This window comes from Mus musculus, chromosome 15, assembly GCF_000001635.26.
Source record: "Mus musculus strain C57BL/6J chromosome 15, GRCm38.p6 C57BL/6J".
In the NCBI taxonomy this organism is placed as follows: domain Eukaryota; kingdom Metazoa; phylum Chordata; class Mammalia; order Rodentia; family Muridae; genus Mus; species Mus musculus.
In genome coordinates this window covers 25,252,504-25,324,592 of record NC_000081.6, presented here as the reverse complement: position 1 = coordinate 25,324,592, position 72,089 = coordinate 25,252,504, and the positions used below count along the sequence as shown (strand labels likewise).

Below are 72,089 nucleotides of genomic sequence, written 5' to 3'. Positions count from 1 at the left end.
CTTCCTTCCTTCCTTCCTTCCTTCCTTCCTTCCTTCCTTCCTTTCTTTCTTTCCTTTTTTTTTGGATGGCTTGCTGAGAATGAAATGGCTGGGGGGCTCTTAATGACTTTGGTTACTCTATGCTTAAGTTTGGCTTTCTAAGAAGCAGCCACATTGCCGTCTGAAATGGATTTGCCATTGGAAGCTGTATCAGCACGTTGTGAAAGGCTTTTTCCCCCTCCATGTCCACATCAGCATTTGTTAGTCTAGTCATTATAGGTGAGGTGAGAGGTCGTGTAATGTGTCACAGTGGTCTTTGTTTTGATTTTCCTTATTGATTAACATTGAATTCTGGCATATACTCTCATTTCTAAAATATCTGCTCAAATCTTCTACTGATAATCTTCTCATATTAAAAAAAAAATACTCAATGAATCCTCCATATTGATAGGGTTAAGATTATGCTGGGTTCTCACTGGGTTGTTCTCTTGTGAGTGACCCAGCTGCCAAATGGACACTCATACTTTTGAAGATTAAATGAATGCTAACTGGGATTTTGTCCCATTGGTTTATAAAGTTAAATGTTCTCCTCCCAAACCATGCTGACAAATGTGTACTGTGGGTCAAGTTTAGGAAAATGGAGAATAACGAAGACACTATGTCTTGCTTCATAGGGACATAGGTGTTGATTCAGAAATATTTAATACACATGCCAAGGAAATGAACTAATCCCTGGATGTCAGATTCCTGGTAAGAGGTACGCCCCCCGAGGAGGTCAGAGAGATGGCTCAGTGGTTAAGAGCACTGACTGCTCTTCCGAAGGTCCTGAATTCAATTCCCAGCAACCACATGGCATCTAGCATGGGATCCGATGCCCTCTTCTGGTGTGTCTGAAGATAGCTACAGTGTATTCTTATAAATAAAATGAATAAATCTTAAAAAACAAAACAAAACAAAACAGAAAAAGAGGTGCACCCCTGAGCCTACAATTAAGGCAATGAAGATATATCTAGGGCATGTTCCTTTGCCATGTTGCTGATCTGGAAACCATCTAGAAGTATTCAGTATGTCTCCTCAGCTCTTCTGCTGTTCAATGCCCCAGAGCTGAACACAATCCCATTAATAGCTACCACACGTAAACTTTTATAGGTTTTTCTTTCGTGCCAGATCACCTCTATGTCTTATATCTAATTTGCCATATGGAACCAAACTGACTTTCCTCCCACTGTGCCAGTACAGATCTCATGCCCTCACCATTAGCTCGTTGCCTTGCCATTTCGTCTTCTGACAGAGGTGACACATCCTTACCTTCCTCTGCCTAAACTGGATACAGTTTCTTCAGCATTCAATTAGCCTTTGAGTTCTATTTTATTCTTGTCAGAACACACTTTATTTTGTTGTTCTTTTTTCTTCTCTAGTTTGGCCCCTCTATTACTTGAGGGTTTGTCTACATGGGTTGTAACAAGGGTATATTCTCTATGACAAATTCCTGGGTGTGCAGAGGGAGTTTGGGAAAGGCTTCTACAGCAGCATCCTGGAGAGTGAGTGACATTGTAGAGTAATGTCATCAAACACTACTAGAGAGGGTGCAACGGAATCCCCACTTACTTGAAGGTCGGGTTAACTTACAATGTTTTAGTTAAATGGTCTTCTGGATTTAGTGCTTGGGAAACCTGGGACACTGTTTCTAGAGTGGGTTTTGTTTGAGATGCTATGGAAGATAATATCTGGAGCCCAGGCCCGAGAGAAACAAGATGATGAAACTCCAGACTACTGAGTTGTCTGGTATGTGGTCCAACAGGCCCTTCTACTCCAGTTTATTGCTGTCTGGCTTTTCATTTCCTTCTTCCAGTGGAGTCCCTAGGGAATGTTAAATGCCTACCTAACATACTAATATCTATGCTATGCAAAGTGATAGTTGCCAAATCAGTTTATGGACATAATTCTTGCCTAAGGAAACTCAGGGTTAGGAATGGTGTTGTGTGTAAACCAAACATATGATTTATTTTCTTGTTTTAGGGTGCTTAGGTCATCATTCGACCTGTAGAATCATATAAGTTGGCTTTACTTTCTCTTGGAAAAGAAGTCTATCCTAGGGCTAAAGTTTTAAAGGATCTTTTTAAAAACTTGCCTTTGAGATCTGACACACGTATGCTGCCTTGATGACTCTCTGTGGGCTTCTTACGTGATGTTGTAAGTACCTTAGGTAGTGGGCGTTAGTGAGTGAGGTGCTTCTGGTTAAACTTCCCAGCTCTCTTCTCTGGGCAGAATAAGACCCTGCCCATGACTTTGCTCTTTCAGCTTGTCTCTTGCAGGTCTCTTGGCAACACCCCAAGGGGAAAAGTGAAGAAAGGAGGTTCCTGTCTTGGTTGCTAGAATTTCCTCAATCTTGGTAACTCTTGGTTCTAAAAGCAGTTCTGTTTTCTCAGTATATAACATATAATTGGCAGAGAATTCATTTGATATTCCAACACTTCATTTACTTGGCATAGTTAGGGAATGAAAGCCTTTTTATTAAGCCAATTATTAAGCAATCTTGCCTCTTTGATCGCTAAAACATATATTTAACTGTCTCTACAAGCTACGGGACATATGTCTCTGCATCATTGAGATTTTCAATGGACCACAGTCTAATGCCACCTTCATAGGTTATGCTGACCATGGGGAGCTCCGACTTCTGTAGTGCTGTTGTCCAGTGTCTTGGTGTAGCCAGGGACTCTGCTGAAGGTAGGTCTAGTTAATGCTTCCCTACAGGGTCTCAGGCTGCTTGTGTTGCTTCCTTTTGTCTTGAATGGGGAAGTCTGTTTTCTCAGTCTTGCCTGGGCCTTATTCTTGCTGACAGCTTGTTATCGCTTTCTTGATTCTAGTTCTCTTTGAGCCATTTACTTCCTCCTCTCCCCAGATTCAGACTTTACTAATTTTATACCAGAATTTACCAGACTTTACAGGCTGGACAAATGGCTCGATAGATTTGCTAGAACTTAAAACTGTCAGCCCGAGGCACCTTCTCTACCGTAGCTCAAATGCTGGATACTTAATGAACACAGTGTATTATCTCTGACTGGCTAGTTCTTAAAACTTAAAAAGCCTTTTCAACTATAGGTAATTGAAGACATGAACTAGTAGCCTCCTCAGAAAGGGAGTGCTCTTACATTATGCCTTAGCCAGGATTCATCACAGGACATACATCACTGTATGAATCCCAGAAAACACAATTTGGCCACGAGTCCCTGAATACAGTAGTTTGAATATGTGTAAATAGCTCTAATGAGTACTAAATACACTGCTTAACTTTATAACCAAAAAGAACCTGGAAATACCCAAGCGGTCAAATTACTTTAAGTTCCTTCCCAGTACTTGACCATGATAAGTTGAATTCTCCCAAGTAGATTGGAGATTGTACTCTTCTAACTGGCACTCTACTTGTAAAGCAAGCCTACCGTGGTTTCCTTTTACATATATGGTGGATCCACCTCTCTCTCTTCCCTTCTTGTCTATTTCTGTTTGACTTTTAGATACTATTACTGACATGATCTTGACTTTGGAGACTTGCTGTCCTACTCTGCTGACTTTAATCATGGTGGGAGCAGTCTGGCAATTCTGCCCATCAGATACTCTCATCGTCTCCCTCCTGACTCCTTCCTTCCACCCAACTCTCTCTCTTTTCAATACAGCTTTGCCACCAGTTTGATCCTCTACAAAATGTTATGCTTCCTTTAGATTTACCTTTTCCAAATGACCCCTTTGACCAGTGTTCCCCTTAAACCCCGTCTTCTTGCAGGTTCTTAATTACGTGCCAAGCAGCCAGAAATTAGTTACATCTTTACCCAAAGGCAAACTGGAAAGGGAGAACTACAGGGTAGTTTTGCATTCTTGGGCTTACTCACACTGGTTCATCCGGGAAATAAAACTGTCAGCACAACATGTCTGGGTACAGAACAGAGAATGATGGCATGGCGCACAATTCAAAGGATTGCCGCAGGCTAAAGCCACGATGGAAGTTTTAATTAAACCAAAACGGTCAGACACGGGTGAGTGCCCTAGAATGGAACACCATCACTATTCATGTTAATTTTAAATGTGAATATATGAAGGCTCTTGCACGCATTATTTCATAATTAATTTTTTTCATAAGTTACAAATTTCCCAGATAGTTCCTAAAGGAAGGCTGGAGAGGACAATTCATTGAACGACATTTGGTATTTCAGAAGTTCTTTTCTTAGTCATTATATTTGTGGCCACCACCATGGGTTTTTTTTTGTTTGTTTGTTTGTTTGTTTTGTTTTGTTTTTTCTTTTGTATATGGTTTTCAAGAGTGTAAGATAGCTCTGTCTTTGAGGTGAACATGGTTAATGACTATCTACCACACTTAAAAAAAATTTTTGGGTTCTTTGGGTACATGCTAGGTCGGAGGTCAAAGCAAGATGAAGACATGTATTGAAGTTTTGGAGTTTCCAGTGTTTAAATCAGCTACTCCAGAAAGCACACATGTTTGTCAACCCAATAAATGTTACCTTTTTTCCTTTTCAGTTGAGTATTATCCTGGCAACTGGTCTTAGCAAGTCAAATGTTGTACCTTACGTAAAATGCTTTCTGTTTTCATACTTTGTTATATTAGAAGTGTACGTTTTCTGCCTCTATTAACATGACCAGTTTTACTATCCCTGACTTAAGTGGAAGCAGGTAGGTAGGTCACAGCTATTCATATTTGCGTCACAGTTAAGAAATAAGGCTGATATAATAAGGTTGATAAGACCATTTTCAGTTGAACCAGATTATCAGGAAGGACGGACCTGCCAGGACACATCAGAAGCCAGAGCTCAACCCTAGGGCTATGAGGAGAACTGGGCGTAGGGGAACGTTCTGTGGTGTGCAAAAATGAATTTTCACACAAGAAATACTTTTTTTTTTTTTAAATTGTTATGTCCCTTACATCATGCCATGCCTGAGATATTTGCTGTGCAGGGGTTCAAGCTCATGAAACTATGTAATCAGCCCTTACCTGAGATACACCCTGACGTTGATTTAGCCAGTTACTTCCTGCAAGGCCATGTCTGCATTGGTAATACCATGCACGCTTTATTTGTAAAATAAGAATGATAACAACCCTGCAAAGAGTTCAGAAGAACAAACACTGTAAGAGGGCATTGCATTTAGATAGTGAAAGATGTAGGTAGCTGAATTCATAGAAGAAAAGCAGAGTGGAGATCTGGGCAGCTAATACCCAGAGAATGCTTAGCTCAGGAGACTTAATCAGGATAATCCCTACAGGGATGCTCAGAGGGCCAGCTCCATCTCCAGGTGGTCCGAGATGTCATGGAGTTGGGAATTAAGATTAACCATCACAGAGAGGTTGTTAAAATAATACTGAACAACCGGAATGATTTCCATATTGGATATTTATTTCTCTTTAGGATCAGTTCGACAGGTTTTTGAGCACCTGCCTTTGCCCCCAAGGTCAGCCTTGGGAATGCCAGGTCAGCCTGTTCTAAATTGCTTGTTGAGTTGTAGCCTTCATCAAACCCATCAGAATACTTTAAAAAGATTCCCTATTTAGTTTAGAATTATTTTGGTAGATTGACTGTGTAACATATTAAAACACCATTGGTAGCCCAAGTGTCAGGAGTGAGATTTTGCAAGGTTTGAAATATTTCCCTCACATCCTTTTATGTTTATAGAGCAAATCTCAAATAAGAAAGGCATGGTCTTGATGCAACTAAGGTTAGTTCTGACCACAATCAAGCATCATAGAAAACAAACAAACAGCAAACAAAACAATAAAGTGGGGGGTGGGGGAAGAAGCAGAAATGAAATCCGGAGAGAATAAATGTGTGTTTGGGAAGTGTAGAATTCTTTTTCAATTTCATTTAATGTTTCATATTAGAGAATTTAAAAATGCAGAGAATTTGAAAATGTTTCAAGAAATGCCCATGAACCCATCCCCCAGCCTTTGCTACCAACATTTTCTTTGACTTGGTATCAAAGATGACTGCTCATCTTTCTAAGAATGCAAAGAAAACTTAAATCAGTTTACTTTTAGGGTCAGATTTGTGGACTCTAGTTTCCTGGTTTGGAAGCACCTGTCATCACTTCCGAGACCAGCATTTCCTGGTTTTGGAGCATCTGCCTTAACTTCCAGGGTCAGCAGTAGTGATGTCGGTCCAGTCAACCCAAAGCTGCTTGTTGACTTTTGTGGATGTACCGCGTCTCCACAGAGCCTGGCGGTGAAGCTGCACAGGAACCATATGGGCGGTTTGTTAAACTGATGCTCTCCCAGACCTCACTCCCTAGAACTCTGAGTTAGTCAATCTCAAAAAGCAATTATGGTCGTGATTTTGATGTGTTAGTGAATTTGGAAGCCCCAGGCCTTGATAGAACTGAAAACCAATATCTTAGAGCTTTTGAACAAAGAAAGGAATGGGGGAGGGGTCAGTAATGTGACAGATAACCAAGCACAAAGCTCTGTGATCTACATTCTTAGAGTGGGATAGATAAGTTATTAGTTCTTTTGCAGGACCAGAGCCATAAACTGAGTCCAAGAGAATCAGCAATGTCTGATGAAGCCAAGAAATAGGAGTTAGGTGATTCAAATTGGAAATCTACTGGATGGAGAGTGTAGCTGCATGGATAGGAGTGGAGAGTCAGCAATGAGCTCACTGGGGCTGTGGGTTTGGTTGGAGGTCAATGTTAGGACAGAGCAAGGTAAGCTTCACCAAACAGTTACTGAGCAGCCCCGAGGGTCACTAGCCTCTGGTCAGACTCTAACTTCCTTCCGTGGGTTTTAGTTTGACTCTGTCCAATATTCTTAACCTGCAGCTCAGTGGATGGAGCCCTTCTGCTGGGAGGAAGCATTCTCCTGATTTCTCCTGCTCTTCCTGATTTTCTATACTTGCTAATTTGAGCTCCTGAGACTTTCTGTGCCTTTTTCTCACTATGGCATTGGTTCATTGTTCTGAAACCTTGTTAGGTTCATAGCAAACACAGCATTCGGATTTCTTTCAGATGTGTTTATCTCCAAGATCTCTCACTTCTACCACTCTGATATTCTTTTGGTGATTATTTTTTTTCATTCATGATTTTATTTTAGTCCTCAATTATTAACCCTATTAAGCAAGAACAAGAGCACAGTCAGGCTGTGTTACTTTGGAGACCTTTGGATCCTTGACACGACATTGGGACTGTAGGGGCTGCAATAACTGTCACTCTTATGATCTCACAGTTTCCGAAGGTCCCAGATCTGGACATAGCTAGCTGGTGGTTTAGGCTCATTTATTTTCTTTTTGAGGCTGTGAGTAAGATGTTGCCTGGCTCTGAGGCCATTTCAAATGGCACAAAAGAATCCATGTTTTAGCTCACACATGTAGTTTTCAGAAAAGCACCAGCCTTTAGCACTATTATTAGAGCCCAGTGTCTTTCTTAGTAGACTTTCTGCATCAAAGTTGTACTAGGAAGAGGGATAACAAGCTAGAGTATACCTGAAATCTTACTGTGTGTGTGTGTGTGTGTGTGTGTGTGTGTGTGTGTGTGTGTGTGTGTGTGTTCATGTGTAAAGGTGCAGGCACAAACATGCCACAGTGAAAGTCAGAGGACATCGTTAGGAGTCAGTTCTCACATCTACTTTGTGGGGACCTCCCTTTGAGGCTCTCTGGTTTTGTTGTTCGCTCTTTTGTATGCTAGGCTAGGTGTTCTGTGAGCATCTGGGGATTCTGTTGTCCTTACCTTCTGACACATAAACACTGGGATTAGTAACATGTGCTGAGCCTGGCTTTATGTGGGTTTTGTGGATTCAGACTAGATCCTCTCACTTGCACGGTAAGCATTTCACTCACTGGGCTGCCTCTCTAGCTCTGTAGACAAATCTCAGGAGTGACACACCTTCTGCTGGATGCTGTTTGTCCAGCACAGAACAATCTTTGTCCAGGGTAGGAGGGGAGGGGATTATGAAAGATAGGGGTATCAGGAGGCTGAGGCCGGCTACTGTGTTGTCCAACCGTCTCTAAGTTACATTGTTATCGAAATGCTCCCAATCTCTGTGTTGTTTGACGATGAAACAAGGGAGGCACTGAACAACTTATCAGGAAAAGTATTGGTACGAAGACCGAGTGGCTTTTGTGTACCGAAGGCCACCATGGTCACTGAGGAGATCACTGAAACAACAAGAGATGAGCTCTTATCCTGAAGGTCTTTCTGATATGGTTGAGAAAACAGAACATATTCCCCCCCCCCCCCCCCACACACACACACCCTCAAGGTACTCAGAGCCCACTTTCTCACGGTAAACTATGTAAACTCAACTCAACCATAGCTTAGGCAAAATGAAGAATTTCCTGAAAGACCTGTGCAGCTAGGGAAGGACAGAGGTGTGGGCACAGTCAGATGAAAAGCACCGATCCCACCAGAGTTCTTTCTGCTCATCTCCCATGTCAGTTGCTCTCTCTCTGCACTGATGGCCCTCATTCAGCCAGACTTTTTTTTTTTTTTTTTCACATAACTTCTTGGCCTACACCTTGAGGCTGTGTCATGAAGAGGATGGTGTTTGTGTGTAGTTAGTTCAAAGGGCTTTGATGGGTACAGCCTGAGTTCTCAACTGACCAGTGGGTCTTCCTCTCTTTGTTCAGTCCTCACTAAGCATGAGGACTCTGGCAGACAATGGAAACCAAGTGCTGGATTTACAAATCCAAGACAGGAATGCAGAGACCACAGGGATAGGGATGGAGTGGGAAGGTTCATAGATCTGCTTAGATTGAAGGACAGTTCTTCAGGACTCTTTCACATGGGAGAATGTGCAAGGGAGGATGCGTCTAGAGGTTACAAGAGATTATGACTGCTCCTTCCATTTTTTTTAAAAAAAATATTATTCTTTAATCTTTTTTTTACAGTCCAGTTGTTATCCCCTCCCATCTGCCCTCCTACTGTTCCTCATCCCATTCCTCCCCAGCCCCCCAAAAGGATGTCTCCACTTCCCCACCCCCACCCCACTGGACTCCCTGGGAACTCAGGTCTCTCCAGGATTAGGTGCATCTTCTTTCACTGAGGTCAGACCAGGCAGTCCTCTGCTGTATGTGTGTTGAAGGCCTCATGTCAGCTGGGGTATGCTGCCTGGTTGGTGGCTCGGCGTCTGAGAGATCTTGGGGGTGGGATGTCCAAGTTAGTTGAAACTGCTGTTCTTCCTATGGGGTTGCCCTCCTTCTCAGCCTCTTCCAGCTTTTCCCTAATTTAACCACAGGGGTCCCTGGCTTCTGACTATTGGCTGGGTGTATCTGCATCTGACTCTTTCAGCTGCTTGTTGGGCCTTCAGCTCCTTCCCTTTGCTCCATTTACTTGGTTGAGTCTTCCTGCCTAGTCTGTAGGATGTCAGTTGGCTTTATTTAAATATTTCCTGGGCTGTGTTCTGTGCAGCACCCAGCTTGTTGAAAACTACTTGGCCTGCTAACAAGTCACAGGGGTTTCTGGGCAAGGTCTTTGCTTTGAAGGAAAACGGGAGAGAGCAAAGGAGATCAAGATGCCTTTGTTTTCACAGAAGTACAGTCAGAATGAGTAATTAAGAAAGTGATAAATGAACTCAGAGCTATTATCTGAGCCGTTGGTCAAAAGAAGATGGATGAGGCATGGGGGTGCTTGTGCTCCTGCACAATAGGAAGAAGTTCTGGAAGCTGGGCTTCTTCTGTTAATGGTTTCATCAGTTGGCTGATGAGGGCAGAAATCTTTCCTGGACAAACAAGCTGCTCTTCCAAAATGACACACTTGAAGTCCGTAGGCAGGTGTGTAAATGGTGTGATTCTACAAAGATTGCTCCCTAACTTCAATCAAAGGCTCTAAAGCAGTCAATGAGAAATGAGCACTGTTTCCTGTAGTCTTGGGCATCTGAATACTTGGTCCCCCACTGTTTAGGGGAGATTCAGGAGGTGTAGCCTTGCTACAGGAAGTGTGTCATTGGGGGTGGGCTTTGACAACACTGTCCTGCCTCTTCTGGTTCAAGCTCTTCTGCTTTGTGCCTTTGATTGAGATGTGAGCTCTCAGCTTCCTGCTCTTACCTCCATGATGGCTACCGTAGTACTTCCCCTCCATGATGGACCTTTAGCTTTCTGGAATTGTGGGCCAAAATAAACTCTCGATTGTTTTTTGTTTTGTTTTGTTTTGTTTTGTTCCTGTAAGAAGCCTTGGTCATGGTGTTTTATTACAGCAACAGAAGTGTAACTAATAAAATGCTCAATAACAAAGTGCCTTTGTCAGAAGCAACTATTTTATGCTATTGTTAAAAAATGAGGAGTGCCAGGCGTGGTGGCACATGCCTTTAATCCTAGCACTTGGGAGGCAGAGGCAGGCAGATTTCTGAACTCAAGGCCAGTCTGGTCTACAGAGTGAGTTCCAGGACAGCCAGGGTTACACAGAGAAACCCTGTCTCGAAAACAACAACAACAACAACAACAACAACAACAACAACAACAACAAAAACAAAAACAAAAAAAAAACAAAAACAAAAACAAAAAAGAGGAGAGATAAAATATCTCTAGGAGACTTAGGACACATATAAATTTGTATTAAAATACTAATAAATAACATTCAATGCTTTTTTGATTAAAAATAACTGAGATAGGATCAAACAATATAACCTAGCTGGACTGAAACTGTACTACTCTTGTTTTGTGTCATAGGCATGTCTTACCTCCCTAGCTCCTGGGTCTTTTCCCTTCCTTCCTTCCTTCCTTCCTTCCTTCCTTCCTTCCTTCCTTCCTTCCTTCCTTCCTTCCTTCCTTCCTTCCTTCCTTTTTCCTTGAGACAAGGTTTCTCTGTGTAGCCCTGGCTGTCTTGAAACTAACTCTATAGACCAGGCTGGCCTCAAACTCAGAAATCCACCTGCCTCTCCCTCCCAAGTGCTGGCATTAAAGGCGTGTGCCACCACTGCCCAGCCTGGCTTTTTAAAATAAGATATAAAGTATGTTACTCTCTGTCTCTGTCTCTCTCCTTGTGGTGTGTGTGCGTGTCTGGTATAAGATTAGAGTCATAAATTTCAATTTCTGTTTAATTCAAAAATTGGCCTAGAGCTGATCGTGATATTAAATTCTCATTTTCCCTTATCTCACATATAATTCATGTATCTAAGGAGGAATTCTGTCTGTAAAATAACATTGTAGACTCAGACATTGGTCCATCTAAGAATATTTATGTCATAGACTGCTTAGCTCCAAAATTTGTCTGGATATTAACATCCTATAAAGACAGTTTCCCTATAATATGACTTTCCTAAATAGGCGGATGTGAGTTAACTTGTCCCTGCTTTTTTCAGAACCAGAGGAAAAGCTGCCATCCCATGTCCTCTGCTACAGGATTTTCTGTCGAGTGAAAGATCCTGGATACATCCCAAGTCAGGTAAAGTCCGATCTTTAAGGCCCTGGAAGAACACAGACAACTATCAACTGTACTGCAAGACACAGAGAGCACCGATGTTTCTTAGACAGAAAGGGTCCAGGGATGGGGTTGTGGAGTTCTGTTACAACACATGGCAGTTTGCCTGTTTTTAAAGAGAGGATTGCTTTTGGAAACCTGTGATCCTCTTGTTAGCCTCAACCTCCTTCACTTGTAGGTGTTTCAGAGAAATCTGAGCCCCGGTGAAGCTATTTTTATGAAGTCTCTTACTCCCTCTTCACCCTTCCCCCAACTTGCTTGTAAGGAGAAATTAAGTGAAAATGGGCTTGACACAAGTATACCCTGGCAGTTAAACTGGCTACACATCAACGATTCATTAGATTTCTATGAGTGAATTACTTTATTAATTCACTTATTTGGCAAATGTTTATGATGGGCCTGTGGTTGGCAAGTGACAGAGTTAATGCGATTCTTTTTTTATATGGCAACATTCCAATGTGAACCCATCTGTGAATGCCATGCTCAGGCGAACACCAGGTAGATGTCATAGCCAAGTGGATGGATATGTTTGTGATGGGCTCGATGGCAAACCAAGTCACTTCTTCAACATGGAATTTATAGCCTAATGTGTACAAATGCTGAGTCCGACAGAGCCATAGATGGGACAAAGTGCCATGTTTACTGCCCCTGGGACATGGACAGCATGGGCTTCCATGAGAGTCGATGGCTTCTACGGGTATAAGGACATATTTTACATTCCTCCTCTGAGGAATGTCCTCCCTGTTAACATTGTTAATGACTCTATGATAATCCGACAAAGCACCAGCCCAGGTGGCAAAGGTGTGGCTAATGTCTCAGCAAAAGGTAAATGCTGGGACCCTCAGGACAGCCTTCAAGGCTGTAGAAAAAAACTCTAAATATCCTGAGTTCAAAGATACATAATTTCTCAACTATGTAAAAAATGTCAGGATGCAATATGAATTGTATAAGGAGCTTCACAAATCTAAAGGAACAGAGGCAGCTACACAATAAGCCAGCTTGTCAGAAGGATACAAAGACAGGCAGAGAAAAATGTAGGCGGATTCCTGAGTTCAAGGTCAGCCTGAGACAGAGTGACTTTAGGTCCAGGCATGTTTGGGACTGTGATTCCAGAGCAGGGTCCTGCCCAGCTATTTTTTTTTTATTAGATATTTTCTTTATTTACATTCCAAATGTTATCCCCTTTCCTGGGTTCCCCTCTGAAAACCCCTATCCCTTCCCCACTCCCCCTGTTCACCAACCCACCCACTCCTGATTCCTGGCCCTGGCTTTCCCCTACACTGGGGCATAACCTTCACAGGACCAAGGGCCTCTCCTCCCATTGATGACTGACAAGGCCATCCTCTGCTACATATGTGGCTGGAGCCATGGGTCCCTTCATGTGTACTCTTTGGTTGGTGCTTCAGTCCCTGGGAGCTCTGGGAGTACTGGTTGGTTCATATTGTTGTTCCTCCTATGGGGCTGCAAACCCCTTCAGCTCCTTGGATCCTTTCTATAGTTCCTCCACTGGGGACCCTGCGCTCAGTCCAAAGGTTGGTTGAGAGCATCCACCTCTATTTGTCAGACAGTGGTAGAGCCTCTTAGGAGACAGCTATATCAGGGACCTGTCAGCAAGCTCTTGTTGACATCCATAATAGTGCCTGGGTTTGGTGACTGTATATGGGGTAGATCCCCAGGTGGGGCAGTCTCTGGATGGCTTTTCCTTCAGTCTCTGCTCCACACTTTGTCTCTTTAACTCCTCCCATGGGTATTTTGTTCCCCCTTCTAAGAAGGACCAAAGTATCCATACTTTGGTCATCCTTCTTCTTGAGTTTCATGTTGTCTGTGAGTTGTATCTTGGGTATTCTGAGCTTCTGGGCTAATATCCATTTATCATTGAGTGCATACAGTGTGTGTTCTTTGTGATTGGGTTACCTCACTTAGGATGATATTTTCTAGTTCCATCCTTTTGCCTACTAATTTCATAAATTCATTATTTTTAGTAGCTGAATAGTACTGCATTGTGTAAATGTACCACATTTTCTGTATCCATTCCTCTGCTGACGGACATCTGGGGTTTTTTCAGCTTCTGGCTATTATAAATAAGGCTACTATGAACATAGTGGAGCATGGGTTCTTATTACATTTTGGAGCATCTTCTGAGAATATGCCTGAGTGGTATTGCTGGGTCCTCAGGTAGTACTATGTCTAGTTTTTTGAGTAACCACCAGACTGATTTCCAGAGTGGTTGTACCAGCTTACAACCTCATCAGCAATGGAGGAGTGTTTCTCTTTCTCCACATCCTTGCCAGCACCTGCTTTCATCTGAGATTTTGGTCTTAGCCATTCTAACTGATGTGAGGTGGAATCTCAGAGTTGTTTTCATTTGCATTTCCCTGATGACAAAGGATGTTGAACATTTCTTTAGGTGCTTCTCAGCCATTTGGTATTCCTCAATTGAAAATTCTTTGTTTAGCTCTGTACCCCATTTTTAAATAGGGTTATTTAGTTATCTGGAGTCTAACTTCTTGAGTTCTTAGTATATATTGGATATTAGCCCTCTATCAGATGTAGGGTTGGTAAAGATCTTCCCCCAATCTGTTGGTTGCCATTTTGTCCTATTGACAGTGTCCTTTGCCTTACAGAAGTTTTGCAATTTTATGAGATACTATTTGTCAATTCTTGATCTTAGAGCATAAGCTATTGGTGTTCTGTTGATGAAATTTTCCCCTGTGTCCATGTCCTTGAGGCTTTTCCCCACTTTCTTTTCTATTGGTTTCAGTGTTTCTGGTTTTATGTGAAAGTCATTGATCCACTTGGACTTGAGCTTTGTACAAGGAGACAAGAATGGATTGATTTGCATTCTTCTACATGCTAACCTTCTGTTGGACTAGCACCATTTGTTTAAAATGCTGTCTTTTTTCCACTGGATGGTTTTAGCTCCTTTGTCAAAGATCAAGTGACCATAGGTATGTGGGTTCATTTCTGGGTCTTCAATTCCATTCCATTGATCTACCTGCCTGTTACTGTACCAATACTATGCAGGTTTTTTAATTTTATTTATTTATTTATTTATTTTATCACAAATGCTTTGTAGTACAGCTTGAGGTCAGGGATGGTGATTCCACCAGAAGTTCTTTTATTGTTGAGAATAGTTTTTGCTAACCTAGGCTTTTTGTTGTTACAGATGAATTTGCAAATTGCCCTTTATAACTCTTTGAAGAATTGAGTTGGAATTTTGATGGGAATAGCATTGGATTTGTAGATTGCTTTCAGCAATCTTCAAGTATCTCTCCATTTAGTTTGACATTGGCTATTGGCTTGCTGTATATTGCTTTTACTCTGGGCCTTGATTTCCTGATCTTTCCAAAACTTTTATCATGAAGGGGTTTTTGTCAAATGCTTTCTCAGCATCTAATGAAATGATCATATGTTTTTTTTACCTTGAGTTTGTTTATATAGTGGTTTACGTTAACGGATTTCCATATATTGAACCATCCCTGCATCCCTGGGATGAATCCTACTTGATCATGATGGATGATCATTTTGATGTGTTCTTGAATTTGGTTTGCAAGAATTGTATTGTGTATTGTTGCATCAATAGTCATAAGGGAAATTGGTCTGAAGTTCTCATTCTTTGTTGGGTCTTTGTGTGTTTGAGTAATTGTGGCTTCCTAGAATGAGTTGGTTAGAGTTCCTTCAGTTTCTATTTTGTGAAATAGTTTGAGCAGTATTGGTATTAGGTCTTCTTTGAAGGTCTGTTAGGACTCTGCGCTATACCCATCTGGTTCTGGGATTTTTTTGGTTGAGAGACTATTAATGACTGTTTCTATTTCTTTAGGGTATATGGCACTGTTTAGATCATTTATTTGATCCTGATTTAACTTTGGTACCTGGAATCTGTCTAGAAAATTGTCCATTTCATCCAGATTTTCCAGTTTTGTTGAGTATATAGGCTTTTGTAGTAGGATTTGATGATTTTTTTGGATTTCCACGGTTTCTGTTGTTATGTCTCCCTTTTCAGTTCTGATTTTATTAATTTGTATACTGTCTCTGTGCCCTCTGGTTAGTTTGGCTAAGGGTTTATCTATCTTCTTGATTTTTTCAAAGAGCCACCTCCTGGTTGTGTTGATTCTTTGTTTAGTCCTTTTTGTTTCCACTTGGTTATTTCAGCCCTGATTTTGATTAATTCCTGCTGTCTACTCCTCTTGGGTGCATTTGCTTCTTTTTGTTCTAGGGCTTTCAGGTGTGCTTTCAAGCTGCTAGCATAAACTCTCTTCAGTTTCTTTTTGGAGACACTTAGAACTATGAATTTTCCTCTTACCACTGCTTTCATTGTGTCCCATAGGTTTTGGTATGATCTGTCTTCATTTTCATTAAATTCTAAAAAGTCTTCCATTTCTTTCTTTATTTCTTTCTTGACCAAGTTATCATTGAGTAGAGCGTTCATTGTTCAGCTTCCATGTGTATGTGTGTCTTCTTCCATTGTTTTTGTTGGAAATTAAGACTGACCTTAGTCCATGGTGATCTGATAGGGTACATGGGATTATTTTAATCTTGTTCTATCTGTTGAGGCCTATTTTGTGGCCGATTATATGGTCAATTTTGGAGAAGGTACCATGAGGTGCTGAGAAGAAGGTATATTATTTTGCTTTAGGATGAAATGTTTTATAAATATCTGTTAGCTCCATTTGGTTCATAACTTCTGTTAGTTTCGCTGTGTTTCTGTTTAGTTTCCATGATCTGTCCAATGCTGAGAGTGGGGTGTTGAAGTCTCCCACTATTATTGTGTGGGGTGTGATGTGTGCTTTGAGCCTTAGTAAAGTTTCCTTTATGAATGTGGATGCCCTTGCATTTGGAGTGGAGATGGTCAGAATTCAGAGTTCATCTTGGTGGACATTTCCTTTGACCAGTATGAAGTGTTCTTCCTTATCCTTTTTGATAACTTCTGGTTAAAGTTGATTTTATTCGATATTAGAATGGCTACTCCAGCTTGTTTCTTGGGACCATTTGCTTGGAAAATTGTTTTCCAGCCTTTTACTCTGAGGTAGTGTCTCTGTCTTTGTCACTGAGGTGCGTTTCCTGTATGCAGCAAAATGTTGTGTCCTGTTTACATAGCCAGTCTGTTAGTCTTTTTATTTTTTTCCCTTGGGGAATTGAGTCCATTGATGTTAAGAGATATTAAGGAAAATTGATTGTTACTTCCTGTTATATTTGTTGTTAGAGGTAGAATTATGTTTATATGGCTATCTTCTTTTAGATTTAATGAAAGATTACTTTCTTGCTTTTTCTAGGGTGTAGTTTCCCTCCTTGTGTTGGTGTTTTCTGTATATTATTCTTTGTAGGGCTGGGTTTGTGGAAAACTATTGTGTAAATTTGGTTTTGTCATGGTATATCTTAGTTTCTTTGTCTATGGTAATTGAGAGTTTTGTTGGGTATAGAAATCTGGGCTGGCATTTATGTTCTCTTAGGGTCTGTATGACATCTGCTCAGGATCTTCTAGCTTTCATAGTCTTTGGTGTAATGCTGATAGGTCTGCCTTTATATGTTACTTGACCTTTTTCCCTTACTGCTTTTAATATTCTTTCTTTGTTTTGATTATTATGTGACAGGAGGAATTTCTCTTCTGGTCCAGTCTATTTGGAGTTCTGTAGGTTTCTTGTATGTTCATGGGCATCTCTTTATGTTAGAAAAGTTTTCTTCTATAATATTGTTGAAGATATTTACTCGCCCTTTAAGTTGGGAATCTTCACTCTCTTCTATTATCATTAGGTTTTGTTTTTTCAATGTGTCCTGGATTTGCTGGATGTTTTGGATTAGGAGCTTTTTGATTTTTTGCATTTTCTTTGACTGTTGTGTCAATGTTTTCTATGGTATCTTCTGCACCTGAGAGTCTCTCTTCTACCTCTTGTATGCTGTTGGTGATGCTTGCATCTATATCTCCTGATCTCTTTTCTGGATTTTTTAACTTCAAAGTTGTCTCTGTTTGTGACTTCTTTATTGTTTCTATTTATATTTTTCGATTTTGGATGGTTTTGTTCATTTCTTTCGCCTGTTTCATTGTGTTTTCCTGTAATCCTTTGAAAGATTTTTGTGTTTCCTCTTTAAGAGTGCTACCTGTTTACCTGTGTTCTCCTGAATTTCTTTTCTTTTCTTTTCTTTTCTTTTCTTTTCTTTTCTTTTCTTTTCTTTTCTTCTCTTCTCTTCTCTTTTCTTTTCTTTTCTTTTCTTTTTTTCCTCTTTCTTTCTTTCTTTCTTTCTTTCTTTCTTTCTTTCTTTCTTTCTTTCTTCCTTCCTTCCTCCCTCCCTCCCTCCCTCCCTCCCTCCCTCCCTCCCTCCCTCTTTCTTTCTTTCTTTCTTTCTTTCTTTCTTTCTTTCCTTCTTTCTTTCTTAATTTTTTGAGACAGGGTTTCTCTGTGTAGCCCTGGCTGTTCTGGAACTCACTTTGCAAACCAGGCTGGCCTCACACTCAGAAATCTGCCTGCCTCTGCCTCCCAAGTGCTGGGATTAAAGGCGTGTGCCACAACTGCCCAGCTTCTCCTGTATTTCTTTAAGGGAGTCATTTATGTCCTTTTAAAAGTCCTCTGTCATCGTCATGAGAAGTGATTTTAGATCTGAGTCTTGCTTTTCTGGTGTGATGGTATATCCAGGACTTGTTATGGTCAGAGAATTGGATTCTGATGACGCCAAGTAACCTTGGTTTCTGTTGCTTTTGTTCTTATACTTGCCTCCCACCATCTGACTATCTCTTGTGCTACCTGCTCTCGATATCTGACTGGAGCCGGTTCTTCCTGTAATCCTGGTTGTGTCAGAACTCCTCATAGTCCAGTTGTCTCTGTGATCCTCTGATTCGGAGATCCTGTGATCCTGAGATTTTGGTTATGTCAGAATTCCTGGGAGTCAGGCTGCCTCTGGGACCCTGAGATCCTGTTGTGACCAAGCTCCTGGGATCCTGGATCCTGGGATCCTGACTGTGTTAGAATGCCTGGGACTTGAGCCTCCACTGGGTGCTGTTGGGACTGGCTGCAGAATTTGTGCCCAAGGTAAGCTGGCACAGACCAGAAGGAACCCAAGCCACTGGTCAGGCAGGGTTCCTGCATCCCTGGATCCTGCTGGTCACAATTATTCCTGGTGGTGTTGGAACAGCTGTTCTCCTATTCATCCCTGATCCTAAGATCCTGGGCTTGCTAGAGCACCTGGGAGCGGGGGATTCTCTGGGTGCTGTGGGACTGACTGCAGAGTTTGTGCTGAAGGTCAACAGGCACAGACAGGAAGGCCCCACCCAACTATCTTATTGTCTGTGTTTATGCTTTCTGTCTCTCCCTAAGAGTCAAGGGGTTAAAGTCACAGGATGCTGATTTATGGGATGGTCCAGAGGAAACCTAGAATAAATAGCTGAATTGATAGGTAAATAAGAATCTGGGCTTTTGGTTTGTATGTGATGAGCTAGCAAAAAGCTATAGCAGTTCTGTTTTAGAATTTTTTTCTATTGAGACCTGAGTTATCTAGAGATTTCTGGAGAGCACACACAGCTCTTTAAGAATCTTTTCTAGGGGCTGGAGGGATGGCTCAGCAGTTAAGAACACTCACTGATTGTTCTTCCAGAGGTCCTGAGTTCAATTCCCATCAACCATATGGTGGCTCACAACAGTCTGTAATGGGATCTGATGCCCTTGTCTGGAGTGTCTGAAGACAGCTACAGTGTACTCATACCTAAAATAAATAAAGTTTTTAAAAATATGTTTTTTTCTGATAGGAGTTCTCATTTTATTTGGAAAATCTATGGAGAGTGAACACAGCCCTTCTAGAAAATTTCATTGCTCTTCTAGAAGTTTTATAATAGAATTTCTAACAGAAATCCCAGTAATTACATAGAGAGGTAACACAGCTCTTTTAGACGGTTTTCTAGTGGCTATCCAGAAAAGGCTGTCTGGAGAGCATAAAGTTCTCTTAGAATTCTTTTGGCTTTCTGATTTTGATCGGGAAACCCAAGAGTTACTTTTAGAACGTTACTAACAGGATTTCTGACTTCATCAGAAGACTTGAGATTTTTTTTTTTTTGCATATTTTGTAAATTTGGTCAGAGAACCCATGAACTATCCAGGGAGCTTTTAGGATTCTTACTAGCAGAGAGAGGGGTCTCAAGCAGAAAGCTAGCTCTCTCAACTAGAGAGTATTTTAGAATAGCAAGAAAAAACTGTCTAGAGCAGAGCAGAACACACACACACACACACACACACACACCTTCTCAGAATCCCTCTTCAAGCCAATGCTGGTCCTTGGCATACAAATGCAAAGTTTTCTATGTTTTGTTATAATGCAAATGATTGCAATGTTTATAGCATACTAACCATCTTGCTCTTAAGAGAAAATAAATCTTAAATTTCAAATGGCTGACTGGTCATGTACTTGGGGAGTAAGTTCTGCTTTGGCATTAGAGGCCACCCTTTATCTCTTCAGTTCACAATGCAGTCACTGAAACAACACCATCCCTCTTTATCGTAGGTAAACACAAGAATAAGTTATTTTTTAATTGAAAACAGATTCTCTTTCTATACAATATATCTCTACTTTCCAGTGTTACTCTGCCCTCATCCAATTCCTCCCTCCACCTCCTCTTAGAAAAAGAGCAAGACTTCAAAAGTCAATAGCCAAAAAAGTCAAAACAGGATACAATAAGACAAGGCAAGAATATGTTTTTTCTTTTTCTTTTTTTTCCCAGAGCTGAGGACTGAATCCAGGGCCTTGCCCTCGCTAGGCAAGTGCTCTACCACTGAGCTAAATCCCCAACCCCAAGAATATTTTTTTCTAAGGATAGAAAATTGTTTCAATGTTGGCATTTAGGGTTTCCTGCAAATTCGCATACCAGGTGAACAATGGAAGTAGACTTCATTATAGCTCTTTTTAATCCAGTAAAAAGGTTCACTGGTCAAGGAATTGTTATTTTCTAATAAGAAGTACAAGGTACTTTAGCATCTCAGGACCATGCTCATTGGAAAAGAGTTAAGGTTGGAGCTCTGTATTTTGGCCTTGAAAACTTTCACGGCAGTAGACAACAGGACCCTTGTTTTCCATCTGCACACTGGAGACACTATGGACACGAATGAGCAGCTACCTGGCAGGCCAAGAACTCCTCATTTCCTCCCAGCAAATGCTGAGGGCTGATGCTAAGAACTAAAAGAGCAGGCCGGTATTGGAGTGACGAAAGAGGATAGGTCCTGGGTGTACCTGTCAAGCTGATGCTGTACCCTTAGAAGTCTCTTATGCTTACTTATTAGAGTCCCACGACAGCAGTTCTCCGATCTACTTCAAATTGCCACCACAAACAACCTAAACCCATAGACTAATTGCTACATATTCCAAGGGTCAGCTATCCAACCCGGTCTCTGGAATAATAAAAGTCAAAGTGATAGCAGGATTGCATTCCTCCCAGAGACTCTGGAGTCTCTTTCCTCATCTTCTTCAATTTCTGGATCCTGCAGAGCAATTTGGGTTGTTGTCTGCTCCCATCTCCTCACCCTTAGTAGCAGAGTCTCCAAAAGTTCTGTTTCCTGCTTCTGTTAACACCTGTCCCCTCTTGCTGTTCCTTCCCTGAGGCTAGAGAGGGCCACCTGGGCAACCCAAGGCGGTTTCTTATCTTGAGGTCCTTAGTCCCAGCTGTGCAACTTACTTCATCACAGAAGGTGACACAGCTGGCCGTAGCTTCTGGGGACTTCAGTGCCTTAGGAGGCATTCCCTTCAGTTCAGTGTTCAGATGCTCTCTTCTGCTGGGGTCATGGCAATTCACACCCCGGGAGAATTTTAAAGAGGTACACAACAACAAACCCACTAAAAAGAAAAAAAGAAGAACGCCCTCCAAAACCAGCCATCAAGATAAACAGTGTTTTAAAGTATTAAAATAGAAGTTCATACAAAGTCCATGCTGAAAAAATTCCCCAAAAAGAAAAAAAAAAAAAAAAAAAAGAAGAAGAGACAATTACAGTAGAAACATTTTCATTTCCGTCAGGCTGCTGTATGACTCAGTGTGGTGACATTCACTGCCACGAAGTGTGGCCAGCATCTGATACAGACTGGTTGCATGAGGCATACTAGCATTAGGCTTTGGAAAGATCAACCGAAGGAAGCAGGGATCTGTTGTGCAGTCTTCAAATTGGCTAGGTTTTGAGACTGGCAACTCAAAGCAAGAGAAAGTGTGGCTAGTCTCCAAGGCACAGGCTGCTCGCCAGAGCCTTTGCTTTGAGACAATGTCAGGGAGCTGTGGTCCTTAGCAATATTGCCTTTCAGTTCGTGAGAATTCTGGGAGGTAAGCATTGCCCTTTATGAAGTTCCTCTCTCTGTGCACACGGCCAACGTTGAGTTATTTGCATCTAATGACCCTGAACAGCCTAACTTATCACAGAGAAGAGCACCTGATGCGGTGGCTTTAGCCACAGCTATGTGGCTGGCTGACCTCATTAAGAGTGTAATGACAGTTTCTTATCTGAGGAAATGAAGCACAAACCAAGCCATCTAGAAGCCTCTTCCAGTGTTTTCTGGGACATAAAAACCTTTCATTTTTCCATCCCAGTATTGCCCGACTTCCAAACTAAGGCTTTATTAGTGATAAGAAGATATTGACTTCATCTGTGTTCACTGAATAACAGAACAATTCCTGTTTGAAGCATAGTTTAGACATTGGAAAGATCTCCACTTCCTCTTTCATATTCTGATATTAGCATAGAAATTTTTCCTGGTTTCAAATTTCAAAATTTCCATATTATATTTTCTGATTCTTAGTTCCACCATTTGTTTACTTATTTATTTATTCTGATGATGGCGTTGTCAGAGATACTTGGCTAGTTTAATTTCTCTTTAAAAGATTTCATATCTTCTTGTCTGAACACATTTAACTGAATCGACTAGATATGAAAATGAACTATTTACTGAAAGAGTAAAACTTTCAATCATGAGAATGATATCAGATAGACGTTTGTTCCTAGCAGGAGAGAGCAGGGATTAAACAAGCAAATATTGGGATTGCCAAGCGAGCTGGTTGAAGTGAAGTGGACCTGTAGTACATTTTTTGGAAGCTGGGTCAGCATCAGCAGTTTAGAGAGAGCTATGGCGTTTGGCTTCAAATGGCTCTCCAGCTCCCATTTGCTGACTCATTCTCAGTAAGGGGAAGCAACAGTTTTCACATGCAAAACCAAGAGATGTTCAGGCCAGGCCTGGAGATCTCTCGAATGATAAGAGTGCTGAGCTCTGCAAGCCTGGGACCTGGCTTCCAACTCCCAGCAGCAGCTGGAAAAGCTGGGCAAAGTTGACTGCAGTCCCAGGGTTGGGGGGTGGAAGAAGGCAGATCCTGGGAACTTGCTGGTCAGCTAGCCTGGCCTACCCAGTGAGCATCTGGTTCAGTTAGAAACCATGTCTCTAAGCAATAAGGCACAGAGCAGAGATAGAGGTAATTGTCACATGTCCTGCTTGGCCTTGCGAGCATGTGCGGGTGCACCATACCCACACCCACACAGACTACAATACACATACCCCAAATCTCCCAACATAGACATACAACCTGCTCTCTCTTTTTTATCTCCTACACACACTACACACAAACCACACGCACAATATATATACCACACACACATGTACGCACATATACACATATACTGCACATTACATACATAAAGAGAACACTCATATATACACATCCTTCCATCTCCCTCTATATGCTCTACTCCCCTCCTACATCACACATACACGTAAACACAAACTATACATATATACACACACACCATATATCTAATACACACTACACATGTCCACATCCATATACCTCCCACATGCCACGCACACAACAAAGTGGCTCCTGCTAGCTACTCCTCATCATTTCTCTGTCTGCGTTCTGAAATTTCCCATTGTAGAATCAGCATCTAACAGTTTTGTAATTTGAATTAATTGGACTCAATTCTGTTCAACAAGAGGGAAGCCATACCTGGTACAAGAGACCTAGTTAACAATTCACTGCTAGTGAAGTCATGGCTATTGGAGAATCTACAACCACAAATTTAACTAAGCTAGTGAACCCTCCCCCCCGCTTTAATTTCTCACTCCACATCTTTTTTTTTTTTTTTTTTTGATGCAAATATACCTTTCCTGGCTAAGAAAATCAATTTTGGAGATTTTGCTTGTAACTTTTGTTTTGCCTACAAATGTTAGGCATCTTGACAGTACCTGCTGTGGATTGGAAGTGTCCCTCCAAAGACTCTAGTGCTGAGGACTTCATCCCAACCTCATTACACTATTGAGCAGAACCAAGAGTTCCCAAACATACAGGTTATTGCTGTTGCCCTTGGATTACTTGGAGAAGTAGAAGGAAAGTCCCTCATACTGAAGAAATGATGCACTTTAGAGGCAGACCCAGAGATGTCTGGGCTGGTGCTTACTCGAATACCTCCTGCGCATAGGACTAGCATTCATGCAACCAGAGGTACAGTGCAAGCTTCCCAAGGAGAGAGGTATTTCCCAGTTTGATGCTTGTGAACCACATCAATGACTAATATGGCATGAGAACCCTAGGGCAGAGTGGTGGTACACATATGTTCCTGTAACCAACAGCTCTTTAATTGGACTCAATTATGTTCAACAAGAGGGAAGCCATACCTGGTACTAGACACCTAGTTCACAATTCCCTGCTAATGAAGTCATGGCTATTGGAGAATCTACAACCACAAATTTAATTAAGTCAGTATAATCTCTAACAACAATCTGTAAATATTTGTCCTTATAGCCACAGATAACTGTAGTCTTTACCCTTCCTCAAGGAAGCATCTCTTTGCAATAGACAGTGACTACTACAGGAAAGCACAACCAAGCAAAATTCAGAGTAAGTGGAAACACCTACAAAGCACCCTCACATCCAAGGCTCAGGGAACACTGCAGAAGATAGGATTGAAGGAAGGCAAGAGCCAGAGAATTAGTTTGCTATGGGATTGCGCTTTCTAGTAATATCAGGACCACACCCATAAGGTCCCACCAGCATGACTGTCCAAGCATGAGTTGCACAAGGACAGCACCAGTGGACATGCTAAGGTGGACAGGAAAAAGTCCATGAGGCCTCAACCTTAGGAAGAGCTATGGGCAACGGAGGAGAGCTGGAAGCAGGAGACGTGGCTCTCCCCCTGGGGAAGAGCACACTAATTGGTTGTCCAATGCCAAGCACAGCTCTAAAAACACACAGGCAGATAACATACAGACACAGCAGGCTACATTTAGGAATATTTACTTGTACGCATATACATGTATGCATACAGTAACAGTGAAAGACTAGGCCATGAATTTGAAGGGATGCAGAGAGGAGCTTATGGAAGGTTTTAGAGGGACAAAAGGCAGAGAAGAAATATTGTAATTATGTTATAATATCTTTTTTTAAGAGTAAAATAAATAAATAAATTTTAAATATGAGTATTGTGTGACCCACCCCCGCCCTCTGATCTCATTTCTTGCTTCTCTTACTGCCTCTTTCCAGCCGTATGCATTTGTCAAACCTGCCATAGTGCCTCTGCCTCAGTGCTTGGGGCTTTATCTGTTTCCTCAACCTTGAACATGGCTTTCTCTCCTACCCTGCAGATCTTCCCTCCGGAGCACCTTTCCTAGTCCCCAAAACGCAAGCCACTGTCTTTCTCCAACATTTCACCCTACTTTATTTTTCCTTCGGAACATATATCAGCATATACTAATAAATGCGTATTTACTGTTTGTTTTCTGTCTCCTATTTTAACATATAAGCTTCATCAAGAGTACAAAATGGCTGTCTTATCCAGCCCTGTATCCTCAGCATCTTAAATGGTTCCTTGTTTCTTTTTTGACTTAAAAATCACTTATCAATACGTGAAGTTCTCCTTCTCTTTACAAGTTCTTTGAGAGAGTGAGATCAGATGCAAAACAAGCAGGTAGTATTAACGTGGAGGAAAGACATAGGGGAAATAATAAGATGAAAGCAAACACTGGAGTGGTTGTAGTGCAGTGCAGTGTGTGTCAGGAAAGGATAGAGCAATCGTTATGGGGAAGGGGTGGAGTGGGGGGGTGGGGATGGAGTAAGTGCCCAAGAAGTTTTCCTAAAGCGGTGCTGTCACAACTGACTGCTCCTGAATCCCAGAATGTCTATTGGTTCCTGGCCTGGAAACTATGTCTCATAGTTCCAGAAAGTTCCAGCAGAGATCTTGCAGAGATCTTACCAACAGGAGACTCGCCTGTGAGATTAGATGCTGAGAGAAATGCAAACCATTCCTTTCTGGGTTCATCAGTGGCTGCAGCCTCCCTGTGCCTGTGATGTAGTTTGCCACCACCAACCTCTACAGGCTCCCGAACAGCAGGTTGGATGAGTTCAGACTCCAGCAGATAGCTCTGAATCTGTAAAAACATCTCCCTTCCCGGCTCTCCAAACTTTTCAACAGCGTAATCAATTTCCCCATGTTAAATACTTCTCCACTGGAAATATTTGAAGTGTTTTTCTTTACTTTGTCCTGACTGAACCCAAGCTGACACCCATATGCCTCTTACTGTGCGGTCAGTATGAGTCCTGACCCTCGGTCACTTACACTGTCAGGACAATGCAACTCCGTTCATATTCTTTAATTCACATTATAAATTGAAAAGCTTATCTAGCAGGGGAGAATGTTACATTGTGACTACCTTGAAGACAGCCCTTTTGAGGATGGCAGATGGCTCAGTTTGTAAAGACGTCGCCTTACACGTGTGAGGAAGGACCAGAGTTCGATCCCCCACCTCCACCCCTACCTCAAACCCATGTGGCCATATAAAAAGCCATGCCTGATGGCACATACTTATAATCCCAGTATGGGGGAGGCAGAGAGAGGCAGCTCTCTGAGGCTTTTTGGGGGGAGGGGGAGGTCCTTTGGCTCTTGGAGGGAGTAGCATTAGTCCAGATGAAAAGAGCTTATTTAAACTGTGTGTGTATTTATACACAGAACTATGTGCATAGTAAATAGTAAGTAAATAAGGACTCCTTGGAGTTTTCAGGAACTCTTACTGTTTGTTTTCTGCTCCCCTCTTCTATATTTGCCTCCCTGTACATCCTTTCCATTCCTCGGTCAGACCCCTGCTCATTTTTTCTCCATCACTCCTCACCTGCCCAGTCATCAGTTTTCTTCCCCCTCTTGCACATCTTTTCATTTCCAAATAAAGTTATCTTCCACCTGGGAAGACGCACATTTAGCTCCACCCTTTAAACCCAGCACCCACCACACCAACTGCTCTGCTTCTCCCTTCTGAGCTTTAATTTTGCTTTCCTCTGTGATAAGGGCCTGTAGCTACATGACTTCTTTTCTCTCTTTATCAAATTGCAGACACTTCCTCCTGGGATAATATATAGATCTGTTATTCCTGAAGGGCTGGTTGCCTTAGCAACAAGGGAAATCTTAGTCCTTTGAGCAAAACCTTATCAAAAAAAAAGAAAGAAAGAAAGAAAAAGAAAAAAAGAAAGAAAGAAAGAAAGAAAGAAAGAAAGAAAGAAAGAAAGAAAGAGAGAAAGAAAAGATCAGGCTCACAAGGGACTAATAGTCACATCATGAAATGTCTTCTCGGCTCTTTCTTTGCTAACTGTGGTCATTCTCTGACTGTTAATTAGAAGAGCAATTAATTGAATAAGCTCACTGAGAGGAAGGTATGATAATACGGAGCTCCTCAGCTGACACACTCGACAGCCCCAAGTCACCATAGCTTTTTGGTCTGCTAATTGCAACCCAGCCAATCTTTATCCATACCTCACATATGCATTCAGCGGTTAGGTTGAATGTCTGCCATCCCTTGAGCCTGGCCAGTGTCCATTGCCTAACAAGCCTTGGCAATAAGGAAGCAGAATTTGGATGGAGAACAGAGCGTGTCTGGTTCTGCCAACTGCAGTCTATGACAAAAACAAACAAACAACAAACAAACAAACAAACAAACAAAAACAGGTATGTGACTCCCTGAGGCAGACAAAAAGAAGAAAGAAATGAAACCAAACAACAATAAAAAAACTATCCTCAGTCCTCTCAGGTGAGATCAATGAAATAAATTATTTAATTGGTTGCAAAAGAAGTGTTTTTATTAATGGTGGTTATATCTTTTGGGTAAGTATATGTGTAAAGCTTAAGAGACTCATATCAGGATTTCTCAGAGAAGCAGCGCGCGCGCACACACACACACACACACACACACACACACACACACACATACACACACACACAGAGGCACACCCTTATGGAGTGATCAGCTGAGACTGACTTAACGCAGGAGGTTGGCACATCTGAAAGTGGTAGGGCAGGCGTGGGCTGGACTTCCATTGGCTACTGTTTTCACTGTCAGGAGCTACGTGCTGCCAAACCTGTTAGAGTCTGAACCCATCTGATCCGCTGTTCAGGAGCCTGTGGAGGTCAACAGAACACACAGCTCAGAACACGAGTTTGGCTTTGACCTAGATTTGTAAGGGAAACTCCTGCTTCCCTGAAACACTTCGTGTTAAAAAGACGTGAAGTCTCAATATAAAAGAAAGGCAGCGGTTGTACTAAAGGTGACTGTAGTCACTCTGGCAAGGGCCGCATCCTTCAATTACTTTCTCAATGATAGAACCGGTGTTAGGTAAAACCACTGGGAAGGCTGGGAAGAAAGTTCTCTGAGTTGATGAATTCTAATATACTTTATATCGTGCCATCAAGCTAGAAAATAATAATAATTTTATGCTTTGACAATGGAAAACTTTTATCATGGATAAAATCAAAATCTGTTTAATTTGAGGACATTTTGGTTAAGGTAACATTTTCATTAATGGGTAGGGCTTACTTAAAACTGATGATTGGCTTTAAACAACTGACTGAATTGGGTAAATGACGAAAAGCAGTGACTCGACGAGTGGGCTGAGCTTTTCCTGGTGTGTGTGTGTGTGTGTGTGTGTGTGTGTGTGTGTGTGGTGTGTGTGCACGCACTACACTCACACATGTGCAGCATGTTGTATACTTGCTATAACTTGTCAGTTTCCCCACTTGATTACCTTCTCTTGGACAGCTATGCCTTAGGTACCCAGGTAACATCTTTCCTGTTACGATTGATTTGAATATGAAGTCTCCCCTCAGAAGGTTCATGCATTGAAGAACTGCTGGCCAGCTGGTGGATTCAACCACTGAGAAATGGTTAGACTCTGCAGGATCCAATCAGCTCAGTGGATTGTTCCACTTGATGAAGCTACACCTTGATGGCAGCGGGAGACAATGTTAGGAGGCGGGGTCTGCCTGGAGGGGACACACCCAGGGACACACCTTGCACACACACACCCTCTCTCCTTCCTAGATGCCTTGAGGTGAGCAACTTTGCTCTGAAAGGAACTGTGACTTTCATCAGGGTGTTCTTTTTCACTTTGAGCCTGAGACAATGTAGCCCTCTGACCATGCGCTGCACCTTTGGAAGCTGTTTCTGTTCAGCGATTCCTTGGTTATCGGCTAGTGATGAAGTATGTCACCAATGTCTTCTCTGGATGCTGGAGCCCTTGTGGCACCATGGGTTCCATGGCTACACTAAGATACTTTATTCATCAGCATTGCTAGAGTACAGTCCTGGGTTTATTCAATTAAAGGTCAGTCTAGGGGTTTTCTGGGGAAGTGGTTTGTAGACATAATTATTTACAATGGCTGGTTAACCTAGATGGGACAGTTGGGCCACACCCAGTTGGTTTTGAGGGTCATAGGAATGAAAGTTAGGGATCTTGAAGGAAGAATAAATTTGGCCACATCTCTCTCTCTCTCAACTTATAATCCATGCTCGGCACACATTACATATTTGCCCAAAAGTTGCCTTAAGTCATCTTGTATGATAAGGAGTTAAAAAAAAAACAAAACAAAAAAACCATTTGCCGGTTAGTAATTGCTTAGTTTAATAGACTACAGAGTCACGTAGACTACAGAAGTCATGCTGCTGTGAATCTGTTTCTGTAGATGAAAGAGCCAGTTTACTGTAAATGACTAATGAGTTTTGAACCTCCCCCCCCCACCCCATGATGGATTAAATGTAGGGTTTATTGAATGAGACAGTGACATCTTAGAAGATTAATTTACTTAGTTGTGGGATTCAACTTTGAAAGTATTCACTGCCAAATATTCCTTAGAGTTGGGCATCTCATTATAAAAACAGGCAAACAATAATAGCTCAAATTACCACCCCAAAGGCCATAGATTCCTCTGCAAAGGGTTGGCACCCACACACAGCGGTGTTGAAAAGCTTCGCCATGACCGAGAGGGGAAGCTCCAGACACACACGATAGACAGACACCACATGAAGTTTTAGTTCAGACCTTCCAAAGGAATGCTAGACACAGGCTTTACTTCAAACCAAACAGCAGATCAAGGATGTGGGTCTGTTTTCTGATAAAGCTTCTGAATGGAGAATGGCAGTGGTGTTTAGGATATGGGCTGATGGGTAGCCCTTATCATTATTGGAGCCAACAGTGACTTAAGAAGATCCTGAATGTGAAGTTTGTTCCTGGAATGCAGCAATCAGTGCCTCCCTTCTGGAAGCAGGAGCCCCTTTCTGGCAGAGAAGGCAAAGTGGGCAACAAGTATGTCTCAAAAGTGATTTTTTTCTTTGTGCATTTAAAAATACGTGGTTTGCAAACGACCATGAGTATAGCTATACTAACAGTGTCAGGATATGTTGGTTTTGCTTGCTTTGGTTTGGTTAGAGATTTGGTTTGCAATTTTCATGCAACTTCGAGCCTGAATTGTAAGTTGAGTGATAGAAATGGAAATAAATTTTTTCTTCCTTCAAGAAGCCCCAGTTTTTGTTCTTATGACCCTCAAAACAGATTGGTGAGATGCCCACCCATCTTATCTGGGTTCACCACCAGTTGTAGATATTTTCGAAGTGACCACAGAAGAATATACTTAGTGACATTATTTCGAAACTTTCAAATTCACCTCTGTGGTTTCCAGAGCCCTTTGGTTTAGGTTTATTCTCTAAGAATTCTTCTCCAGTATAAACTTTTCATTCCCAATAGAGTGGGCTCATGGTCACAGAGAATATAATGTCAAACGCAACTGGGGCAATGCCGTCAAAAATCAGTGAACAAGCACCTCAGCTCCTGCCTCCAGAAAGCATTGCTTCTTGAGGAAGACTGGACTGTGAACCACAAAGCAATCCTTTCAGGAGGCTTGGATGTTCCTTTACATTGCTGAGTGGTCCCTGAATCCACACATGTCAAATTTATGCACAATCCTAACTGTCCTACATTGCCAGGCCTGCTGGAAAACTTCCTGGGTTCTTAAACTCTATTAACAGAACATCTTTCTAATTTATCCTACCTCAGTCGAGTAGAGTCGAGTAGTCCCCTTGATCTATTGGAGGGAGTTGAGCACAGTTAACTTTGCTTTCTACAGATATTTTGTTGTATATACATACACATCCATATCTACATCGTATACAGTTATATATACATCATATACACATAAACACACACATATTTTTTTCTCTCAAGTTTTTCTTCATCTGTCTTCCATGCAATCCCGACAAAACCCCTTTCTTTACCTTCTTCACTCACTGAATAATGAGATCAGCCTCATTGGCCCCAGGTCTTGGTCCCAGGTTCTAGTCACCTGGCAGATTTATCTGAGCATTTACTAAGCCAGGCAGGTCTCTACCCCAAGAAACTGATAGGTCTGTCTCCACAGTGTTAAGTAGCACTAGTCTAGAGTCAAATGGTTCCCGGTCTCTGCAAGGCTTTGTTTGATTCCAGTTTGCTCTTTACCTGATTCAAGGAAGACAACAGCTGTGGAGAAGATGCCTAAGAAGGCTGCGAGTTCAGAGTGGCCGCTGTGCAGACAAACCTTTCAGCCCCTGGCTCAGACATGCTTCTCTCCTCCCCTAAGCTCCAAGTCGTCTGCACTTCTCTCCCTCCAAGCTCTGAGCGGTCTGCTTGTCCTTGGCTACCGATTTACACGGGGGTTAGAGGGCTTTCTAGCTAGTAGCCAACTTCCCTTGCCTCAGCACCTTGTCTGTGGCAACAGAAAAGTAAAGATGGGACAAGAGGAGGCTCCCAACTCCTGTGGGAGTAGGGAGTATTGCTGTGAACCTTCTAATGCTCAGATTGTTATCATGAGCCCCGTTTTAGTGTTTTCAGTTTTTCCCTGTGTATTTTGCAGACAACATTTGTTTTAGCTGTGTCTTTTCTGTCTTTCTTCTTTTTCCTCCAATTCCTCCCTTGTGGTCTTCTACCCTCAGCAGCTTCTTCTGTGTTCGTGTCCCATAGGACCCTTGCCCTTCCTATTCCTTTCCATTCACTCTTGCTGTTTTCTGGTTGGTGCTCTCCTATCTAGTGCAGGTTTTATTTTATTTTATATTTTTAATAATATCTATTTTACTACTATTCAACATTCCAACGTATAGGAGAGTGATTTCATTTACTTACATTGTCAAATGTTATTAAAATGCATTTTTCCTTTTAGGTTTCAATATTAATTAACATGCATAGCAAATAAATATTAAGTTTTAGAAACTTCTAGAGAAAAACGGTACACATCATTTCCTCATTAAATAAGGTGACCAGCCATTGGCTTGACCTGAAGAAGCATGTCTATGTTATTTGATTCATTGAGAAAAGGACAGATTCATTAATATCATTTAGCTAACTGGATAACATATCACAGGAATACTTAATAAGGTTAATAAGGTTTCCTTACTGTTTCCCTGTTTATAGAGAGTTGGTTTGCTCATGATTTGGGGACATTAAGCATTAACTGAGGTCAGATCCTTGTCTGCGCTTCTTGCTGTCACTGTAATTTTCGGAGTGACTTTCTGTTGTAGAGTTCTGGGTAGAAGGCTATAATCACTTTAAGGAGTTTTAGGAACAAATTGTGGTTTTGGAAATTGGAGATATTTTTGTGCTGTGGATAATTATGACAGACAAAAATTATTCAGAGCCAAGCCTGTCATTAGCTGCCAGCTGTGCATATTCGTATTTATATTTAATTTATTAATATTAATATGCATTGTTTATGTTTATATGAGAGTGTGCTTTTGAATATCAATATCCACTAATTTCTTTCTTTTTTTTGTTATTGTCTTAGTTTTTGAGGGTGGAACAGCTTTCTGGGTTTTCCAGCTTGGTATTTAACATCTGTATTCAAAAGACTCTGTATCTTCAACCTCTAGAATAGCTGGGATTACAGCTAATGCCACAGAGCCCACTCAATGTCTTTGTTTATAGCCGGCAAGGGATCCAGTGGGTGTGGATGGTGCAGTTTCAGTGGACAGTATGTTTACTTGCAGGGAAAACAAAAGGCCTTTACCGTTTCAAAGACTAGATTCCAGACATCCCTGAGTCTATGCCTTTTCACTTGGGCTGCAGTGAGTGGCCTTCTTGGAGAACATCAAGGCTATAGGTCTGACCTGTTCTTTTGCTTCCAGATGAGGTATTTTCTGCCATTTCAAAACATTTTCTTCTCTTGGAAAAATTTTCCTGTGTTTTCCTTTTTTATCAGAACTTGTGCTTTCGAAAAGCCAACACCGCTCTCTTTGCCATTCCTCCTTATGCCGCGTTGAGGGTAGTGCGTTTTCTACATTGTTTAACCAGGCAGAGCAATTAGTGCCCAAGGAGACAGGAGGCTGACTGCCTGGCAGGAGGAATGGTTTTCATGGGAACAGCATTGAAAGCCTGGCGCTGGGCGAGGACCCTTGCCAGCAGCCTCGTTTGCTGCTGGCCCTCTAGTTTGGCTGCGTACAAGTTGTTTATACTTCAGATGCGCTAATGAACAGCCCCTCTCACGGAGCGGGTCCTTGGAATAGTTTCATCCCAGCATGTGCCCACTCAGTCAGAGAATCAGTAGAGAGCTGCTGTGCTCTCTGCATGCCTGCTAAGCTAATTCACCAATTGTGCAGTCCTGGTTTTCTATACCTCCTGGGGGAAGGCTTTCATCAAGCCCAGGTCTTTCTGGATTGAGCAATTGGACAAATGGGTGGGGTCTTGATTGTGACACTGGAGCTGGAATGAGGAAAACATCAGGCAAAGCCTTGTGTCTCAGGGAAGCCACATTCTAGAAAGCATCTCTAGGTACGGATAAACAAACATGCAGTAGGCGAGATGCTGATTAGTATCTGCTGAAACTTAGATACCCTGCGGGACCGCATCGAACTTGTGCTTTTGAAAAGCCAAACTCCTCCCTTTCCTTTGCCTGGTGCCATGCTGTGAGTAGTGTGTTGATGGAGTTCACTGAGAGTGTATCTGGGACATCACTTCTAAAGAAGACCTCAGAATGGTGTGTTGAGAGGAGGAAGCCAAGGAGTGCAGGAAGAAAAAGGAAGGATTTGACAGAAGGAAAGCTAGGAAGAAGGCCAATACAGAAGGGATCGAATGAGGAAGGGAGTGTGGTGTGAACTGAGTCTCCATTTGAGTAAGGCAGGGCCAGAGTAAGCCAATGGGGTTTCGTTCTGACTTAGAAGTTCATGGAGGTGTGTTTGTTAAGCAGAAGGGAGAGAGGCACCGTGGCCTGAGTGCCACCATTCTGCTGTGCTGTACTACAGAACAACAGAGGGGATAAAAATGCTGGCCAGGAGATCCTGCAGTAGAGAGGTCCAGAGAGAGAAGGTGATGGGTTGGCCTAAAGTGGTATTGGAGATGGGAAGTCATGTTGGAATTGAAACACATTCTTGTGTTTAATACCACTTGTGTATGTGCCTAACAACAAGCAAGCAGTCAACTCCAGATGGGTGTCTCAACATTTCACCTTATTTCTTTCTCTTTAAAATTTTTTTTGAGTATTGCATTTAAATAACTTTCCCTTTCTTTCCTTCAACTTCTCCTGTTTTCTCCTTACCTCTGAAAATACACCCACACCCACTCACAGACACACAGGCACACACGGAGACATGCACACTACCTGCTGAGCCCTTTTAGTGTTCCTTATATATATGTGGTCTTAGGTATTGGATAACCAGTTAGGGAACTTATTCTGGAGGAAGACGGACTCTTCTTCTCAGTGCACTTACTAATTGATTGTCGCTCTTGAGCTAACCAAGGAGTAGTTTCTCTAGTTGGCCTCTGTACTTACAAACACTGTGATGACATCTCCAGATGACGCCTTCACTGGAATGCATTTTCTTCCCTCCAGCACATACCCTTGCATCTGGCGACTAACCGTAAGTATAAGAACCTTTCTCCTTATATGTAGTTGTGACTCCAGCCACACTGGAGAGGGGCAAGGCCATGAACGGACTGATGGTTTGACCTTTGAAATGTCACTCTTCTTAAGCTCTCGAGCTGTGGGGTGGAAATGGGGAACAGGCCACACCAAGTGTTTTCCAGCCTGACCACTGGAATTCACTCCCACCAAGGGGAAGAAGCTATGTGTGTTTTACTTTATACAGGGCTGAGAGAAGGGAACACAAGCAAATAGCACAGGATGCCATCTGTCTGGGGGCGTGGATCAGTGCGTAGAATTCATGCTGAGGTATGCATACTACAGGTGACAGGTAAGGACTTCCCAAGGTGTGGATAGATGGACAATTTTGGTGAATGAAGTCTCTAAATACGCAATTTCCATGCGGCTCTTACTTGGATAATGAGCCACAGTGGGGTTCAATCACTTTCTTTCCCATGACTTTTTTCAAAGTCCTGTTTGTATAGCTTTATATGCAATGGCATGCCTCCCCCCATATGTCAATTCTCATGATATGTCCTTATTTTGACAAATAAACCTCAAGAAGACTAAAACCTGAACAGCTCAAAGCGCTAGAAACTGGTATGTACTCTTCATCCAGACATTGAAAGTTTCCCTTTCCAGTTTGTGAACAGATGAGTTTTTTAAAAATGTTTTACATTTTATTGGTTATTAATTATAAAAATGTTTTACATAGTTGCTATGGTTACCTTTCCCTGGCTTTTACAAGACAGGCTTTGCCAACAATCAGGGTCAGAGGGCCCTACGTTCCTCAGCTGAGCTATTGGCTACTGACAGATTCTGGGTGTGGGGGAGTCATGGTTTTCAGTTGTGTATACATTAGTGACTCTACAAGCTTTAGTGGGTAGGTTTGTGGTCACACGGATAGTCATGGTTAAATCCAAAAGGTTACCAAACCGAAAAAATGTGAATGTGGGAAAGGCATTTGTAGGGAAGAGTGGGCACTGGCCAGAGGGAGATGAGAGGGTGTGTGTGTGTGTGTGTGTGTGTGTGTGTGTGTGTGTGTGTTAGAGGGTAATCAGGATGTAGCACAGCTAATGCACAAAAAAACACCAAAGAACAAGTTTAATTTTTTTTTTTGAGACAGGGTTTCTCTGTGTAACCCTGGTTGTCCTGGAACTCACTTTGTCGACCAGGCTGACCTCGAACTCAGAAATCTGCCTGCCTCTGCCTCCCAAGTGCTGGGATTAAAGGCGTGCGCCACCACACTGGCTAAGAACAAGTTTAATTAATATAGGATGCTATTAAATGCAGGTTTGTTATTTTAATGAAATTCAAAATAATAATATTTCTAACTCCTAAGATGCTTGTACCATTCAAATACTCATTTTAGTATAATGTATTCAAACCACATTGAGTGAGTTAAGTATACAAGTGAGTTAGAACTATGTAAACTTGAAAGAACCTGTTGTGGTCCACATGTTACAGTGGGGTGGTCAGCAGGACACACCTACACATGAAGTGATGCTGTTTTCTGGTCAATCTTGTGAGGGAATGAGATACAAATATGATATCCAGAGGAAAGGGAGAATACAAAATGTCTCACTTATAAATAAGAAGCTCACTCATGAACTTGAAACATGACTGATGATAAGCATCCAGTCGCTCTGATATTCAAATCAGGTTGTTTCAAAATATCAGCATTCGAACACATGGCAACAGTAATAAAACATCCAGAAACCACTTTAAAACTGTGTTCTGTCATTGAAGTTGGAAGGGCTAAACCCTTGTTAAGGCCTTGCTGTGTGTGAACTCTCCCTTCCGCTAGTGCTGCCTGCCCAGCTTGGTTGTAAGCTTATTGGAGTGTTTAAAACTCCTATCCTGAAAAGCTGAAAGAGAAAATGAAAACTAGTCCATGAGAGGTCTAGAGAGTCACAGAGAGAGGGTGGGTCAACGTCCCGAGGAGGAGGAAAGGGACAGATGCTTCACTCAGGAGACAGGTCAACTGACAGGAAGAGGCAGCAATTTCCCTGTTTCTGTGGGGAGTAAAGTCATTGTCCTGGGGCAGACACGTGACAGCATGACACAGTACTGTACACAGCAAGACCAATTACTTCAATCATTTGCTGAAGGAAGAAGTAACATTTTTTTTTTAAACTTTGACATGCTAAGACAGACTGCTTCCTTTTGGAAGAAAGAGAAACTACAAACCAAAGTCTACTAAAAACTGATGGAATATTTCAGAAGTTCTTTCTCTGTGACAATTCTTAAAAACCAATATCTATTTTTATTATTATAATATTTAGATACGTACAATGGATTGCTGATAGTCACTCTTCAGGCACCCCTCCACCTCCTCTGAAGAAGGCCCATGGATCCTCTGGCAGGTTCCAAGGCAACACCACACTTCTCTACAATTTCTGACTTTTCCAAAGGACTTATTTGTGTATTTTAAAATGAGTTGATTGACTGGATCAAATTATTTTGATATTTAATTATTAATCTTATTTGTAACAGCTTAACTTTTGAAACATGACCTTACAATTCCCATATCCTCTTTTTATGTCGTTTTCTACCTTTTCCTTCTGGGCTATTTTTATGCTGAAGATTTTTGCAAAAGATCATTAGGGGAATAAAATAGGCAATAATATGGCTCATTTACTTATTCGGAGGCCAATACAGGAAAACTTTCCCCTAGATCTTGGCTAAGCTATTTATCAGAGTTCGTTTTTTTATACCAAGCAGGTTTTATTTGCATACTTAAGAATATTATACTCATATGTGCGTATAAACAATGAATGAAAAAGAAGCCATGAATGTGAGAGAGAGTGAGGATGGGTGTATGCAGGGCGGGGATGGGGTGCAGAGGTGTATGGAGGGGGGAAGGGAAGTGAGGAGTGATGGAATACTGCAGTCTCAAAAAAAAAAAGAAAAGAAATAATTTTCAATCTAGAGTTTGTTATTTTTGATTGGGCATTTATGTGTCTATATGAATTTAAGTACGATGTGTTTGATCTGTTGTGCTGTTTCTCTCTCTCTCCTCTCCACGTTCATTGTGCTAACGGGCACCTTATTGTATTTAATATGAGTGAAAACAGATGAACTGAACCACTGGTGTTTCAGGCAAGCAATAGGCTTTGACCTAAATTAGGACAGGGCTCCCCTATCATCTGGAAGCTATGTTCTAGCTCTGCCTCTCTAAAGAAGGGAGCCTAGTCTAGGTGTGCTAGCCTTAAAAGGGATTTCGTTCTCAGAGGGGCATGGTCCTGTTTTGTAACCTGGGACAAAGATACTGTGGCTCTCTCTTGTGGGCTTCCCCCACGTTTGTGTTGTTCTCGGCTTGGGAATAAATCTAATTCTCTCCCTCCCACTCTCTTTCCTATTCTAGTCTCAAGAGAACATGGAGGTGTGTATCAAAAGCCACAGGTTCCCCACTGCAGGAAATGTGATTTACTTTATTTTTCGATACTGCAATTTAGTTCCCATAACAAGCCTCCCAACCTTCATTCAAGTTAGTTTAGTAATCCTCCTTTATGCTTTCATAGGAAGTCCAGCAATTTCTCATGAAGTTTGACGCGCTGTCTCTGCCTAGTGCGGATGGGAGCAGTGACTGTGTGTCCCCCGCTGTCCTTCTCATCACATCACGACACCTGCTGAGGATGCTTCAGTTTGACTCCTTGCGGGTCATCGGTTTCTTCAGACTGAGTTTCTTCTGGGTCTGCTGGCTGTCCATCCACATCACCTACAAGCACGGTCTGCAGAGACACAGCCTGTGCCTCCAGCAGGCATCCAAGGCCCCGCTGCTGACCATACTACCCTTCTGCTTCTCCCTCACGCCTAAGGCTCCTGTGAATCCAGTGTGGATAACTGTACACTCTGAGACTTTGGGGGGAACTCAAGAGGAGCATCGATGCGCTCTGGGTTCTCTTTGGGTAGATAGGCTGTCAGGAATTTCTTGAGCACACACCATCTTCAGGTCCATCTGCCTCATCCAAATCTTTCTCCCTACCTTGCCTTTGTGGCTCTCAAGCTGAAGAAGGCTATTTGAGCCTAGGATCCCCCTTTCCCCTCTCTTCTGATTTGGTTTCCAGAGCCTTTTTACTGTGCTTGAACATTCGCATTCTTTACTTACGCGTTGATTTCTCTGCCTTCATGGAATCTCGGTGAAGATGAAGACACCGTCTGCTTTGATCATTGCTTTATGTCTGACACGTAGAACAGCATCTCGCACAGGGAGGAGGCTCAGAAAACATTTGTCAGAAGAAGAATGAATAAATAAATGAGTAAACTTATGTGGGGTACTTCGACTTACTGTATCTAGTAAGCAGAAATACCTTAAGTACAGGGAAGGATTGTGGTGCCACAGATTTCCCCCCACCCCCCACCTGTGGACAATTTCTTACAGTTTCATTATCAATAGACATATAGTAGATTTATGTGTTTGCTATGAGAGTGGAACTGGAATGGACATAAAGGCAGAACTGCCTCTGCTTCCTCTCTTCTTGGCTGATCAGTTCCATTTCCTGACACACGTGTTTGAAGGAACCTGGTGGGCCTCGGATTGTGTACAATTGTGTATCTTTGGAAAAGTCAGAGCTCTCTTGCTCTTGGCCATGCTCATGATTTCTAGCTGGAATCAAGGAAAAGTCATTGCTTACATTCTTCTCGGAAACCCTTGGTACAGTTGCTTGAAAAAGCCTGGAGGAATGCAATAAAATATAAAGATGGAGACGCTGGTGGGAAATGGACCTGAAGTTTCCTGGGTGTTTGTTTCCATTCACGAGTATAAGCAGAGAGATTTATAATTCCAGAAATCACATTTTCCCCCTAAGCTGCTTTTTATCTTCTTCTTCTAAATGTTACTGCAGCTCACGTGCTTCTTCAAAATCAGAAGTGAGGATTAAAGAAGGTAAATGTGTGGAAGAGATTTACTGACTCCCTGGCGCATCTCCTGTTGAGGTGGAAGCAATCAGGGCTATGCATCTGGGAACACAGAGAGAATTTATTAGGTCTTAAGTCTTGGTACAGGTTCTCTGGGGGCTACACAGAGGAGAGAGTCTTTGAAATTCTTCTTGAGCGTTAAGTGCAGCTCGCTCCCGGGTCATGAGATCTAGCAAGCACAACGTCTTAAATCACATGTCGGATCTCAGGACTAAGGGATTACTCCGCATATGGGGAATTAACACGTTTGCAGTCGTTTAATAACCACAGGCTAGAGAGTGGAGATTGAAAGCCCGAGCTGCTTTTGCAGACCCTGGGGTTTCTGAAGACCCATTTCTAAGAGGAATTGTGTTTTCCATGTAACTCCACTTCTCGGTAAGCTACCCCCTTCTGCCACCTCCCTCCCACTTCAGATGGTTCTCATTTGGCGCAGTTTTGCCCCCTTGGAAAAAAAACAACTAAACTAGATCATCTCTTAAATGTACTGAAAGCACTGGACGTAATAAATCATGAAAGGCGATACCTTCCCTCAAACTGAATCACGACTCCTAATGCAGCTGACTTGTACATTTGAATTCCCTGTGGGTTGGCTTAAAGCTTGGCTCGGTGCCAGGTGGCCATTAGGCAATTGTGTGGGTGACTCTAGTACACTCTTGGTAATTGCCCCCAGGCTTGTAAATGGCCCCAACAAAAGGACAAGGCACACTTCTATATAATTTTACAGAAGAGGGAAAAAAAAGATACAATATGGAAATTTTATTACAACCTACATTAGCTGCCTCTGCTTGTGCGCATAAGAGACAAGTGATATTATAGGTATAATTAAATTGGAGAGAGAGAGAGAAAAATATGTGTGTCTATGCTGTTGGTATTATTTCTGGGTAGAGAAAGCTTAAAGAAGAACTCATCTTATATGGCCATAGGGATCTGGATCTGCTGAGGCCCATATTCATCATCTTTTCCTTTATTTGTTGCAAGTGGAGTAGTTTATAAATCAACTGTTGAAGTGCTGGTAGGTATATTTCAGGGTCTGTCACCCCCTGCACTGCTTGGTCCTGGAAACCTGACTGGGTCATTGAGGGAGTGAAGGAAGGACAGACACACAGACACATGTACAGAAAACCTGGGATCTGATGGTCTGTGCTTGCTCCGGTGGACCAGCAACAACTAGGTGACAATCTGGAGTCTCAGCATGCATATTACACACAGCATGAGAGAGACTGGATGACTAGGAGAAGATGCTCACTGGCTTGGTGCCGTCTTCTACTCTGGGATGTCTGCACATCCTTTCCTCTGGCCCAGCCCACATCACTTGGGCCTTTCTCAGGTTTTGGTGTGCCCTTGTAGATGGCAGATGCTCACTTACCTTTTGGAAGGCTTTGAGAAGTTGTACTAGCTTCCTGGGTGGCAACATAAGGGGAATGAGCTTAGCTTTGTACTCACCCTGTATCACCCTTCGTTATCACTCTGGGGCTATCTTGAGTGGATGGCCTCTGGATTTGTGGAAAGGCTCTAGAGAACACAGCAGGTTTTTAAAGAAACGACACATAGTTATACGATCTTGAGGACATTTTGGTTCTGGAAGGAGACTGACAGGTTAACTCATGCAACAGTTCTTGTCCCAAAAGGAAATCAGAGTCCACAAAATTTAAATTACTTGGCCCCAAACTTCTAGTCAAATTTTAATTTGCTTTGTGTGGTTTGGGAATAGTTTCCACCAGCTTTTTGGCAGTGATCTCTCCCGTTCATGTATGCTTCTAAAGGCCATTTGGGGGCTCAGGAAAAATTACCCAGTGGTTAAAAGCGCTTGCTGATCTTCCAGAGGAGCTGTGTCCAGTTTACAGCACCCAAATTAGGTGACTTGCAGCTGCTTTAACACATTGCTCTAGGAGAGCCAACACTCCTGGTCTCCAGCCTGTACACTCATCCATGTACTCATGCACACACACATGCATATATATGCACATACATATATTTAGATGATATATATATGTATATAAAATTGCAAATGAATCAGGTGCTTAAAACAAGGCAAAAGCTATTTTGGCATTCTTGTGATTAGTAAGATTTGCTTGAAAAAACCCAACTAAAGGTAAACTAGAAGGTGTGCATGCAATACAGTCTTACATTACACAATACAGTCTTCAAGTAACAGAAAATGTCTTACAGGACGTGACAACTGATCTAGTTCTAATGAATGCTGCCAAGCAAATGCAGCGACTAAGCTAGCAGGAAGGTGGGTAGGTGTAGCTTGAAAGTTAGGTCTCTCATAGCTTCAGACATTTGGACAGTCGGCAGCAGTGATTGGGCAGTTTAGGAAATGTGGCCTTGCTGGAGGACGTGAGAGTTCAAAGGGTTTCCATTATTTCCAGGTTTCTCTTGGCTCTCTGCTGGCAGTTTATGTTGGGAAGTCTCAGCTTGCTGCACTAGACAGTGGACCTGCACGCTGCCATGTTTCTCTGCTGTGATGTTGAAGGACTCTTAGCGCTCTGGCGTTGTAAGCCCAAATCAACCATTTCTTCTGTAAGCTCTCTTAGTCATGGTACTTTCTCTCAGGGCAACAGAGAAGTGACTGATGTGATGGCCCTGCCTGCTTTGTTCCTCGGTTGGTTTTGTAGTGTGATTTACTTCCTCTTGTCACAGACTAACAGTGAGCATGATCTCTCGATTGGAAAATGCGCTTCTGAGACGGCTTACAAGCGTTCCCAGTCCTGCCTCGTGCCTCTGTGCTAGTTGCTCACTCTACATGTGGGAGGAATCTAGGGGCTTCCTTCTCACCAATGAACTGTGGTAAAAGCAAACAAACCAACAAACAAACCCCAAATACCCAGAAGCAAATATACCAAAAAAGCAAACAACAAAAACCAGAAAGAGACAATGATAAAGGTGAAGGGATGTTCCTTTGGGTTATAAAAGACCCTCTTTCCTCTTTGTTTCAGATCATGAACCAGCTTCTGACTTGAACATTTTGAGAGGGCAGCTGCTATGATGAAGAGGCCAGGGTGGCAAGGAACTGAAAGTGACTTCTAACCAAGGAAATCATTTGGCAAGGATCAGAGCTCTTAAGTTCAACTCCTGTGAAGAAGTGGATTCTGTGTTGATAGAAGAGCTTAGAATAAGGGTCTTCCTCAGTTTAGTGGTAAGCCTTCTGCAGCCCAGTGCAAACCTTCATTGCAGTCTATGAGAAATCCTTAGATCAAAAGATACAATGAACCATAGGGCATCCCTGCCCCACACAAGCTGATCGACAAAAATCTTAAACTATTTTTAGTTACCAAATTTTGGAGAAAGCTGTCTGGTGCCAGCACGGATTTGCTAAAGATGTAGCAAAAATGGGTGAGACAAGCTTGTAGGTTTAATTACAGGGCATTGTTAGGTGTCTTACGTTTTGAGGGACACTGGATATTAATTTTGCAATTGCAAAATGGAATTCATTTTAGATGAAGGTGCCTTCAGACAGGCAAAAACATCAAAGAGTCCTCTGTTCCTTTTAAGTTCCTAGGGACAGAATGGCATTTGTGACACAGAAATTTTGCGTCGAGTTGAGCCTGTTTTTGTTGTTGTTGTTTTTGTTTTTGTTTTCTTTTTTTTTCAGTAATTTGGAAGCATGGCTGGTAAAACAAAATGGTGCCTGCCAGCATCAGATTGTTAGTTGTACAAATTGTAACAACCATGATTTATTGGCCACTTGGATCGTGCTAGGGGGTCCTCACAATCCCATTCTAAGGAATTCTCTAACCAATCATAAGATACAGGAAAACAATTCTATATATATATATATATTTTTTTTTTTTTTAGAGTGAGAAAAGAGACATGTTGGAACATTAGGAAGCCTGTAGTGTTCAATGGCCATGTTTTCAAGACTTGGGCGTGTCTCCCTCCAGCCCTGTGTTCTTGATTTTCCAGCTTCTCTAATGCAAAGCCAAAGGCTCTTCTCTGCTTTACTGGATCCATGGTGGCAAATGTGTTTTGTAAACAAAACAAACAAACAAAAAGACAATCAAAAACATCATCAGCAAATGAAAATAAACCTATCCCAATAAGCACCTCCACTACAATGCTACCACCTCCCAAGCCTCTTAGCGCTAGCCAGCATCTTTCCCCCAAGTGTATTCACAGCTAGTCATATGCTCGTCCACAGGCTTTTCTACCTTGTTTGCACATTAGTTTATTATTATTTATTATTATTATTATTTGGCTCCTATTTTTTTAACTTAATAGATTTTTGCTGAATTCAGAATTGTGTAAGTTTGTTGAGGATCAACATGGGTGCTTCCATATCTGTTGCTATGGCTTTCAAATAGTAAGGAATGAGTTCTTTCCGATGCATTCTAAAGATTTATTTATTTATTATATGTAAGTACACTGTAGCTGTCTTCAGACACCCCAGAAGAGGGCATCAGATCTCATTATGGATGGTTGTGAGATTTGAACGTGGTTGCTGGGATTTGAACTCAGGACCTTTGGAAGAACAGCCAGTGCTCTTAACCACTGAGCCATCTCCATCCCCCTCTGATCCATTCTATTAGTTTCAGATGAAGACAGTGATCATCTGAGAGTGTGTTGTCCTCTGGGGTCTTTTCAGTCTTGTGTAAGGTGCTAGCAAGGTCAGGAAGGGCTGGACTGAGAACAAGATGTTCCATAAAATCACCATTGTGAATTCTCCCAAAGACAAGCTTTGTTCCTGGCCCAAAGGCATGAATGTTTACATGGATCAATTGCTGTACTTCTTACTTGGGCAAAATCTCTAACAAAGGAAGGAGGGCTTATTTTGTTTGTGAAGGGACAAGACACCCTAGGACCGAGATCTCAGCACAAACAAGGGACAAACGGGAGGGAATAAGAGACAAAGATAGGAGATAGAGGATGAGGGAGAAGGAAAAAGGAACAAGGGAAAGGAGGAAGGGACACATGTCCTACAGGGGAACAAAGGACTACCTATGGATAGAGAAAGACATGGCCCATAGGCAAATGACAGCTCTAAAGCTATAAGGGAAAACCCCATGTTAGGATGAGCTGTCTAAATTTGATTTGGGTATGTTAATTAGCAATCTCAAAAGGGAGCTTTTAATTGCTGGACTTCAATACTTTGATAGCTGGACCTTGGCAATCATCCTGAGGGGAGGAAGTGGCCAAATAAGGGAATAGAGTTGGTGGCTAGCTTTAGGAGTGTAATCTAATGTTTTTTTTCCTTTTGTTTTTTGTTTTTGTTTTTGTTTTTTAGCAAGCAGGAAGGAATAGGGGAAGGCCAAGGCCTGTCAGAGTCATATTTGCCATGCTAGAGTCCCTTCAGTTTTAACTTCCAGAGACCCATGTCCGCTGTGGTAGGGAAAGCATAGTGAAAGCCAGCAGCACACACTGCAGTTTAGGAAGCAGAGAACTTGGATGCCAATGTTCTGATGGCTTTCTCCATTTCTTCTTTTACTTTTTTTTTCAGGCACCAACACACTGGACAGGGTCATACACATCCTGGGAATGTTGACATTCTCTAGAAACCTTCTTAGTGGTATACCCGGTAGTGTATCATCAGGTTGACAAAGAGGCTAAGTTAACCCACCAGGAAGGAAAATTAAGGTGACAAAGCACCATAGTTTGCTTGCGATTGGCAGAACTTCTAGGAGAGCCAGCATATGAGCCAGCATATGAGCCAGTTAACCTTGTGAGCATAAGCATATGGTAGGGTGCACAGCCACCACTGTTTTCTATTAACATGGCTTCTTATTCCTATGACTTCTAATTTAACTAACCAATTAGCCACTACCAGCCGATCTTGCTCTAGTTTCAAGGTGTGGTAGACCCTGTTACTTTGTGTTTTGTTTCCAAACCATGACAAGTTAGGTGGCTTTAAACAACTGCTTAAATTTAGACTTTTTTAAAAAAATATATTTTGTGTGTTATGCCTGCATTTATGTCTGTACAACACACATGTGCCTGGTACTGAGGGAGGTCAGAAGAGGATGTCATATCTCCCAGAACTAGACTTATGTGAATGGTAGAAATCAAACCCTTGTTTTCTGGAAGAGCAGGCAGTGCTCTTCACTGCTAAGCCATCTCTTCATATATGTTTTAAAAATTACATATATGTGTGTCTGTCTGTGTCGGGGTATGGGCATGTGAGGACAGTTATCCAAAGGCCAGAAAAGGAGGGCAAATGTTTTGGAGCTGAGGTTGTAGAATGTTGTGTGCCACCCAGTGGGAGTACTGAGAGCCAAACCCAGGCTCTCTGCAAGAACCGTACACACTATTAAAGGCTGAATCCTTTCTCTGGTCCCTTAACAACCACATATAGCTGGGAAGATCTAGTGGTATTTGGAGACAATTTATCACCACCATTTCTCTGTGATGTACAGGCAAGGCCCCTGGGTCTGTTCTGTGTAGCAGCTCCACTTTGAAGTCCTGGAGGGTTGTACCCACTGTGCAGCCATAGAAGGTGCAGAGAGGCACAAAAGAAGCTTATTAGTATGCACTACAGGTCCAGGAGAGCCCTATCAAAAGCTCACATGCCAAGCTATTTAATTTGTTGGCCCGCTCTGTAGAAGGAGACCTGCTGGGCAGGGTGGGTTTGAAGAATCAGATGGAAAGAAATATAAACGAATCTAATTCACACTATAATTCTTGGCTGCACTCACATGCGCATGTAAACTTTTCCTACCATGGAGTTGGCATAAATCTTTTGCCACTTTCCCTGAGCTGGTATCTGGCAGCTGAAAGTTGATAGAAAAGAAAAAAAAATCACACAATTGAGCAGACTAAATTTTTCAAAACTTCCTCTTGTCCCTAAGCCAACCATGGCGTTGCTTCTGCCTTATGACCTTGTTTTAGTCTTCATGGAGATAAAAATCATCTTCTTAAGTTCTGTGACTTGTCACCGCCAGGATAACATTTCATTCCACCCCATGCTCCTTCTTAGTCAGTAGTTAGGGAGACTCCATTTCCACTCTCATGCCAGTATCCTTCTTGGTTGTTGAACAAACCTTACTGTGTCTGTACAGTGTACTTATTTCTTTTACGCATTTGTCTGTTGATGGGCATCTAAGCAGAGCTGCGCATCATGGCTATGAATCTAGGCCCTTATTAATTGTGCTGCAATAAGCATAAATGTTCAGTCTCTGTAGTGTACTGACCTAGGTTCCTTGAGTATGCCCCCAAAGTAGTGTATGGAAAATCATGTATTCTTTTATTCCCATCTCTTTAGTTCTGAATATCTATATTATTAATATACATTATTATTATTGGTACAGTATGATGGTATAATATTGAATTTTGTTGTGTAAAAATGTATCATCCAAAAAAGCCATTTAAATTTTATATTTAAACCCTTGTGATTTTATTTGTACATCGTCATTACAATTTGTCCACATTTAATACTGAGATAACAGCTCTTAAATTTTCTTTCATTGGTAAAGAAAGGACATTTGTCATAAGGAAATATTGATTTTTCCTTTTGATTCTTGCTACTGACTTTTATTTTCTGTGTGGTTTACGTTTTTCTTTGTTTTGATAGTTTTTTGGTTAAGTATTATAAGATTAAACTTGTAGAATATTTTATCTATAGATTTCAGAAATATGTCAAAGCTCATGTAAGACAATAAGGGAAACTCTGAGAAGTACATTAGCTTTAGGCACGTCTGGATCGAGGAGTGAAAATGTGTCTCTCTGTCTCTGTTGTTTTATGCTTACCGGTTCTGTGCTGAGCTGAGCTGTTGTGGAGCTACTGATGTCTCCTAGCAATCCGCAAGTCCTTTGTCTGTGCTGCAGACCAACAGAAAGTCAACTCTGTAGAGTATAATTGATATGTGAATTAAAAATGTTTGCTATAAATACAATGAGATATTGTAGCACAGTTGTTTCTTGTGGGCTATTTTTCGTATATGGTCACACTCCCTTTCCTTTCTTCTCTCCACTCGAGCCTTTCATGATCCAGTTTAATGCTGCAATGGAGCAGACATAGTTGAAATGGTTTTTTGTTGTTGTTTTTTTTGTTTTTTGTTTTCATAAGCCATTTCCTTGTAAGGTCTACATTTCTGCTTTTAACATGCAGGACCATCAAAAGAACTACTGGCTCCACTCTAAAGCAGCATGTGAAAATGGGTGAATACGGTTGTTGTGAAATTCCGAAGGAAAGATAGGGTTATTGGAGGATAGTACAAAGCAGGCTCAAAGAGGTCAGGAGACTAACCTAGCATTTTCTCTGGATTCCTAGCATATACACATAGTAGCCACTGTATTTAAACACTAATTGAGTGAGCAGGTCATAGGTAGAAAAATTGGACATAAAGGCAAAGTTGAATCTGGTACCTGGGTAGGTAGCTACTCATCCGATTTAATCTTCACACCCTATAAAGACTCCACAAATGGTTCTTTGTATAATCAATTAATATTCAATTAACTTGTAATAGCAGCCCTTTTAATTCTAGAGCAGTAATCTGACTCTTCTTCAAGGTTCACTGGTGTTTTTGCTATCTGTTTGGGCGAGCGAGTCCCAGGCATTTACTATTGAATGCAGATTCATTTTTTTCCCTTCCTGTCCTTTTTGTAACATGATGAACATACTGGGTTAATATTAAGTGTGCTTAATAATTCTTTTATAACATGTAGATGATTAATAATTGGTGAACAAAGAGATTTTTTTTAATTTCAATTACCCAGGCACACTGCGAAAGAAAGCTGCCCAGGGTGTTGGATTACTGCTTCTGTTGAGTAACTGCTTAAAGTGAAACTAGAGAACGCGTAATGACCCTGCCTGCATGATTAGTGGAAATAAGAAAACTAATTGTCCTGGCTGGTTAACTCCATGATTAGGAGAGAATAATGAACTGGTTGGAGGGGACCTTGGCCTTCGATGACCTCCATTTGCATCTTGGCTCTATAAAGTCCAGAAAGGTTAACTGAGAGCCAGAGAGCTCGGAAAGGCCCATGATTTACATTTGTACATGGTGGTTAAGAATTCCAGATATGAGGACAGAGTATTTAAAACACTGTATGCCAAACCAACCCTTCAGCTTCAGGTACTTGTGAAGGAATTGATAACTACTAATTTCCCGATGATTGCTTGCTATGAAAATTCCAAGGAGGGCCAGAGTCTTTAGCATATGTTATCCACACTATAATTTTGATTTGTCTCTATCAACATAATTCGTTGTCCCTAGTGCATAGGTTTTGTTTTTTTTTTTTTTTAACAGTTGTAGTCATATACATAAAATCTATCTTTATTTTAAAATCACAATATTTTAAATGTCACATAGATTGGTAATAGCAAAAATTTAGAGGTAAAGAAGATATGTACCATGCTCAAAAGATGCACCATGGGCTGGAGAGATGGCTCATCGGGTAAGAGCACTGACTGCTTTTCCAAAGGTCCTGAGTTCAATTCCCAGCAACCACGTGGTGGCTCACAACCATCTGTAATGAGATCTGATGCCCTCTTCTGGTGTGTCTGAAGACAGCTACAGTGTACTCATATAAATAAAATAAATCTTTAAAAAAAAATATGCACCATGTTCTCAATGATACTGGCTATGGAAGTGACATCGTTTATTTATAATTTCAATGTAATTGACATCTCTCTTGGTACAAATGGGACCAGTGTTGCTAGGCATCTTTAAATATACATATATTTTAAAAAGGATTTCATTGTGTTCTTAGAAGAAAATACTATAGGGACAATCAGTAGAAAAATTTATGCTTGTTAATAATAAAATATTATTCAGGGCCTATTTGTTTGCAGGTGATATTAGCAAGTATAATAGAGAAGGACCCATGAGAAGCAATTTGTCCTGGCTTATTGAGCAGCAGATGGTTCTGGACACCTTGATGGCAGGAATCAGGGACTCAGGTGCCACCACTATATTTTGATTTTATTTCTTTCCAAAGATCAGCAGTCAGTCTCATCCCTTTCCATATCTGGTCAGCTTACCCAGGGAACATCACCCTTCAAACCTCCAGGTCAGTTACCTAGTAATGTAGATTTTTGACCCAGTTAAGAAGGGCCTGGAGACCTACTTTAATCCTGGCCAGGCTTGGTCAGAGGCCTGCTGTGCATCTGTCTACACTGACAGGATGGGGCTGGTCCTTTACATGAGCTGAGGTGTGAGGGGCCAGTGTTTCTAATAGTCCGTTTTGAGCGAAGATGAAAATCACTCAAGCTAGATATATTATTTTACCCATGTCCACATACAATCGAGTTACACGGTCACTTGTAGTGTTGTCAGCAATGTGCAGGGCTACCGTTTTCTTGCCGTTCCTTTGCCCACACTCACGTTTGGGATTTCCAGGGTTTGCTGAATGCTATCCTAGAAAGCCTCTCCCAGCCTCTCTGTAATTCTGCAAAGCAAAAACCATTCTTCCACCCTTTGGCTGGCAGCAGATGCTTTCTTTGTGATCCTGTGGCTTTATAATGGATCTCTGCTTTGTTTCTTTTAAAACTTCCATGAACTTAGAAATAAGTTCTTTATACACTGCGCTCTTCGTATACATGTAAACAAAATGTTCCATTGGATTCAAACAGTCAGAGCTTTAAAGTTTAAATAACTGCAGGAAAATCAAGTAGTGGAGATTCAAGGAAAATTTCTGTCTTCCTCCTCTCTTTCCCCCTCTCTCCCTCCTTCCCTATGTCTCCCTCCCCCCTCCACCCCTCCCTTTCTTACTCTCAAAGCTGACATTCAGATAAACCTACCTGTGCGACTGAGGTAGAAATCAGCATTTTAAAATTACTTAGCCTCTAGTTTCGATTCAGAACAGTGACATTGCTGTGTGGTACATGTCTTCACATTATCTCATGAGTATGAACTTGGGTTTTTAAGGGCAAGGTGATTGTGTCTTGAATAATCTCCCTGCCTGACATGTCTCTGGTCCTTTACCATTTATCTCTTAACAATGAAAATCAGTAGCCATACGTTGCTACTCTGTTGGTTAACATTTGAGGTATTAACTTTAGACTCATACTATATACATATTGATTTTGCTCCATGTGGGTTCATAGTTAATTTAATGAATATAGTAAGGAAAGAAGCCTTGAGTTGTGCTTCATAATTATACTCATGCAACATTCTTTAAAATAATTTGGGATTTCCAGAAAAGTTTCTAAGATGGTACATAATGCCCCATGTGTATGCCCCACCTGCAGGTGTATGCCCTGCCTATTTCTCTATTTCCCTCTCTTCTTGGCATCTGGCACAACCCAGTAACTGCCACTACAACAGGGGACCTTGAGACTTTCTTGGAGTCCCATTGGTTCTCCAGTTCTCTTTCTTGGAGTCCCATTGGTTCACCAGTTCTGTCTGTTTGTTCTGGAGCTCCACTCAGGCTACCATGTTGTGGAATCTCAGGTCTCCTTGGATTTCTTTGGTTGGCGACAGCTTGCGCTGTCTTTCCAGCTCTCCATTATTGCGTATGGACTGTACCTTTTGGGTTAGTTGATGGCTTTGTCAGACTGCTTTGTTGTGAATCACACAGACAATGCATTGATCTCCGCACCTGTGCGTCCTTCTATCTGTTTCCTCCTATAATGGATATTACCTGGATCAGATGCTCACTTCATATGCTTCCCACTGACTGCCTCTTCTTCACTGGGAACGAACCTCTAAGTCGGCAAGTCTCAACCTTCCTAACACTGGTTCCTCACGTTGTGGCGATCACCAGTCATAACATTATTTTGTTGCTACTTCATAACTATCAGTTTGATACGATTCTGAATCTTAATGTAAATCTCTGATATGCAGGATAGCCGATTATAACCTCCAAATGGGTCATGACCCACAGGTTGAGAATCATTGCTCTATACCCAGCTGATCTTAAGCTAGGCTTCCTGGTAATTTGGAATCCAAAATTATATTTTGATTATGTTTGCAATATAATGGGAGTGTTTGCAATGCTGTGTTAACTCTTGGATCTTTTGTCTAAAATACCCAAGAGTATTGACCTATGCAGGATTACAGGAGATGCAGAGAGAGATTCCCACACCCCTTTGAATGTGTTTTCCCTTTCAGAGGATGCAAAGCTGAATACTAACTATAGAACATAATAAAACCACTGACTTTTAAACTGAGGTCATGATGTGAGAAGCACCCTTTAGCTCTGCATGATATGTCTCTCCTTTAACTTTGCCCCATGATGACCATCTAATAGGTCTCTACTTTAGTTTGTGTGATTGCCTCCAACCTAGGACCACAGCATCCATCTTGACTGCATACTCAAATATTGAGACCCTTATCTTCAATTCAGAATGGCACCTTATTTGTAAATAGTCCTTATAGGTTAATTAAGATGAGGCATTTAAAGTAAATCTAACTTCTGTACGGTCAGACTCCTTAAAAAAAGAATTACATTTGGTTACAGGGATGTGTGTACAGGGAGAACATCTCATGGAGTCAGAAATAGACATAAGACTGATGCTTTCTCATGCCAAGGAAGATAAGTAGGTCAGAAGAATGTTATGTCACAGGGCCAACTCAGAGGGACCACTTGGACAACACCTTACTCTTGGACTTCAAACGTCTGGGGTGTGGAAGGCTATGTTTCTGGTGTTTACAGTCTAGGTATTTTGTGATGGCATCAGTAAGAAACCAGCAAAGCAGGTTTGAAGTTAGTTTGAGCAACCAACTTTTGTGGCCCGAAGTCCCCTTTAGCAGAGGGCTTGTTTGTTTATGGGCTACAGAAGGAATCTGCAGTTTCTCGTTTACAGTGAGTCGTTCGCCTCCCGACAGTTTTACTAAGTCATTTAGAACATCCCACAGTGTGGATTACATAGGATTGAGTCCTATTTTGAAGTATAGTACAGGGCTGGAGAGGTGGCTCAGCGGTGGTTAAGAGCACTGACTACTCTTCCCGAGGTCTTGAGTTCAACTCCCAGCAACAACATAGTGGCTCACAACCACCTGTAATAGCATCTGACGCCCTCTTCTGGTGTGTCTGAAGACAGTGGCAGTATACTCATATAGATTAAAAAAAAAAAAGTGTAGTGCCTCCCCCAGGCTTGACCTTTTACTATTATTTTTTTAACGTATGACACCACTGTGGCCTTAGTCATTGCTGGTTTGGGGAGTCAAACTCTTGACTGGTCTCTAATGATTGAGTCATATCCCTTCACCTTCAGATTTAGTCAGGAGTGACAGAAATTGAGTTTCCCTTTCTGATAAAATGTCATTACTTCCCGGGGTGGAGGGACATGGAGCTGGTCTTTCTTTGCAGTTGAGTGCTTTTGCCATCTGAGTCAAGCCTATGCCATTCCCTTACCTCCGGAGCTGCATCAACTGTGGACCACCGCTGAGCCAGGAGGTGAGGCTGTGGATACAGCTCTATCTGGCTTCTAATGGCCTTTGGTAAGAGCCTCTTAATTCATTGTGGGGCCAGAATATGCTTAGTTTCCCTGAAGAAATTTATTAAGTTTGAGTCTGCAGAGTGAGATAGAAAAACACAGCAACAGCATTTAGTAAAGGAAGAAAAGGGATTTTTGAAAGGTTTTGTTGCTTGCTAGCATTTCTCCAGCAGCGTTCAGCATCTGACACGTGTGTGGTAAGATCCTAGAGAAGTCCAGCTGACTGTGTACGCTTGAGTGTCCCTAGGAAGGTTAATTCAAATGTGATTACAGCCAACTCTCGGCTGGATGGTAGTTTGCATACTTAAGCAGGCAAGTTCAACCTCATCACATCCGTGTATTTTTCACTACACTGGTCCAACACCCTTTTGAAGACTTGAGGTTTTAGTAGGTGAACTGCAGGAAGAAATAGAGAAGGGAGCAGTGCATTGGCCCGAGCACGTATAGTAAGGGGGAGACTTGTGCGCATGACTATTTTACTGAGGGCTACCAGGAAGGAGACTGGATGTAGCTTTCAGGTTCTACGGCACAGATTCTGATGAAGCATGGTTCATGTTCATGCTAGATTTTTTTTCATTTGAAAGCAAACATTCTTAATTGTCCTCAGAAATGCCGATTTTATGTCATTAACAGTGGGGTTTTTTTTTTTTTTTTCTTTTTGAGACAGGGTTTCTCTGTGTAGCTCTGGCTGTCCTGGAACTCACTTTGTAGACCAGGCTGGCCTCGAACTCAGAAATCCACCTGCCCCTGCCTCCCGAGTGCTGGGATTAAAGGCGTGGGTCACCACGCCCGGCAACAGTGTATTTTTAGGGGACATTCTGCAGATGTCCCACTGTGAGACTGAGTAGCACTTAGCACATTAGCTGAATTAAAGCCATATCCTAGTCCTAAACGAGTTTCCAAGCCTTAAGTTGAGAGTACCTGGGAGAAAAACAAAACGAACACCAAAAGAACATAAACCAGGTTGAAAAAAAAGCAATCCCAAATAAAACCGCAGAGCAGGTAAATCCTTGGAGATCTAAACACCTCAAAGTCCAGCAAGCGCCACTTCTCGGGGCAGAAGCAGTGGTACCAGCCAGATCCAGCCCAAGAGCAGAGGCCCCAGGAGATTCCAGAAAGCTGCTCAGAGGAGAGGAAAGAAACAGTATCAAATAAGTCAAAATACAGCAGACACAGCCCAGCTAGTGGAGCCCAGCACCGGAGCACTGACTGAATGTCTGCAAATCACAACGGACGCAGGCTGCTCAAGACTGTCGTGCGATGAGGAGGAGTTGCTGATGTGTCTCTAGGCACACAAAAATTGGAGTGTCGTGCATGTGTAGACGTCTGGGACTCAGCATGTTTTGGCTTACGTTACTTCAGCGTGAGAAGCAGTGTGCAGAATTATGGTTATTAGCCAATAAGAAACATCAGGATTATGCCTGCACATGTTGCTAAATGGAATGGGGAGTTTACAGTACTTGGGATGTCTCAGATAACGTCAAGGCTGAAAGCGTTAAGCCCCGTGGTCTGTGAAAGTCGTATCTGAGCTGATTATTTCTTGGAGTATGGGAAAGTTTAGAGGTTGTGTTAGACCTCACCGTTGAGATGAAAGAGCTGCATTTATTTCATAGAGAAATGAGCCATTGCTTTGGAGTGATCACCTACTGAACAAAAGTATTAAAAATAAATATGACCTTATACAACAGTTCATGCTTACATACAGAACTCCCACAGGTATGCCCCATGTGTATTTACAAACCTTGCCTACACAAACGCAAATACACGCATGTGTGCTTACACACACAGGTACACAAACGAAACTTTCCTGCCTCCTTTTTCTCGTGTGTGTGTGTGTGTGTGTGTGTGTGTGTGTGTGTGTGTGTGGCCTTGCCCTAGCACTCTACCGCTGAGCTACATCATCACCCCGTTCTCTTACCTCACTTATTTATTTATAGGAAAAGCTGTGAAAAGATCTGGCTACTCTTCCTGTTTCGACATCTCTCAGCAGAAAGTCTACCCAGAAGGCGGAAGTAAAAGACAGTTTGTGGAATGGTTTTTTTTTTCCCCCTCAGCTGAAAGCAGACTTTAAGACAGCTATTTTATCTGATCTGTGTCACTGAGTGACTCATCCCCCCCCCCCCCCCCCGCGTGCTGCAAGTCGCCCTTAAGCACGTATTTCTAGGGCTTTCTGTGCTCATGCACTATTGACAAGCAATCCCCTGCTCCGTTCCCACGTTCCCTGAGGTGCTGCTTGAAGTCTGTAGTGAGCTAGTACTTCATTAAGGGATCCTCAGGGGTGGGAGGGCAGAAGTCTGCTATGTCTCCTCACCAGCTGGCAGAGCAGCTGCCTCCCTACCTGCGTTTATACTAATAGTCACTGACAAGGCTTAGTAGGCCAAGGGGTCTGGGTTCTCTGACGCCACAGCTCTGACCTCCACCCCTGAGGGAGAAATTCCAGATACCCAGCAGTTGAGTTTGAAGAGGGAGGAAGGTCAGTTGGAAGGGAAGAAAGCCCTTGCTCAGAGACTGGGTTGAAGTCACCCTGGAGACTCCCGACATCCTTTGTTTGCCTTCACTCTTTGAAAGGACAGGGTTCCAAGGCGCACACATGCCTGGGATGGTCTAAAAGGTGAAGTGACAGGCAAACATTGACACAGTGAACATGTAAAGGAAAAAGGAGTTAGTGCCTAGACTCAGAGGGTATGTTTGGTTTGTTTCCTGACACTTGTTGACTTGCTTGTGTGAGCTTTTACAATCTAACCTTAGGGAGAAAGTCAAAAGTGATTCCCATGGCAGCCCAGTGGGCCTCAGGCAGTAAGGGAGGAGACATTTGGTGAGAAAACAGATAATTCAGTAGGAATTTCTTTGTAGATTTTGCAATAAGTTGTAGAAGAAGAAAGATGAGGTTTTTTTTCTAGTTTATTTCTGAAAGAGTTAAAGTAGATTTTTTTGTTTTTGTTTTTGTTTTTTTGTTTTTTTTTAAGAGCATCTTCTGACTTTGTCTGAGCAAGGGAGAGTTAAGACATGTTAAGAATTGTCCACACTGTCCTGGGCCTTTGGGAGGAAAAAACAAAGGCCTGCCTTCTTGTAACCAAGTAGGACATCGAGAGAGATTGAGAGATTTGGGCCATGACATGCCCTTGGGACCATTTGCACCAAAGTGTTCCTGTGTTCCTGTTGACGGTGAGGAATGGGAGTTTTTCAGGTCCATGAGTCAGGGTCACCTGTTCCAGTGAGTCACAGAGGTCAGAGGTCATGGCTCAAGCAGTAATTGTTGAAGAGGAAGTAGCAGCCAAGTGGTTTTAGAGGCCAGATATGGTAGTTTTTGGAGGGGTTAAGTGGAGACTCAGACCAGGAGTCCCATGCTATTCAAAGAGTTATTCCTTGTAAGTTTTCTTTTTTAAAGATTTATTTATTGTATGTATATGAGTACACTGTAGCTGTCTTCAGACACACCAGAAGAGGGCATCAGATCCCATTACAGATTGTTGTGAGCCACTACGTGGTTGCTAGGAATTGAACTCAGGACCTCTGGAAGAGCAGTCAGTGTTTTTAACCACTGAGCCATCTGTCCAGTCCCTCCTTGTAATTTAAAACAAGGCCCAAAGCCTCAGGGTGGGGGGGGGGGTAAGGAATCCCCTAAACCAATGGTTCTCAACCTATGGGTTGTGACCCTGTAGGGGGTCAAATGACCTTTTCATAGGGGTCACATATCTGATATCCTGCCTTATGTAAAATATTTGTATATAAATTAGATATTTACATTATAATTCATAGCAGTAGCAGAATTACAGTTATGAAGTAGCAATGATAATTTTATGGTTGGGGGTCACCACAACATGAGGAACAAGGGTAACAACATCAGGAAGTTTGAGAACCACTGTCATAGACTCAGAAGGAGTCAGGAGTCACAAGGGACTTAGACTCATTTGACTTGGAAACACAAGCAAACATAATTTGAATTGATAAATTTGTGCGTTAAAGGATAAAACTGAGCGGAGATGGAGATTGTAGCTCAGTGGTTGCCTAACATTCATGAAGCCCTGGATAGGACCCTGGCACTGCATAAATCTGGTGTTACATACCCACCTGTAATTCTAGAACTTGGGAGGTAGAGAGGAGAGGGTCAGAAGTTCAAGACCATCCTCAGTGACACACTGAGTTCAAGGCCAACTGGGGACACAGGAACAAATGGCCATCAGTCTTATAATTCTGTAACTGGAGACTCTCTAGCAGCACACATCAAAGCCCACAGCTGCAACCAGTCAAGTATCTTCCATATTTCATGCTGTCTATGCAGTCGGGCCATCCACCTTGTTCTCTTCACTGATCTTCTGATTCAACTCTGGGTTGTAGCTGCTTCATTAATGAGCTTTTGTTTGTTCAGATGAACTCTTTCAAATGTTATTATATCTCAATTTATATTTATCTACCAGAGTGGACATCAAACAGGAAGGTTTACACTGGGCGTTCTAGGGCCATTTAGGAACCAATCTCTCATTTCTGCCTTTAGGGTTAGGACCAGGAGTATGTCATTTTCCCCCTGGGCTAAGGTGGATGCTCAATCTAGCAGACCTGCCCGGCAGCTGTCACCCTTACTCACCAGGTCACTCAGGGCTCTTCTTGGAAACGACTCAGACTGTCATCTGTGTAGCAGTTTTCTCAACTTTCCTGGAGCTCTGGGCCACGATTACAAAGAACAGAGAGGACCTAACTTCCCTTTACTTAAGTGCTGTGTCTCAAACTTTCTATACTAGGGTTATGAACCGGATTTCTTTTTGGGGGAAAGGGTAGCTCTGGTGATAAATAAAGCATTCAAATGACCACATATGAATCTCTTCTTGTTATTTGACAAAGGAAGACAAGGAGACCTAGCTCAGTCAATTGGTGATTGATATTAGGTTCCATAATTCACGATGTACCTTGAGTTCCAACAATCTCTGAGCTTGTGGCACTTGAGGCAGACGTTATGACAAGAAGACCCATATGTTATATGCTGAGTGGAACCCCTGCCACGTTTCATTTGCTTATAGGGAAGCAATCACCCATTCTGGTCATCACAACTTAATTGTAGCAACACATACACTGAATAAGATTAATGAGCTCTTTTTTCTTAAGTGATTATTTTGTGTTAAATCTAATGGCTGTTTTTGAACATAAACTGAACCAAACTCAAAATCTGTTTTTAAGTAATTGAGCTGATGACTAAAGTTTGATGAACCTGTGAGTCTCTGACTGCATTTTTCAGAAATCCCTTGAACAGAAAGTAATTCCACTGTTTGACCTTTAAAATATATATGAATATTTATTTTCTTCTTTCTTCTTTTTCAGTTTGAAAGCTCATATTATTTGACTGGCATTTATTCAACTTTTAAAAATTGTTTATAATTATTGCATAATAAGCATCATATTTATCTTCAGTATATTTACCAGAAAAATACAAGCTATCCAAAAGTCAATAGATAACAAAACAGTAAAATACCCCTGTATTTTGAGATCAGTTTTTCTGTTTCCTTCCTTCCTACCTTTCCCTTTTCCCTTTTTTCTTTTCCCTTTTCCCCTTTTTATCCCTTTTCCCTTTTTTTCCCTTTTCCCTTTTTTCCCTTTTCCCTTTTTTCCCTTTTCCCTTTTTTCCCCCTTTCCCCTTTTCCCCTTTCCCTTTTTTCCCTTTTCCCTTCTTCCCTTTTTCCCTTTTCCCTCTTCCCCTTTCCCTTTCCTCTTCTCTTCTCTTCTCTTCTCTTCTCTTCTCTTCTCTTCTCTTCTCTTCTCTTCTCTTCTCTTCTCTTCTCTTCTCTTCTCTTCTTTTCTTTTCTCTCCTTTTGTTTGAGACAGGGTTTCTCTGTGTAGCTTTGTAGACCAGGCTGACCTTGAACTCACAGAGATCTATATACCTCTACCTCCTGAGTGCTGAGCTTACACCACCACCTCCCAGCAAGAGTTTTTCTTAAATAGCCTTTAAAAATGACATCTCTGCTGATGAAATGTTAATATGGCCAACATTACCCCTTCCTTTGGTCTCACATTCTCTGTAAATGTTCATGATACGTTGACTTTCAAAGGAACATACTTCTGACATGTATCTTTCAACTAAAGCTTTTCAGGTTCATTTTTGTTGTTTATAATTTTTTTTGACAACTCATCCATATATCATGTGTCATAGTTAGCTTCAGCTGACAACTTGACACAAACCTGGAGTCACCTGGAAGAAGGAATATCAGCTGGAGAATTGCCTAGGTCTGACTGGTCTGCGACTGTGCTGTAACCTGGTGCAGGAGGGCTCAGCCCACTGTTGGAAGTGCTATCCCTAGGGAGGGCCTGGGATGTGGAGACAGGTAGCTGAGTGAGCTAGAGGGAGCAGGCCAGTAAGCAGTCTCAATGCTTTGTGCTTGAGTCTGTGCCTTCCTTCTTCCAACAGTGGGCTATAACCGTTAATCTGAAATAGCTGTTTCTTCTCCAGGTAGCTTTTGGTCGTGTTTGTTAAAGCAACACAAACAGTTATTTTATTCATCCTCCTGCAGGGTCTGCTTCTTTTCCTACACGTCTCATTTTTATATTCATAACAAAAATGACCTACAGTGTTTCACTATTACTGTCTGTGTGGCCATGGCTTTTGAACTCTATTAGAGTCCAGTGGGTTCACCAGTGGATCTACAAGTGAATACCATGCCTCCCCAACTCCCAGAATCTGTTAGTTACCAGTAGTTCATTAGTAAACTGGTAGGGCCCAATATGCTCCTACATTATTCATAGTTGAGTACTGAGCTGGCCTGCCATCTATAGTCCTGTTCCACTAAGCATGGCTGCAGTAGAATCACGGTCATATTGGCTGAGTTGTGCTTAGAAAATGGGATTTTATAAGTCTTTTCTCTGTCATCTGACTTATGAAGAGGGTGGTTCTTCCACCACTCTCTTCCGTGTTCCCTGAGCTTTAAGCTTGTGGTATAAATGTCTTCGGTAGGGCTGAGACCTTAGTGTCCCCATCTGTCTCTGCATTCACTTCCATTTACCACTTCTCTGGTTAAGGTTGAATACAGACTTTGTCTCTGGGTATAAGCATAGATATTTAGAAGATAGTTAATTAAGTAGCAATAGTAAGTTCCCACATTGGTCCCATAACCTCCTCAGTAAGAGGTGTGTTTGCCTGTTTTTTTTCTGTGCTAGCAATGCATTCCTGCTTATGGGAAGGACCTGCTGGCTATCACTAAAACAGTTGGACCACTATTTTGCCAGTTTGCCCATTTTGCCTGGAGGCTGGCATTACAGTTCAAAGGGGTCACAGTTGAGTACAATCATTGACACCTCTGTTACTTCAGTAGCCTGCATGGTAGCATCCAGCACGATGAAAGCTAGCCGCCAAGGAAGAAGATCCTTGCTCAGTCACCGCTCAATTTCTCTTGTATATTTCATTTTCATGAAGAAGATAGTTTTCTTATTTTCCAGCATAAGCAAGCGAAATGTACTTGCTACTTACCGTACCTATAATTTGCAGTAACTTCTTCCAGGGCAGGGGGTGGCCTGGTGTGAAGTGAGAAAAGTTTCACTGCCAACAGCTTTTATAAAAGGTTCTATATTTCCTCTAACAAATTGCCTTTAAATTTTTGAACTTATTGGAAACTTTCATACATGGATGCAATGCTTGGTAATATTCACTTGTGCTTTTCCCTTACAATTTTCCCTCCAACCTCAGATACATTTAATCCCCCCTCTTTTCCTTCCTTCCTTCCTTCCTTCCTTCCTTCCTTCCTTCCTTCCTTCCTTCCTCCCTCCCTCCCTCCCTCCCTCCCTTTTCTTCCTTTTTCTATTCTCTTCTTCCTCTAATACATACGAGTCAGATGACAGAGAAAAGACTTACAAAATGGCACCTTCTAAGCACAGCTCAGCCAGTGTGGTCCCGATCTCACAGTAGCTGTGCTTACTTGGACAGGACGACGGAAGGCAGGCCAGCTCAATAGTCAGCTACGAAAGATGTAGGGGCATACCAGGCCCTACCAATTACTAAGGAACTACTGGTAATTAACAGATTCTGGTGAGAATAATTAGTGATATCCACATGTGCACGGGTGTGGGTCCAAATGCTAGGCCTGCCAGTGGCCACACCCCCAAGAGAATTCATAGGTAACATGGTAAATCTGGACCCACATTTATGAATGAGTATTACGTAGTATTACATTAATCTTGGTGTGGGGTTACTACCTGCCTTTATGGTTTATGTTCCTGAATGAAAGACACACGCAGCTTTTATATTTTAATGTGCTCTAAACAGCACAATAGCTGGGCAGCTGCCTAACCTCCATGCTGTTAGAATCTACCTCCCACCAATAACTCCAAGTTACTACTTACTGATTTTTATGTTCCATCTTAGACTTCTGGGTCACATTTTCTTGGCCCAGAGCCCAGGGCACTCTCCTTGCTTCTCTATATGATGGTGGCTCTCTCCTGCATACTCTTAAGGCAAGAATTCTCTCCTCCCCACCTGCTCCTTGTGGTCCTAAGCCTGGCAAATCTAAAACCTCCACCTATGTCTCTCCTCTTCAGCGATTGGAATTTTTATTTACCAATCAGAATTAACTGGGTGCAGGTTCCCAGAAGCTTAGCATTAGAATACAAACAGCTACATCTTAGGTCCTAGGGGGTGGGGATGGGGCTCCTGTAGCTGTTTTGCTAATAATCCTTTTTTAAAACTGTCTTCTAGATATTTATGTTTATATCCATAGATCTGAGCCATTCTCAATTTTGGTCAGAAAAGCTTCTTTTTGCACTCAGCAGGCAGTGGTTAAGGTACAGAACCATAACTGATCAAAATGTCATGAATAAGTGACCGTTAAGTCATCTATAGATGGAGAAGTACCAAGCTGCAATTCCCTCCTAGTGAGTGTCTCAAATCCAGTTATGTAGCTGGTGATATCTATTAAAGGCATATGTGGCAGTATTACATCCTTAGGGATATCGTGCCAGGCGGGTCATTGGTGGGATTCATAGGCATTTAGATTGGGTAGGATTAGTGGTTACTTTTCTTCTTTTGGCAACTTGCATAGTACCTCTGGATACTAAGAGACCTGGACCTGAGGGAGGAAGATCCGAGGTCAATTCTAAACCCCAGTATGTGGTGTTATCAGCAATAAGTTCTCACCTTATTACAATAAGTTCTTGCCTTGGTTGAAAATCAAGAGCAATGAAAAGAACCTGTATTGTTTTGGCATGTCTGCTGATAGATAGTGTCTTCTATGTATGTCAGGGAAGCTGCACTCTGAAACCTCAAAAACACGGTCTCCTAAATAAGACCTGCACGACGATAATACGAGGTGAGAGCTGACTGTGACTAAAGGAAATCTCTCAAGATCCTAACCCTAGATGAAAAGTTATGTGCAGTGAGTGGTGAGAGGGGAGAGCAAATCCATCTTCTTTAGGGATGAGCCCCTAATATCTTACACAAAACCAAGTGAAAAGTCTTAAACGTACACATACAGACAACACTAAAGAGACTCAAGCAGTGTCTCTCTGGGTGTGTTTATGTACGTGTGAGTGTGTGTTGATGTGTGTGTGTTTATGTGTGTGTGTTGATGTGTCTATGTTTGTGTGTGAGTGTGTGTATGTGCATATCTGTGTGTGTATGGCACCATGAATTTAAGAGGGAATTGAAGAGGAACCTTCAAAGGAGTTGCAGGGGGAGAGCAAATAAAATACTCATGTATGAAATGCTAAAAACATTTATGTAAGAAAAGCCATCATATTTAAGGTTGACAGAAGACAGATAACATAGAGTGGATAGAAGGAAGTTTAGGAACAAGCCTGCATCTCTAATTATATTACTCTTAAGTTCTGTGTGATTCATTTGATACATTATTGAAATTTAGATAATGAAAATCTGGTCTTGTTTAAGACCCTATTGGTAACTTATTTTACAACAATTTTCTGGTTGATTTGCAGTTTCACATTTAATCAGTGAGCAGTAGCAGACAGCTAATTGCAGGTTTCTGAATCAAAAAGGCAATGTTTCCTCTCCACACAGTCAGAAATTGGGAAATAAATATACATATGTGAAGAAATATCATATATCAACCATTTAAAGTTTGCTTGTGGTTTTCCAACCACACGTATGTCTGTGCATCACTTGCATGTCTGGTAACACAGATGACAGATGAGGGCACTGGGTGAGGGGAACTGAACCTAGTCACCTGAAAGAACACCCAGTATCTTAACTACTGAACCATTTCTCTAATCCCAGACCACCCACTCACTCTCTTTGACCTCATTAGAGGTCCTGTGTCTCTCAGAACTCTTGGTACTTACAACATTCAGTTTATCCAACTCATGGCAAAATTTCCTTCATAGTGAAGTTCAAATCTACGCACTCCTCACTTTGACTTGATCTTGGTCTAGACACTAAACAGCAAAGTTTTCTTCTTGATCATTATAAAATATTGTATCAATAATTTTCTATACTTTATAGTATTGCTGAATAAAAGGGCCTTCTAAAATAGAGCTCGCACGCCTTTAATCCCAGCACTCGGGAGGCAGAGGCAGGCAGATTTCTGAGTTCGAGGCCAGCCTGGTCTACAAACAAAGTGAGTTCCAGGACAGCCGGGGCTATACAGAAAAACCCTATCTCGGAAAACCAAAAAAAAAAAAAAAAAAAAGAAAAAAAAAAAAGAAAAAAAGAACTTAATTGCTTATCAATATTTGATTTTTTTGTTGGCATGTGTGTGTGTGTGCATGAATGCACACACATGTAAGTATATGATTTTTGTGTATGAGTATGTGTAGGGCGAATACATGAACTTGCAGTGGTCAGACGATGATGTTGGGTGCCTCTCTTTCTTCCATTTTACTTTTTTGAGCTAGGATCTCTTAGTGAACCTGAAACTTGCTGCTTGCTTAGTCTCACGGGCCAGCACGCTCTGAGGATTTTATCATTTCTTTTTAATACTTTCAACAAAAGGTGTTGGTTCAACTGTCAGTCAGCATGTAGAAGAATGCAAATCAATCCATTCTTATCTCCTTGTACAAAGCTCTAGTACAAGTGGATCAAGGACCTCCACATAAAGACAGATATGCTGAATCTAACAGAGGAGAAAGTGGGAAAGAACCTTGAACACATGGGCACAGGGGGAAATTTCCTGAACAGAACACCAATGGCTTATGCTCTAAGATCAACAATAGACAAATGGGACCTCATAAAATTGCAAAGCTTCTGTAAGGCAAAAGACACTGTCAATAGGCCAAAATGGCAATCCAACAGATTGGGAAAAGATCTTTACCAATCCTACATCGGATTAATATTCAATATAATACAAATATTTAATATATACAAAGAACTCAAGAAGTTAGACTAATATTCAATATATACAAAGAACTAATATTCAATATATTGTAATATTCAATATGTACAATATATTCAATATATACAAATTCAATATATACAAAGAATATATTCAATATATATAAAGAACTCAAAAAGTTAGACTCCAGAGAATTAAATAACCCTATTAAAAATGGAGTACAGAGCTAAAGAAAGAATTCACAACCGAGGAATACTGAACAGCTGAGAAGCACCTAAAGAAATGTTCAACATCCTTAGTCATCAGGGAAATGCAAATGAAAATAACCTTGAGTTTCCACCTCATACCAGTCAGAATGGCTAAGATCAAAAATTCAGGTGACAGCAGATGCTGGCAAGAATGTGGAGAAAGAGGAACACTCCTCCATTGTTGGTGGGATTGCAAGCTGGTACAACCACTCTGGAAATCAGTCTGGCAGTTCCTCAGAAAACTGATCACAGTACCAACTGAGGTCCCAGCTATACCACTCCTGGGCATATACCCAAAAGATTCTCCAACATATAACAAGGACACATGCTCCACTATGTCCATAGCAGCCTTATTTATAATAGCCAGAAGCTGCAAAGAACCCAGATGTCCTTCAACAAAGTAATGGATACAAAAATGTGGTACATTTACACAGTGCAGTACTACTCAGCTATTAAAAACAATGACTTCATGAAATTCTTAGGCAAATGGATAGAACTAGAAAATATCATCCCAAGTGAGGTAGTCCAATCACAAAAGAACACACATGGTATGCACTCACTGATAAGTGGATATTAGTCCTAAAGCTCAGAATACCCAAGTCACAATTCGCAGACCACATGAAGCTCAAGAAGAAGGAAGACCAAAGTGTGGATGCTTCAGTACTTCTTAGAAGGGGGAACAAAATACTCATGGGAGGGAATATGAAGACAAAGTATGGAGCAGAGACTGAAGGAAAGGCCATCCAGAGACTGCCCTACCTGGGGATCCATCCCAGTCACGAACCCAGACACTATTGTGGATGCCAACAAGTGCTTTCTGACAGGAGCCTGATATACCTCTCTTCTGAGAGGATCTACCAGAGCCTGATAAATACAGAGGTGGATGCTTGCAGCCAACCATTGGACAGAGAACAGGGTCCCCAGTGGAGGAGTTAGAGAAATGACTGAGGAGGTGAAGGGGTTTGCAACTCCCTAGGAAGAACAACAATATCAACCAACCAGACCCCACAGAGCTCCCAGGGGCTAAACCACCAATCAAAGTGTACACATGGAGGGATCCATGGCTCCAACCGCATATGTAGCACAGAAAGGCCTTGTTGGGCATCAATGGGAGGAGAGGTCATTGGTCCTGTGAAGGCTTGGTGCCCCAGTGTAGGGGAATGCCAGGGCAGGGAGGCAGGGGTGGGTGGGTGGGCAGGAGAACACCCTCATAGAAGCAGGGGGAGGGGAGATGGGATAGAGGGTTTCAGGGTTTGGAGACCAGGAAAGTGGATAATATTTGAAATGTAAATAAAGAAAATATCCAATAAAAGAAAAGTATTACTGGAGTTACTGGCACAGACAACAACTCCTGGCTTTAATGTGAAATCAGTATTTGAACTCAGGTCCTTTCTTAATTCATTCTTTGTTTGCTTCTTCCTTCCTTCCTTCCTTCCTTCCTTCCTTCCTTCCTTCCTTCCTTCCTTCCTTCCTTCCTTCCTTCCTTCTCTCCTTCCCTCCCTCCCCCCTCCCTTCCTCCCTGCCTCCTTCCCTCCCTCTCTTCTCTCTCTCTCTCTCTCTCTTTCTCTCTTTCTTCTTTCCTTCTTCCCGGTGGTTGTGTGTGTGTGTGTGTGTGTGTGTGTGTGTGTGTGTGTGTGTGTGTGTGTGTTTCTCTGTGTAGCCCCAGCCATCCTATGAAGACCAGGCTGGCCTCAAACTCAGAGATCCACCTGCCTCTGCCTCCATAATGCTGAGATTAAAGGTGTGCGTCTCCACTGCCCTGCTGGTCCTCTTCCATAGCAAGCTTTTTTATTTGTCAAATATCATCCTAGCTTCTCTACCTGACTTCTGTGGTGTTTATGCAAGTATTCAATTATTTCTTTGTATTGTAAACATTTAACAAGTATTACTTACAAAAGGACAGATCCTTTTGGAGAGTTGACAGAATTACTCCACTGGTGATGAGACAGTATGCAGACTTTTATGTAAGAGAGGAGACAGAGCCTGGAGGAGCTCCGCATCCCTGATGTGTCTTAGTTCAGTTGCAGAAGGCTTGGAGTTTACCCTGGGTCTTTAATAAAGCATTTTATACAACATAATTTTTATATGAATTTAGTGCTCCTTAACATCCAGCATACTTTTTCTAATATATAGAAAGTCTGAGCACAAATTATATATTGAATAAAACCCACAATTAGATAGTACATTTTGGCCTCATTTTATAAGGAAATGGTTGTGCATAACGTTTTCCTTCAATTGGAAGTGGTGATAGGGTATCATTTTCAGTTGGCTTATATCTTTCTCAACATCGAGGGCTATAGATACATATGGAGATATTTGCTACCCGTGCAACTGAAATCTAATCATAGAGTTATTCATGTTCTCAAACCACAGAGAATCTTCAGCAAGAACTTACGGCCCATGTGTAGCAAACCAGATGGGATCCCGTAGCTGAGAGAGGAAAGTGAACATGAGCTTCTACCCCTAAGCAGGAACCAACGGACAGCCACTTACAAAGGAAAAGTTTGTGTTCTCCACTGGACTCACTGGGTATACAAACCACACTGTAGGGTAGACTTCATGTCCAACAGTTGAAGGCTAACACAAAACAACTCAATGACAGTTTTAGAGATTTATTTTTGGCACATATTGTTTGTTTGGGCATTATTTTATCTTATTTTATTTTCTTATCTTACTGTCCTTTTGCTTGTTGTCTATGATTTGTTGATTGTGTGCATTTATGGGTTTTGTGTGAGTGTGTGAGTGTGTATGAGTGTGAGTATGTGTGCGTATGAGTAGTATGTGTACACAAATGTATATGTTTCTCTGGCTTTTTATTTGCCTTTTTATTTTTTATTCTGCTTTTTTATTTTTATCTTTGCTTGTTTTTTCAGAGAGAGAGGGGGGGAAGAGAGAGAGAGAGAGAGAGAGAGAGAGAGAGAGAGAGAGAGAGAGAGAGAGAGAGCTTGAGGAGTTGGATGTGCGGGGAGCTGGAGAGGATCTGGGAGGAACGAAAGGAGAGGAAATCATGTTCAAAATATATGAAAATGCAACTTATGGTCCAAACTGGGCACTAATGAGTTCCCTAAGAATATTAGTATGGAAAAAACAGGGAACCTCAAAGTATACCATAAACTAGGGGTCACTGTTAGAGGAAACATGATGCCAGGTCAGTGGGCCCTTGCCCATAGCCATTCAGATCTATGAACTTATTGAATAAAAACTAGACAGACATAAGAAGAGGAGACATGGAGACCTTTGTGCTGTTCAACTAGGACTTATGTGGAAGAACTGATGATGTCAAAATGACCCCTGGTTACAAGGGCAGGCAGATTATTATTGTCATTTTGTTGATTAGTCTCTAATGGGTATTGACCTTTTCCTATGGCAAGTACTGCACATAGTTTTGTTTTTTTAAACCTATTATACATTTATTACCTGTCTCTAGATGCATATGTAGCAGAGGATGTCCTAGTCAGCCATCATTGGGAGGCGAGGTCTTGCAAAGATCATATGCCCCAGTACAGGGGAATGCCAGGGCCAGGAAGCGGGAGTTGGTGGGTTGGGGAGCAGGGCAGGGGGAGGGTATAGGGGATTTAACATAAGGTCTCAGTTCCCACTCTCCACAGCATCATGGACTGACTACTTAGTATTCACTCAGTATGTCTTGAAACACGTAGAAATTGAGAGTAAAAAAACCTACATGTCTGATGAAGTAGAGCAAAGTTCTAAGTTATTATATTACACTAAAATAGATGAGTGTGCAAATGAGCACAGACAAGACTTGTCCAGAAATAATGTTAATACCTATTATTTTGCTATCAATATGATTTTAATGTAAACTTAATTTCTAGGAATAAAATGCATCCTCTATACCACGCAAGCGATGGAAAACCTGCCGGATGTGGGAAATGAGCATGCTCTCTAGGTTTCCAGACAATCCCTGTGAGATTCCTATTTTTCTTGGTTGAGGAAGCATATCTGTTCTGATGCAATGTCAACTGAATATGAGCTCTGACTGTCCCAGTTATCCTGAGCCAAGAAAAAGCACAAAGGATTTCTGGGCCCATTATGGAATATTGAACATATTCGGTGTCAGTGTGGCTGAGGAGCCGGCCACTATTAAAAGCTTTCTAGGTGTTTTCAGTCCAGTTGCTGGGCTTGGAAAACATCCTTTCATCAATATGGAGGGCTGAGGGAGTTGGAAAATGCCTATTTTCTGAGTTTAAAAAAAAAAAAAAAACCACAGCGTTTAAGCCATTTTGCCCAGTGTATAGGACCATAGAGATGTTAATGATGAGAGAACAGATTCCAGTGGAAACAGGGAGTAGGGGAGAGACACTTCTTTTTCCTTTTAAGTTAAAAGAGGCCCAGGATACATTGAACATCAGATTCAAACATAAACCTTACTGCACAGCTCCAAAGCAATTCAGAACTGAATGAAATGCTGTGGGCAGTCATATTTGGGCTACCAAAACATCCCACCTGGATGTCTATAGCTCTCATGAGAATGGTCTATAAGGAAGATCAGGAAGGCTAATCTAGAAATACAGAGGAAGTTAACAGGGAGGGGGTGAAGCTCACTTAAGTTGAACCAGATTTTCTCCTATATAAATGGATTCAATTATTTCTACAACTCCCTATCATGCTCAAAATACAATAATTGAGTAAAGAAACATGGTGTTCTTATTGTTACACAGCTGTATTCGTATATATATATATATATATATATATATATATATATATATATATTCGTATATATATATATATATTCATATATATATTTGTATATATATATATATATATTCATATATATATATATAAGCTGTCTTCAGACACACCAGAAGAGGACATCACATACCATTACAGATGGTTGTGAGCCACCATATGGTTGCTGGGAATTGAACTCACGACTTCTGGAAGATCAGTCAGTGTTCTTAACCACTGAACCATCTCTCCAGACCCATAGATGTAGTCTTATCAGGCAAAATAAAAGGACTAGTGGCTTGACCACCCCAGGTGCGACTAATGGCAGTTCCTACTTGAATAGGGATGGCTATGGAATGTTCCATCTCGGCGCTAACAAGACACAAAGGCATCAGGTACTCACGTGGAAACTGCAAGGTGTATTGCTCAGCTCTGCCTACAAAACAAACTTGGCACAAGCTGGGGAGTTGGTAAACAGCCTTTGTCACCTCTGCCTTCTATTTCTGTGTGACACTCATGCCTGGGCTGCCCTTCTTGACTGCTTCCAGCCACAGACTGAACATGTCTGAAACACTAGCACTGTGCCATTCCTGCAGAAATCTCTAGAGCTTGCCGTCAATTGGCCCTCAGAGCTGGCTTCCGCAGGAAGTACTCCCTGAATTTTTCCCTGAGTTCTCACCCATATCAGGGCTTCAAAGCTTAAGGATTTCTCCATTGCTTATTTCTTCTTTCCTGAATCTTTCTCCCGCTTCTTGAATATTCATTCCATCTCCACGTCTGTTTTGTGGAAATAAACAGATGTTGTGAATTATTGAAAGGATTGACTTACTCTAGGAGACCGAGCAGAAGTGGACATGAGCATCTTATTCTTAACACTGTCCCCGCGCACTTTCTTGGCATATGGATTGGACAGAAGTAAATCAAGTATGACCAATTATAGCTAGGCTTCTCCTTGTTGGATAGTACCCAACAGGGCCAGATATCTCAACGTGACAAAGGCTACAAGTGGATGATGGTGGCTCCATCTTGGAACCTTGACCAGCGTTGGGTGAGAAGGATTATACAAGTTTTTAGAGCTGGCTCTCAGTCTTTCAACGGAGAGCAAAGTCAGTCTCAGAAGGAAAAGGGAGACCAAGGTGGGAGAGCTCATCCATGCTGGTTCATCCCAGGGGCCTGGATAGAGCTTGGATTCCTCTTTTCTCCAAAATGTACCCCATACCTATTTTGTCCAGAGTCTTTTGGATGGAGACACAGGGACAATGAGTTAGAAGTTAGAGGCTCAGGGCCCAGCTCCTGCAGCTTGGTAAAATCCACGTGGGATCTGCCCTCAAGCCTCTCTTACCCTCAATGTTTCCCACAGTTAAACGGATGACCCAGGAGACAGTGTATATCAGCTCTGCTGTCCTCTGTGAGTCCATGGGTTGCTCAAATTAAAAAAGAAAATAGTTGCTTAAACTAGACGTGATGGCACACACCTTTAATCTCAGCAGGGGCAGGCAGCTATCTGATTCTACAGAGCTAGTTCCAGGATAGGTAGGGCTACGCAGGGAAACCCTGTCTCCAAAATATAGATAGATAGATAGATAGATAGATAGATAGATAGATAGATAGATAGATAGATAGATAGATAAATTAATTAATTAATTAAAACAACAACAACAACAACAACAAACTGGTGTTCAGAATGTGACAGTTCCAAAGTGTGTTTGAAGTTGGAGTTGTTTTTCAAATTCTGGCCAGACATCTTCACAATGTAGACGATTTCAAAAGAAAAATATTTTTCTGTTTTATTTGAAAATACCATTTATCTAGAAGACTTAATAATTTTTTCCCCACAGACAAAGAAACATATATTCTTTTGCTTAATGTAAGGTTTTGTTTGTATTAAAAGAGAAAACTCACCAGTTACCATTCAAATTTACAAAGATGGATTACCTATAGATGAAAGAACCATAACAAATCTTGTAATTTTTCTAAAAACATTATCTATCTTTCTATCTATCTATCTATCTATCTATCTATCTATCTATCTATCTATCTATCTATCTCCCTCAAGTGTTAGTTGTCAAGTAAAATATTAGATAAAAATTAATATATAAAATATTATTTAGGGAGAGTAAAATCCCATGTTGATTTCTTTCCAGAACTCAAGCACTGGGCTCTCACTAAGTAGAAAATAGGAAAATAGGCCACATGAGAAAGCAACACAGGAAAGGCAGCTACTGGCAGAGCAGAGGGAGTCCAAGCAGGCTCATTGTTCAAGGGGAATGAACAAAATTATCTGACAACTATTGGTAGTTCCTATAAAATAGCCCCTTTCTGCTTTGCAGACTGCAGAGGACATGCTAATATTTTCTGCCTTTAATTTCTTTGTCAGCCTTCAGCAGCTGGTGGAGAGAGAGAGAGAGAGAGAGAGAGAGAGAGAGAGAGAGAGAGAGAGAGAGAGAGAGAGAGAGAGAAGAGAAAATGAAATCTCATAGGTTTGGCATTCGTATTATTATGCCCCCCAAATGCACTGAGAATTGACAGATGGAGAGCCAGCTGTAAACACACGGAACCAGGGACTCAGGGGAACCCCACACAAAGCAGGGCTGAACACAGCGGGCTCCTAAAGTGGCCACTTCTCTGAATCCCCAGCGTGGTTCTCTCCAGCCTGAGTAGCTCACGCTCACCAGTGAGACCGTGATCATTTTGTCTCAAACTGGGAGTGTTAATGTGCTTTGATTCCCTGAGGGTAGCTAAGAGACTTTTCACCAGCAGTGACTTCTCCATGTGCATGCTCAGAAGCCACTCCGTGAAGGGGTAAAAGTCCGCAACAGAAAAGGGCTGAGCACTGCTATGCGGCCTTCTGGTCCTTGCGAGACGTGTGCAGCATCCTTTTGGGAGGAGTGTCTCCTTAAGAAAATGAAGAGTGTTATGTCAGGAATAGGTAGGTACCAGCAACAGGAATCCTTTTCTGCATAACTCGAGTAATGCAGTTTTCGAACCAATTGAATGAGGAACTACATTAATTTCACAGCCTAGTGGCTCTCCAAGTGTGGTCATTGAACAATGGCAGCTTTACCAACTGGTAATTTATAAAAATCCACAGTACCCGCTGTACATCAGAGCCACTGAGTGTAACCTTTCAGGGCAAGTC

The 72,089-nt window shown here is 41.8% G+C and overlaps 1 long non-coding RNA gene across 6 annotated transcripts; it reads left to right on the top strand.

The window, feature by feature from the left end:
* The first annotated feature begins 32,418 nt into the window (after positions 1-32,418).
* 4930445E18Rik lies at positions 32,419-43,154 on the top strand. 6 transcript variants are annotated; one of them, XR_875077.2, is made up of 4 exons: positions 32,430-34,518; positions 34,747-34,829; positions 38,045-41,937; positions 42,380-43,154. It is a non-coding gene; the product is annotated as an RIKEN cDNA 4930445E18 gene (long non-coding RNA). The 6 variants fall into 6 exon arrangements; XR_875075.3 differs by having other exon boundaries at positions 32,449-34,518; positions 34,747-34,851; positions 38,045-39,815; XR_875076.3 differs by having other exon boundaries at positions 32,456-34,518; positions 34,747-34,851; positions 38,045-39,408.
* Positions 43,155-72,089: the final 28,935 nt, after the last annotated feature.